The sequence below is a fragment of the Psammomys obesus genome, unplaced genomic scaffold (genome assembly GCF_907164565.1).
Source record: "Psammomys obesus unplaced genomic scaffold, mPsaObe1.curated_primary_1811, whole genome shotgun sequence".
NCBI classification, from domain to species: domain Eukaryota; kingdom Metazoa; phylum Chordata; class Mammalia; order Rodentia; family Muridae; genus Psammomys; species Psammomys obesus.
The window spans coordinates 2,613,386-2,666,962 of NW_026594216.1; the positions used below are offsets into that span (position 1 = coordinate 2,613,386).

The 53,577-nt window shown below is 42.5% G+C and overlaps 2 protein-coding genes across 2 annotated transcripts in view; both read right to left on the minus strand.

Moving 5' to 3' along the window:
- Window positions 1–779: 779 nt before the first annotated feature.
- Window positions 780–31,597, minus strand: Stxbp3 (syntaxin binding protein 3). Its single transcript, XM_055618137.1, has 13 exons — window positions 31,432–31,597; window positions 21,107–21,156; window positions 20,567–20,648; window positions 19,743–19,819; window positions 18,522–18,600; window positions 17,791–17,891; window positions 13,432–13,586; window positions 9,900–9,990; window positions 6,819–6,943; window positions 2,533–2,628; window positions 2,393–2,450; window positions 868–933; window positions 780–812 (listed from the first exon to the last, which is right to left on the minus strand). The coding sequence occupies exons 1-13, from the start codon at window positions 31,478–31,480 to the stop codon at window positions 780–782; spliced, it is 1,062 nt and encodes a 353-aa protein (XP_055474112.1). The 5' UTR covers window positions 31,481–31,597.
- Window positions 31,598–40,019: 8,422 nt separating this feature from the next.
- The window catches only part of Fndc7 (fibronectin type III domain containing 7), a 32,601-nt gene continuing 19,043 nt past the window's right edge, over window positions 40,020–53,577 (minus strand). The window contains exons 8-13 of the mRNA XM_055618168.1: window positions 52,323–52,577; window positions 50,290–50,544; window positions 47,700–47,960; window positions 43,778–43,807; window positions 41,030–41,094; window positions 40,020–40,943 (exon numbers count right to left, since the gene is read on the minus strand). Coding sequence (XP_055474143.1) covers window positions 41,048–41,094; window positions 43,778–43,807; window positions 47,700–47,960; window positions 50,290–50,544; window positions 52,323–52,577 — 848 coding nt within the window. The 3' untranslated portion in view covers window positions 40,020–40,943; window positions 41,030–41,047. The remainder of the gene's footprint in view (window positions 40,944–41,029; window positions 41,095–43,777; window positions 43,808–47,699; window positions 47,961–50,289; window positions 50,545–52,322; window positions 52,578–53,577) is intronic.

Genomic DNA, 53,577 nt, shown 5'->3' on the forward strand with positions numbered 1-53,577 from the left:
AAAAAAAAAAAAAAGTCAATCAGGCTGGAGTGATGGCTCGGAGGTTAAGAGCACTGGCTGCTCTTCCTAATGGTCCTGAGTTCAATTCCTAGCAACTACACGGTGGCTCACAACCATCTATAATGAGATCTGGTGCCCTCTTCTGGCATGCAGGTGTATGTACAGGCAGAACACTGTATACATAAAAAATTTTTTTTGAAGTCAAATCATAAAGAACAGCAATGAAAGACTTTTTATATTATTAGTTCCTGACTGGGATACAACATTATAAAGATGTGAAAAGATAGTGATTTCTAGGGAAGGCTGGGCTAGGTATGGTGGTTCACACCCATAGTACACACATTAGGATGAGGTAGGAGGATTGCTACAAGTCTGATACTAGCCTGTGTCAGAGTCAATTCCAGCTCAGTCTGAACTAGAACGTGACCCAAACCCCCCTACTAAAGATGGATGGAAGGAGAGAAGGAGGGAAAAGAATGAAAAGGAGTTTTATCTGTACAGATATACCTTAGATAAATTTAAATTTAATTTGTAACTATTAATATAAGGAAATACATGAGTTAGGGCCAAGCACTAAAAACAAACAAAACAGTCTTCAGTTAGTCTCACAATGAATTTTTCTATGAGGTTGAGAAATAATAAAATTATTCTGTTCGGCTGTTCAACACAAACCTTTCTTTAAAAAGGTGTAAAAGATACAGATGATGTAGACGGGAAAGTCAGTGCTGCTCTGGTTAGTTTGGGCATTTCTCAGAGCCACAGTAAAAGCTGGAGGGTGACTACCAGCAACTGTCCCGAGGACACTGGTTAACCTAATCACAGGAGCAGACCAACAGTCAAAGGGATCGCACACTGGACCTTGCTTACCTTCGTCATCTGTTTTCGGAAGTGGGGCATCTTTTTCATCAGCTGGGTGAGAGCACTAAGTGATGCCTAGGGGAAAAATTAAGCAAGCCCATGATTCAGTTATTCCACATTGTAGCTTCTCGATCCATAACTTTTAAGTGTTAATAGCTTAGCTAATTTAATAAACATGGTAGGTTTTAAAAGAACTTTAGGAGGCTTTTGGCTCCATCACAGTCAAGCAGCTGACATCAAGTTACTCTTTGCCGTGAACAGATGAAACAGCACCTCTGGGCAACAGATAACCCAGCAGAGTGGGGCAAGCATAGCAGGTGAGCCCTGAGCTCAGCCTGCCTGTCCCAGGGACATTTCCTTCAGGGCTGCCTAGATAGACTTCAGAGTCTAAGAGTTATACAGAAAAAGGAACCAGGCAGAACAGATAAAAGCGCATACACTGGCTGTTCTTGAACCCCTATTCTGCACAATATGGGATATAGTACTCAGAGGCCTGATGGAGAACAGCTAGGTAGTTAAGCACTGACAGAGATTTCAAGAGAACCTCAGTGCTAAGGACATGGTAGCAAGCTCTGACTCAGACAAAACAAAAAGATTTAAGTGAAACTCTAGACATTCAGATCACTTCTCAAATAACCAAAACCAAAAATGAAAGAAAGAGGAAAAACCTATTCCAAATCCCCTGCAATCTGGCTAATGATGAGAAGGAAATGACTAAACAGAAACAGTGGGAGGGAAGTTAAAAATCAATATTTTAAACGTCCAACTCAAAGAGCTAGAAGGAAACTAAATGAAACAAAGTTGAAGGGCATTAAGACTGTGTATAAATAAACTAAATCCAAAATTAGCCCAACAGAGCCAGCAAGATGCTCAGCAGGTAAAAATGCTGGTGGCCACGAGAGCTCAATGATGTCCTACAAACCAAACCAAACCCCTCTTCTATGCACTGATGAAACTGACTAAATGGCCCCTAAGAACGAAATTTAGATGGGAGTAACACAGATAAAATGTCACTAATTTTTGAAAATGAGGTAATGGTTGCATAGTTTATTTTTTCTATTTCTCTGTATTAGAATGGTCCCTAAATAGAAAGCTAATGGTACTTTTCATCTTTTTCATTTTCAACTGTGTTTATAATTTGCCTTTGCAGGGCCAGCAAATTGGCTGAGTGTGTAAGAGCACTTGCTGTGCAAGCCTGATAGCCAAGTCCCAAAAGCTGTCTTTCGATCACATGCACAAATGCATGCACACACCCAGACACAGGCATGCACATGTATACTCTCCCTCTCTGTGCACACATACACACACACACATGCACACGAACTCACAACACACGGGCACACACACATAAAATGACCTGTGCACTGTCCAGCTGTAATCTAACAGCGGGCAGCCAGAGGCAGAAGCTCCTGTTTGAGGTCATCGTCAGCTGCACAGTGAGACTGACCTCGACCTGAGGCCAGTCACTTGAGACTGTTGCTAAAAATAACAAATTTTAAAAATGTACCTTTTTATCACTCTGGAAGACCCTTACCTTCCCCTCTGTGGCTTTCTTTGTTGAAGATATTTCCTTCATGAGCTTTGGGATTTCCCTGTGGGTGAGAGAAAACGTGTGTTAGTTCTGAGCAGGCCCGTTAGGCTGTGAACCTCTGAAGAGTTACAGTGCTCACGTACTCCAGCACCACAGCGATGTGCCGGTGCCGCACCCGCACCCACAGGTCGTCATCCTCCTCCAGGATCGCCTCCTTCTCCTTCCCGTCAGTTCTGTATCTGCGATGGAGCCAGGAGAAGATTTTTGGATTTCCTACCTCAAAAAGTGGAAGAAGCACTTTTCCTAACAACACTTGAAAAACAAACTGAGAAGCACAGAGTCGGTATGTTACCTGAGGGGTCACACCGCAAAGCGGATTAAAATCCTTCTCTTAGAAACTTAGGTTAAAAGTCTTGGCAGAACATCATCTCACAAAGCAAAACTTCCGCATCCCACGGCCAGCTCTAAGAGTAGAACAGCTGGCTACCGTGGCACTTTGAAGGCAGAGGTCAGGACAGGAGTCAAGGTCATCCCACAATCACGCTCAGGGCCAGCCCGGGTTACATGAGACCCTGTCTCAAACAGCAGAGACTACAAAACACTCATCAAAGAATGGCAAAGCGGAAGCCACAAGCACTTGTGTCTAATCGCTTAGATGACTGATATGCTAACAACTTACAGCTCAACTATCAAATATCTGTTAAGAACCCCTAAGTGGGACACACCTGTAACCCTAGCACACCCCAGCACTAGGGGAGGCAAAGGCAGGTGGATCTCTGTGAGTTTAAGGCCAGAGTGGTCTACAAAGTGAGTCCAGGACAACCAAGGCTACACAGAGAAACCCTGTCTTGAAAAATCAAAACCCCCCAAAAAACAGAAGAACTGCTTACACCAGTTCCCTTGTTGAAAGTGTTTGGCACAAAATTCACAAACAACACACACCATTTGCTGCTTGCTCCTATCCCACCCCATAATCACACCTCTGTTAGAGTAGGAAGAAATGAGAAAAACTAACGTGTTCTACTGGAGTAAGCAGCAATTCAAGAGGTTCATGGAAACTGTGCAATGGGCTTTTTGACTGGTTTCCTTAATGTAATTTCCTTTTTTCCATGCAGATACTTTCCTTCCATTTTGGAGGTCGGGAAGACTCAGCTTGGGAATGTTAATTTCCTGAGGCAATATTAGGGACTACATATCAATTTCTTAGTTCTGAACTAAGGACAACACATGTATATTTCTGCTATATGAATACAATAATTCCTATAACCCCAAACTTATAGTCTCCATTTATAAAACAATCTTCCTATATGGTCTTAGTTAAGATAAAATGACTGTTTAATGTTAAGGCTGACCTGAGGATTGCCATGCAGAATACAATATGTTCTTACACAATATCTTTGCTGGTTAAGTGGCTTATAAGCAAACCAGTAGGACACTCCCAGCACTCCCAGGCAGAAGCGGGTGGACCTCTGTGAGCTCAAGGCCAGCCTGATGTACATAATGAAATGCAGGCCTGCAATGGCTACATAAGGAGACCCTGGCAGCATGTGTGTGGTAGCGACTAGGAAGTGAGCTCTACTAGAGTGTGCTGAACACAGGAGTGGCCAGCAGACAACTAAATCAAAGGGGAGGGGCACAGGTGATGTGAGGCTCAGGGACTATTTCATCCACTTTGCCTTTTGCTCTGAGGAAAACGGAAAGCCATGTAAAGGTTCTGAGTGAAGCGATATGCAGTGACAAAGACCTTAGTGGGATTTTCTTTCTCCCCTGAGCTGGGAAAAGACTGAAAGAAGCAGAGCATTAGAGATCAGTTATATAGTTTGCAGGAAGACAGTGAGGTGGAGGTCATTCTGGGCAGCTTCATGAGCTCGAGGCTAAGTCTGCTATCATAAGCCAACAACAACAACAACAAAAAGATAGGTCTTTAAAATGTAGTCAGAAAGACTTATTACCGAATTGAGTGTTTCTGAACTTGATTGGCCATGACTTGAAATTGTGGCCTGAGTACGTTAACTATGAGATAGGAGCTGCATTTACAATAGTGAGCACTGGCTGTGCGCTCTGAAGAGACCACCAAGCAGCTCAGGTGTGGAAGATATTCACAAGGGAGCTGAGGAGGTAAGGCTCAGAACACACATAACATGGGAGCCAATGGCAGACAAACGTTGAGACTACGTGCTTCTGAAAGTGTGTGAACAGAATTCTAAACTAAACACCAGACCATTCCAACCCCAAGAAGGAAGGATTAAGGAGCAGTGAGACCAGACTTGTGGATTTAGCAACACAGAGGGCTCAGCGGACTAAAACACTTGAAGTAGGAGGCTGCAGCCTGACTTTCTGAGTTTGACCACTGGCACCCAGGGTGGAAGGAGGAAACCCACCCCACATAATTGTCCTCAGAACTCCACACAGACGGTGTGACACATGTACCTACATATGTGTGTGCATGCACACACACACCACCATGACACTTCTATTTTTAGGAAGAAATCATTTCATATGTGAAAACTGATGGAGCAATTTATATTCCCACATCAGTCTTCTCTCTGAATTTGTGTGACTCAGTGAAAGAGGGTATAGCTGTCTTTTAAAAAATTAACTCCCTTCCTTATTCTTTTTAAAAAAGATTTTTTTTTTAATGTACATTGGTGTTTTGCCTGCATTTGTGTCTGTGTGAGAGTGTCAGATCCCTTGAAAGAGGGATTACAGAAAGTTGTAAGATGCCATGTGGGTGCTGGGAATTGAACCTGGGTCCTCTGGAAGAGCAGCCAGTGTTCTTAACTGTTCTTAACCCCCTCCTTATTCTTTTTTTTTTTTTTTAAGATTTATGTATTTATTATTTATACAGTATTCAGCCTGCATGTGTACCTGCAGGCCAGGAGAGGGCACCAGATCTCATTACAGATGGTTGTGAGTCACTATGTGGTTGCTGGGAATTGAACTCAGGACCTTTGGAAGAACAGCCAGTGCTCTTAACCTCTTGAGCCATCTCTCTAGCCACCCCCCCCATTCTTAAACAATTAAATCTTTGTTTGCCAGAAAGCCTGGAAAGAACACATTTTAATACTAGATGAGTACTGTCCAAAACATCTGTCCAGTCTAGAACCAAATTCTCTATTGTCTGATAACAGATTCTTTTCAAAACCTACTAAGCAATGTAGCTTGAGACCTAAAGGATAACAGGGACATAGAAAATACTTCTGAAAATTCCAAACACACTGTTGAAAACAACTTTCACAATAGAAAAACAACTCTACTGATTTCCTACCTAACACTGATACAAATAATAACAAAAGAATAAAAAATAGATGATAAAATTTTAAAAAATCAGGATTTAACTGAAATGCAAGTAAAAACACAACAGAAATAAAAAAAATTAAGAAAAATTGCAAAGTACAGTAATTATCAAATGTATCTGTTTAATAAAACTATTGATTAATTAGGTTACTTTGTGGTATGGATTTAATGTAGGACCTCATACATGCTAGGCAAGTGCTCTACAACCAAGTCTTTTTTATATTAATTTATTTAAAAAAATTTTTTTTTAAGTTGGAGTCTCACCAAATTGCCCAGTCCAGCCTTGAACTTGTGATCCTCCTGCCTAAGCCTCCCTAAGCCGCCCAAGCAGCTGGGTCTGAACCACTGGACCCAACTCAACAAGTTAAAATAAACAAAATTTCATAAAACTAATTCTGGCTCAAAATCCACTTTGCAGCCCAGGCTAGCATCAAACTCCTGATTCTTCTGCTGAAGGTTCCCAAATGCTGGAATTACTGAGGCGTGCTGTATGCCTGGCTTCACAGAGCAAATCTTGGCTGAAAAAAGCCTATTTGGATTTGGAGACCTTGATGTCAAACAGCACAATGTGTGTGTGTGTGTGTGTGTGTGTGTGTGTGTGTGTGTGTGTGTGTACACGCAAATTTTGTGACAGTAAGTAAAATGGTTTCTTAAGAAAAGCTATTTCCCTTACTCGCCCTTACTTAAAGGTTACGTCAATAATTATGAACAGTAAAACTGTGCCTTTCTCAGTAGCCACTGTACTGTGTTTCCAGTGTCTCTGAAATAAATTACACTGGCAAGACACCTTTAGGTATATAATTTAGAATAAACACAGCCTAATCATTTTGAATACAATATATATGAAATATAACAATGGGCCTGGAATTTAATCTGAATGTAAGTAAAAAGTCTGACTTGAACTTGTTTAAACGCAGCGTTGTAGAACAGTTATGGAAGCCAGTCCACTTAAAAGCTTTGAGGCAAGCTGCTTGTTAGTTCATAAAGTAAACACTGTCAGGGTTACAGTTACAGGAGTGAGAGAGAGAAGGACTCTGAATAAACAGGTTACCAAGTCTTTCAGATTTCTGCTGCCATTGTAAGTCATTAAGAAGTCTGTCTGCCCTTTAGAAGCCCTTCAATTTATACTTGCTTGTATGTATCATTCTCAATTGGTAGTAGATCATATGCCATTGCCTGAAAGGTCAGTTCATGCAGGACAGTGGACACAGGATCAAAGCCACGGTCAATTATTAAGAGCTGGGAATGAGTTTTACCCTAGAATAACAAGATAAAATGATCTTAAGAAATTTCAGTACCTTTATGTGAATACATTTTTAATATCTTAGAAAGTAAGTTTAATCCTTTCCCTCCACAAAAACATACAATAAAACAAAACAAATGGCTAACTGCCTTAAGAATGCGAAATTATATTAAAACAAAAATATGAATGGCATAGTAGGGAAAAACAAGACTACACAACTATCATTTTCATGACTAGATTATGAGGCTAATTTTCTTTGAGGAAGTAACATTTGGCTTTTCCTAGATAGTTTTTCTTTCTGTTTTCCTAGTACAAGGTCTTTGCTATGTATATATCCCAGGCTGGCCTTGGACTCACCATCCACCTGCAGCTTCCCATGTGCTGGCCCAAGACACCTACGACTGTACCTGGCCAAAGTTATCTTCCTGCACATTCAGTTCCACAAACAACAAAGCTGACATAAATTAGGAAGAGTAGCTACTACTTGAGTTCTTTGTGCTAGACATTTGCTAGTCAAGAAAGACGTTTGATTTCAGAGAGGCACTGCCTCACAGTTCTTACAGTATCCCTTCCAGACAGATATCATCATATACACATAACAAAGAAACTATTCAAGTTTAAGATTAATTCTCCAGGTCATACACGGCTGCCAAGTGGCAGAATAGAGCTTTAAACACAAGCCAGTTCTATTTCAATACTTGTATTTTGAACTATTATGCAATTTTAAGAGAAGAGATTGTATTAATCAGAACTAAGATTATAAATCATAATAAAGACCCTGTTAACATTAATTGGAAAACAACACCAACTGCTCAACAGTGAGTGAGTAATGCTGTTGGGAAATTGCACTGCGAATGTTTGAATACTTTCCAATTCTTTTTGGGGGAGGGGATGGTGGCAGTGGGAAGCAAACCCAGGGTTTCATGCAACGCAGATGTTCTACCTCCAAATTACATCCCCTGCCCTTTTTTTCACTTTTGATTTTGAGATAGGCTAGCCTTGAGCTCACTGTGTACCACAGGCAGGCCTTGAACTTGTGATCTTCCTTCCTCAGCATCCAAAGTAACTGGGATTGCAGGCCTGTGGCACCCATCCTGGTTCACACTTCACTCTTAAAAGCAACAATTCTTTAGCTTATTAGTCAAAGAAGTAAGAGGTAACTAGCTACAACTCAGACAATGTTCCTATTTATTTACACATAGCAAACAGAGGTTAAGTCACATCAGTTAGACTTAAAATACATTTGTGTTAGTTACTGACTCTCCTAATCAAGACTGAAACAAAATGTACAGTGATAGAGTATTTAGAAATCATATCTGGGTAAGTTCAGCTGCAGTTGGTTTCTTGACCTGTATGACCTTGGCCAAATTTCTCAACCTCTCATACATTAGTATTTGCTTGGTAAAAATTATATAAAATGAGAGAAGCTCTCCCTTAAAAGATTGTTGTGAAGGTTAAATGCATTACCACAAAATACAATATACCTAAGCTGAGAGTCTGCAGAAACACACAAACAAAAAGGCAGTACTGTGTATATGATATAAAAGTTTGGGGATATGAAAGACCACGGTAGTGTCACTTGGCTTGAAGAGTCAGGAAGAACTTCAAATAAAGGTAAGCCTTTATCAGGTGCTTGAATAAAAAACAAAACAAACAAACAAACAAACAAACAAAAACGGTATCAAGCAATTGAAGGATGTATACCTTCCCAGGAGAAAGAATAAAAAGAAAGAGGTGGGAAGAAAGCATTTTGCTTTTTTCCCCACCGAAACTGTGTAGGACTAAAGAGATATTTACTGTCATTGCTTGATTTAACAAATACTTTTGTCCACTGCCTACTATGTTTATTAAGACACTCTACTTTCATAACCGTATAATAGCTCTCACTTACATCTCTGAGACAAAAGTCAGTAACTTTTCAAGTAAACCAGCATAACATCTAAATTGACACCTTCCATTCATGTTAACACTGAACTTTACCTTTCTATGTCTCTCCCCAAAGAATCCTGTTACTCCTGCAGAAGCTCCCTCTTTATCACACTGCCACCAAGCTTGAAGCTCAAGGGCCTCTCCCTGTAGGATGCCTTCTAGGACCGCTTTAGAGTAAGATAAACCCCAGCCTGGGCTGCCACTGTGTTCTGTGAATTCCTCTCAAGCCGTTTACTGCATAGTGCTCCCAACCGGAGGCTCCCTTGGCCACCACCCCTTCCAAACTATGACAGCTCCTGCCTTTACTCTGCCTTTACTCTATGATATGGCTTCTAGTGACAACACTTGTCCATCTCCTTCCTCATGCTCTTCCTTCTCCAGCCACACCTACATGGGGCACTGTCCAGGTCCCAACCTTAGTCTTTGATTATATTACATTATTTTTAGAAGACAACAACAAACTCTTACATGCACAAGTTTGTAGAAGACAATAACAAACTTTGTGCATGTAACAAACTCTTACATGTACAAAATACTTAGATGTTACCTCACCAAATTCTCATTCCAACCAAAAAAGGCACCCCTGGCCTCATCTATTTCAGAGATAAGAAACACTCGGGTTGCAGAGCTAGTCACAGTGGGAAGCCCAGCACATGTTAAATACTATTCGGAAGATTTTGTCCACATCAACTCATGTAATCCTTTCATTAGCGTAAAAGTAGGCATTATTATTTCCACTTTACAAAGACAAAAGTTTAGTTCGAGGAAGTTCTGAAATTCACCTTAGTTAACATAATTATCGATCAAATGGCAGAGCCAAGATGTGGACACACTGCTGACTTCAAAGCCTCCAGCCTCCCCCTCAACCACACTGCCAAACTGCACTATCTACTAAAGTCTCCACTTAAGGGTTCTCAAATCCGAACTTCAGCTCCATCTTAGTGGTCCCCAAATCAATACTAGAAATGAATGAACAGGTTGCTCTGATTTATAAAAGAAATGCAAACTTTAGATAGTCATTATTTGCCATTTATAAATTACCTTTATTAGGCCATTTTCATCAATTTTGTAGTAGTCTTCAAGTTTTTTTTCAACCAGTTGTGCAAGCTTACTGGCATTATCTAGAGGTTTACTAAAAATGGAAAAAATATTTTAATAATTATCTTTCAGAACATACTTAACTATATTATAATATTAAATCCTAAAATAAGATTTTGCAATCTTAGGTTTAGAAAATGCAAAAATTTATAAACAAGGAATACCATAGATATCAAACATGTCACATAATTGCTGTAGCCTCAGCATGTGCTTCAGATATTTTAATATGAAGGAATACAATATTACATATAAAGTGCTCTTCCTGTACTCCCTCGGTCACTACACAGGATTCTATGTATTCAGTCCCCGGAAAGAACACGAACACCAGCAACAGTCTCAATTCACACCATTATAAGCAACAGGGGAACAAATATGCCTGGCACACTTCTCATGTACACCGCACGTGAAGGCAAGAATCCTGGGCTAGAGGCTACCTGCATGTTCAGCTTCTCTACACATCACCAAATTGCTTTCCAAGTGAGGTGACAGTTACCCCCACTAGCGGTGTGGCATTTCCCTCACATACTCTCTTTTACTCCCTCTTCCGACACAGCTAGCTCTTCAAGCCCTGTGTGCTCTGCCTTATGAAATGGTAGCACGGGGTGGAGCTACGCCTCGGTGGTTTAAAGAGCTACTGCTCTGGCTAGGGACCTGCACTTTGTTTCTAGAACCCACATGAGGCAGCAGACGGCTGCCTGTAACTCCAGGTCCTCTCTGACCCCTGGGGTAACTGCACACACGAGGTGCAAGCAAATCCATGCAGGTACAAACACACACACATCAACAGAAGTAAGTAAATATGTAATAGTAAAATATAAGACACACTTTAAATGGTAACTTCATGATCAGGGTTATTAGTCTATTTTACAAACCCACAAGAAAACTGTTGGAAAATTCTTTTCTTTCTTTTTTGTTTTGTTTTGTTGTTTTCAAGACATGACTTCTCTGTGTAGCCCTGGCTGTCTTGGAACTCACTCTATAGACCAGGCTGGCTTTGAGCTCACAGATATCCACCTGCTTCTGTCTCCCCAGTGCTGGGATTAAAGGTATGTATCACCACTGCCAGGCTGGAAAATGGTTTTCAACTAGCACACTAACCTGAAAAACAGGAAATGGAGGACAGAGCCTCATATGAGGCTTTTAAGTGTTTAAGAATCTTTCAGTTTTACACTCGGTGTAAAGGTAGACTAACCAGGTGGTGGCACACCCCTGTGATCCCAGCACTCTGTGGGGCAGAGGCAAGTGGATCTCTGTGAGTTCAAGGCCAGCCTGGGCTACAGAGCAAGTTCCAGGACAGCAGGGACACACAGAAAAACCCTGTCTTGAAAAAAGAAAACAAATAAAATAAATTAAAATAATAATGATAATAATAATAATTTTATTTTATAATTTACCTTAAAAGTCTATATAGCATAATGGAGTATTCTATTAAAGTACAGGTAGAATTTGTATATTAGTGATACGTGTGTATGAGTTGACCTGTGTGTCGGTGTGCATGCATGTGTATGTGTGTATACGCCTGTGTGCGCGCGTGTCTGTGCTTATGGAGGCCGGAGGTCAACACTGGGGCTTTCCTCTGTCACTCTTTATTTTCTGAGGCAGGGCCTCTCACTGAACCTGATGCTCACCCTTTCAGCTAGACTGGCTGGCCTCTGTTACAGACACACGCAGGCGTGCACCACTCCAGCCAGCTCTGCTGGTGATCTGAACTCAGCCATCTCCCAGCCACACAATGTTTATATTTCACTTAAATTTAAAAATAATAATAAATAATTATAATTGCAATAAATATTAACAAGAAAATCGTTAACAATTAAATCTTATTACTACTATAACCATCAATAAACACTTATAACAATGTCAACAAAATATTAATATAGTAATTGATAATAGATTTAAAACATCAAAATCTTCATTTTTCATTTTTAAGTGAATCAAAACATGTCTGTAGGTAAACTATTAATTATAAAATGGTTTATGCTTACTCACTTCCTGAGCATAACCCAGATGCTTAAAAGACACTGTCTACTAAGCCCAGACTGTAATTAGCATATTATTTCAAGTTTTCTAATTCCCAAAATAAAAAGCTTATTCAGTAACATCTGAGTAAAGAGAGTCATTACATTGCTTTAGTAACAGTAGAGTTTACTCTGTTTTACATTTGTTTACTTGTAAACACTAGCATGGACTAGTGCAGGTGTAGCGGTCAGAGGACAGCTTGTGACAACTGATTCTCTTCTTCCAGACATAGATCCTGCAGCTCAAACTCAGAGCTTCCATCCCGCCCTGGGTAGTAAGCCCCTTTACCTGCTGAGCCCTCTTGCCAGCTCCCAGCAGCAGAGTTTAGAAGGGCTACATAAGAGCAATAAGGTTTACAGTAGTGCATAATTTGTGGTTAAATGTCTCACCCATCAACTGGACAAACGCCCATCTTCAGATGAAGAACTGGCTCAAAAGCCAGGGATGCACATGCAGCAGCAGACTGTGTTACTACATTTTTAGTAATTTACAGGTGAGTCATTCTAACAACCCCATGAGAAAACTATATCATCATTCTCATTTAAAACTGTAAATTCTAGGACTTAAATTCTAAAAATAGATTAAACACAGCCACAAGCAGAGGCAGGATTAAAACTCAAGTGACTGACACAAAACTATGAAACAAACAAAATCCTATGGTCCCTTCTATACATACCAGTTCAAAATTAGGCAAAACTACGCTGCATGTCAAAGGTGAGCAGCAGCTTGCTCTAGGAAGGGAAAAGGGAGGTGAAAGGGAGGAAGCAGGGGTTCTTTGGGATACTGTGGATGCTGTTTTTCACAGGAGGGTCAAACAGCTACTGTTCACACTGGAATGAACCAACAAACTTTATACATAAAATGAATGCACTTTACTGTAACTTCATTTTCATAAAGAAACAAGTAACTAAAGATGTAGTATAAAAGTTGAAGCTGGGTGCGGTGGCACACTCTTGTAATCAAGGGCAGGCAGATATCTGTGAGTTCGAGGCCAGCCTGGTTCTGTCTACAAAGCAGATCCAAGGCTACACAGAGAAAACCCCTGTCTCGAAAAACAAAAACAACAACAAGAAAGTTGAACTTTACTTCTTTTTAAAAATTGTAAATTTATTTAAAATGCCCGCTGGGATCAAATATTAGAAGTGCTTACATACTGTAACAAGTGTCCAGATAATGTAGCCATGTAAATTTGGTGGAAATGTAATGATAAGCTATTAAAATGCCAATATTACAGCCAATAAAACAGCCCTCAAACATTCCTAAACCTGATTTAAAAAAAAAAAAACAAAAACTTTCTAAAAATAAATGAAATCAAATTTAAGCTCTGAAACTCAGTAACAGAGGCGATCTGAAGCCTAAGCCTTCAGTCTTCTTTATGCAGAGGCTGGCAACCATACAAGGAAAATCTACTTGCCCTGTCACCGATGGGCAACATGCCCACACTGCCAAGCCTTACCTCTTATACCTCACCCCAGGGTTTTCATCCAGAGTGGCACACACTGTCACAATCTGCTCAGCCATTGCTTCCATGATTGCTTCTTTCTTGCTGGCATTACTAGGGTCTGGACTGTAACAGTAATAGAATGCGTCTGGTACATCAAGAGTATAAACCTAAGTTAGGCCAAAAAAAGTTACACTGTCAATCTAGAGACTTGATTCTAAAAATGTATCAAGAATGCAGCTGTGGTTGCAGACATTAAAGGACAACTGTTGCAGGCTGTTTCAGGAAACAGCTATTTTTAACCCTACTCAGATCTCCCGGACTCACCTTTTACCCTCCACCCCTTCTCATTCTCCTCCTGTTTAGTCTACCTCACTCCTTCAACTTTTGTTTCAAATAGTGAATGAACTGACTGCTTTTTTACAACCTGTGCAACAGAGGAAGGAATCTAAAGTAGGGAATCATCAAACTAAAAACATCTAATGCTTGGCAGAAAGGAAGATGTAAAAAATCTTAACCCAACACAGAATAATGCAGAAACTTCCCAAGGCTGATATATATTTTTAATGGTTTAGCTTACATTCACATCCTTAAAGATTTTCTTCCCCAAGTCACTGTGAAAGACACAAGACTTAACATAAATCCAATGAAACCTCACAGATATATTCACTCACTCAACTAACAAATGCATTTCCTTATGTGAAAAGAAGTGGGATAGCAGCCTCTTATTAGTGTTATTTCAGAGAGAGACAGGAAGTTGCTGAGAGTTCCTTGAGAGTTCTCCAGTAAACTAACTTCGGGGTTTTCAAACATAGTGACAGAAAGCTGGGCTATGATGGCACACTCACTATTCAGGAGTCAGGGGCAGGTGGATCTCTGAGTTCCAGGCCAGCCTGGTCTACAGAGCAAATTCCAGGACTGACAGGGATACAAAGAGAAACACTGTCTTAAAGAAAAAAAAAAAAAAAAAAAATAGTAAGAGTGATCCCTTCTCAACTTAGATAAGGCATTGGCTGTAGGAATGGATAAAATAAGTGGCAAATACAGGTTATGTAACAAGTTACAAATGAACTCCCCTGCTTTTCCATTCACTCAAAGTCACTTACTCTCTGAACATAACCAGCTACCAATAGCAGCAGCCTGAACATAGACTGAAGTTCAGCTGTGTCAGTCCAGGGTCTCTGCTCCCAAAGGCTTGACTGCTGTGTCATTACCAAGCAACAAACACTCTGCATATGAACTGTCACCTTACAGTATACTATTCTGCAGCAGGTAATTCGATTTGTTCAGAAATGTTATTATCCTATGCCTAAAAGATTTCTCCCTATGGCAGATCTCAACCTGTGGGATCCAACAACCCCTTTGAAGGTCAAATGACCTTTCATAAAAGTCACCTAAGACCATCCAGAATATCACATATTTACGATTCATATCAATAGCAAAATTATAGTTATGCAATGGCAAAGAAAATAATTTTATGGTTGGAGATCATCACAGCATTAGGAAGGCTGAGAACTAACGCCCTATTGGAACGTAGTTCCCACCACTGATGTCTTGACTATGGAATGTTAGTAGAAGAGGCATGTAACATGTAAGAAGCTCTAAGGACCGTTTTGTGTGTCTGTGTGTGTGTGTGTGTGTGTGTTGGCGCACACACACACACACGCACATGAGTGTGGTGGGGCACAGAGGGTAAAAACTCAGCTGTAGAGTGCTGATCTGACATGTTCAAGGTCCTGGGTTGGAGTTCCAACACCAACCAAAAACAAATCCCAACAACAAAAATGACGGACAAGAGCAACAAAAACAATTGTGTAGTTCCAACATTTTCTCTTTCCCAGTTACATCTGCACTTTCTTCTTCGGCTTAGGTCCCAGAATATAGAAGATACAAATCATGCCAATCACAATGACTTCTAAGACTCCACCTTTCCTTTAAGCCTTTGGGATCAGTCCCAAGTTCTCTGCACCACTCCTCTGTAACTATTATCCTGAAGGAGCTGGAGCCCCAGTAGTCAGTCTCAGGCAACTTCCGGAAAGCCAGCTCTTGCTCTGACCCACATTTCATTTGCTCCCACATCTTTCTGTTCTATATCTTTTTATTCAGATTATTTTTATCGCCTAGAATGTGTTTCTTAAGTGCTACCTTCTAAAATTTTATTTATCTTTCAAATGCTTCCCCTGTCTCCTAGTAAACACTCCTTTCGTGGCTGACTGTGACAGGTGTCCTCAACAAATATATTCTTCTTACTTTACAGTAATGACTCCAGCTCACTGGGCAGTATAGCTACACATGTCCATCTCAGGCGTTTTCAATTTCCCTTGTGCTCAGTGTAGTCATGTAAGTGAATTTTAGCTAATACAGTATAAATGAAGATTTTTACTTCATTCGGTCTCTCCACTTATTATATATCTTCTGTTGTCCTGCTTCCTCAAATAGGAATATTAATTCTATAGTCATCTGGCTCATGAAGGGAATGCCTAAAAGAACAGGCTCCCGACAATTCTGCAGATCTACTGTGTAAGGTTTATAAAGCCCATTTCTGGACTTGTTATGAAGGAAGAAATACATTCTCACACACTTAAGAGTTTAGATTTTCCTGTTGTACTCAGTTGAACTTAATCTTAATTGATACAACTTTTGGATACTTTGTGTCTTTCACAGTTCTCAAATCAGGCTAGACCAGCTACTATGCTCATCATTTCACAGAAACTACCTTGAATCTAGCAGATAATCTCTAGCTGCTATAGAGTCTCACTCTCTGGACCACGCTAGCCTTATACTACTGCCTTTGCCTCACCAGTGTTGGCATCTTAGGCATGCTCCATCGCACCCTGCCCTGAACCAATATTATGATTACATGTTCAGATAAACCTCTGCTCCTAGCTTAAAGCACTTAGTAGTATTCCACATTATTTGCAACATGTTTTTATTCTCATCAAAATTTCCCATATCAATTAAACTTATTAGGTAAAACGAGGCATGGTATTGGACATTTGGAATCCTAGTACTTAGTAGATAGAATCAGACACTACCTCAAAAAAAAAAAAAATTTTTTTTTTTTAAATTCTCCTAAGAGGTAGATCAAGAAAGCAGATTAGAAGAAAAAAACTTAGAAAAAAATACATGGAGAGGACCTTAAATAATCGTATTTCACAGATTGGTAGTAAAATTTTCTCAAGGGACTTCTTTATATACATAGACATTTTCTGCCATAAGCCATCAACGTAAGTCATGTTGCTATGAAATTCCTTCCTGCAAACTCAGCAACAATAGGATTTTAGTGAATTTTGGGAGTAAAATTATACCTGTTGGGAAGTGATGTTCTAGAACTGTCCATAGCATTTACTACACTACTGTTTATATCACACATGATTTCAGGACACCTATTTTCATCCTATATTAAACTTAACATTATTTAACTTAACATTTATTGTACTAAAAGATGAATTTTAAGAAAACATAAATAAATTCTTAAAATCTTTCAATTTAGATTATGGTCTTTGTCACAAACAGCAAAGCTTAAAAGAGGAATCTAATTGAATCTAGGATCTTCCTATCCCCAAACACTGACCAGATAGTTTCAAAAGATCCCTAAAAATTCCCCTATAAAGACTAAAATCTAACACAGAGTAGAATCAGCCTACCTATTCCCTGGTTGTGTAACTTGAAGTACGTTATTTAAACTCTTAAATTTTCAGGCTTTAAAGTGGTACAGAAGCTGGGCATGGTGGTGCACGCCTTTAGTTACAGCATTCAGGAGGGACTGTTAAGTGACTGAGCTCCAAGCCATCCTGGTCTACATAGAAAGTTCCAGGACAGCCAGGGCTATAAAGTGAAACCTTGTCTTAAGACAAAACAAAACATGGGAACAGAATTACACACAGTACTACCGAGAAGACAAAGCTACTAAATTTGTGCAAAGCAACCGAGAAAATTATCTGACGGAGTTACTACCATCATCCTCACTATTATTAATCAAAGGCTCATTAACGGCGTCAAAGGCAAACTGGCGAATACCCTTTATTTCATAGTTATTTTATATACTATCCAATATTTAAGTTTGTCTAAATATCATAAAGAATTGCAAAAGCTAAAAGTCTCTGAATTGTCTAACAAAATGGAGATGAAACTTAGCAGACACAGCATTTGGAGCCAGATGAGAAATGTAAGCCCCCTTTTCGTTATTAACGTTTGTCTTCCAATTTTTGTTCATGTTTCTCAATTTATCACGGGAAGTTTACTGGGAGATTACACACAAATTTACCAAATACCCACATAAAACATTCTCAGACCATGCTTTAGTAACAAGCTCATAAAACCAATTCTGAAAATTCATTATGAACAAAAATGTTAAAATGAAATTACCAGTACCTGAGATTCATGTGGAATAAAGGAAATGTTTATTTCTTTACATCTTCTTATTGACTTGGAACAAGATGCTTTAATCTTGTTAAAGAGACTGTCAGGACAGACTGAGGGAGGAAAAAGCACAAGTCCATCTAAATCTTTACTTCTTTTGAATAAATCATCCCAACATGTAAGAATACTTTTATATGCAATGACTGGAGTTTGTAAAGCAAGCTGCTCTGTAGACAGAGACACTATTACACGGCACGAGACAGATGAGGAAAAAACAGGCTTCTTTAGTTGTTATTTTCTGGAACAGGGTTTCTCTATGAAGCCTTGGTTGTCCTGGAACTTGCTCGGTAGACCAGGCTGGCCTCAAACTCAGATATTAGCATGACTCTGCCTCCCGAGTGCTGGGATTAAAGGTGTGTGTCACCACACCTGGTTTCACATTTTTTATTGACATATAGTTACATAACACAACATAAATGTCTTAGGGCTTCTTTCCTGTCTTTTGCTTTCTGTATAAATGTGGACTATGGGGAAAATATCATAGATTTTTCTCCCATAAAATATACCAAACAGAAGGGCTTTTTTTCTCTGGTACTTTCCCATGGCTTCTTTCTAATAATAGGATGCTCAGTTACAATTTTGATTAAGATTCCAAAACACTTATACATGTCAACTAAAAAGCAGACACTCTAAAATTAATAGATATTAAACAATGAGGTAATACTCTTTAGAAAGGAACTTACAGTCAGTGAAGTATAAATATGCTGCTTTATATTTGTTCTCAGATTTACTTCCAAAATCTCGCAAGAAACAATCTACAGACTTTAAAAAAAAATGAGATATTAACACATATTTTATTAAATACTGATTTAAATATGCTAGCTATAAAGTAACCAAGATTATTTTATTTCAATAAAATAACTTCTTACTGGCTAAAAGTTTAACTTATAAACTGACTTTTAAATAACCATTTCTCTGGCTAGTGATAGCTATTAAGGCAAGAGTCATAAACATAAAAGATAAAGAAATATATCTTTCAAAAAAAGACTTATTTACCTAAGTTTTCATCTATTCTAAAATTAAGCAAGGGTCAACAGGAGTTATGTGAATCTCAAATGCTATAAAGAAACCAGCATTTTATATAATTAAATACGGCTACAGATTCAATGCAATTCCCATCAAATTACCAACACAATTCTTTACAGACCTTGAAAGAAAAATTCACAACTTCATATGGAATAACAAGAAACCCAGAATTGCTAAAACAATCTTCTACAATAAAAGATCTTCTGGAAGTAAATAATCCCTGATCTCAAGCTGTACTATAGAGCAACAATACTAAAAACTGCTTGGTACTGGCATAGAAACCTACTGGTAGATCAATGGAATTTAATAGAAGACCCTGAAATAAACCCACACACTATGGACACCTGATTTTTGACAAAGATTCCTTATTCCTTATTTCTTAGTGGGAATAGTACAAATTAAAACATAACACAGAAAACATTTTGTAAGTAAAGCAGCTAAAGGAAATAGTCTTCTACTTAGGCATATTTAAAACTCTGAAAGAGAAACTTGTTTTTGTTTGTTTTATAGCCAGGGCTGAGGGGCAGGAGAGATGGTTCAGCAGTTACAAGCACTGCTGCTCTTGCAGATCTGTGTTCAGTTCCCAGGCACCCACACTGGGCAGCTCACACTTGCCTATGACTCCAGTTGCAGGAATCCAATACCCTCTTCTGGCCTCCATGGGTACCTGCACCCACTTGTGCACATACAAAAACAAACAAACAAACAAACAAACAAAAAACAAAACAAAAACCCAAAAGCAGAAACAGTAGCATATACCCAAAATAAAAATCTATTAATATGTTCAAAGTGCAATGAATCTTGCACATGGAAAGCACACACTCTAACACTGAGCTATACCCCAACCCAAACATTCACTCTTAAGATGAAATACTCACTTTTGATGTTGGAGAGATAAAATAAAGAGCTTTCATTTGTCTGACAGGTTCACGATTCTTATAGATGTTCTCTATAACTGACAACAACAAAAACAACAAAAGTCATTTGATAGAACCAAAGTTTAAATTTTTTTAAATAAACTTCACTGTAGTTTCCATTTATAATAATGACAGTAAACACATTTATATATATTGGGCTTAAATTTTTTTCATTTGCTAAATAAGTAAGTCCTAAAAAAGTATCTTCTCTGAGACTTTATATGAAATTATGAGAAAAAAGACAAAGCAATCTGGTAGGTAGGCCTAGCAGAATATACATAAGCAATCAACATCCCAGAAAAAACAAAGAAATGAATTTAAAAGTAAAATAATTCTTGGGGTCAGTGAGATGGCTCAGCAAGTAAAAGAACTTACTGCTAAACCTGGTGCCCAGGTAACAAATCACTTTGTTCATCTAGGCACAGTGGAACATGCCTACAATCCCAAACACTCTGGCAGGCAGAGGCAGTAGATCTCTATGAGTTCAAGCCCAGCCTGGTCTAAAAAGTGAGTTCAGGACAGCCAAGGCTACACAGAGAAACCCTGTTTTCAAAACCAAACCAAACAAAACCAAATCACTTTATTCATATATTATTCATTATTTACATGGTTAGAATTTCTGGAGACTACTGGATTTATTTCCACATCTCACAACTGAAGAATGAAAATCTGTTATGACTAGAGTCCTTAAAAAGAAAACATCCTTGAAAGCGTAATCACTAGCTAAAAAGCCTCCACAGTCTAAACTCAGGCTCTGAAGCCAGTTCTTGGGGGTGAGCACTCACCAGTTACACCCTCTTGTAGAAGGTCTGTCATTCTGCAGCACGACGACAAAAGTTTAGTGGTGAAGTCATCTAACAGCATTATCTTAAAACAAAGTAAGTCAGGGAAGTGTAAGGATGAGTGTCAACAAAATCAGGGCCCTGGCAATTCCTCTTTCAGCATGCATAGTTGGTGGCTTACTTTCTCAGTACACACACATGCAAATATTTCTACAGGTAAGGAAAAGGAAGATTTCTATTTCTTGTGGAGCCTGTTCATCTTAAGTATATCTAATGTTTAACACCGAGTTTTCAAAAAACATGTGTCATTTATGGAATTACTGCTACAAAGCACTGTGCAAACAGTCTCTGCAGCTATAGTACGATGTATACCCTCCCGTCCCCTAGACAAGGAAACAAGGACGTGTCATGCGGCTTGTACAAGGTGCCACAGCTTAGCAGCAAAGCGAGGTCTGACAGTGAAGCTCCTGGCCCTGGCCCTTGGGAGCATCCTGAGTACAACACGCTGAAGCCCTCCACACAGTGGCAAATCACAGTGTCTACCTTCCATTCGCCTTCTTTCCGGCAATCATCAAACACTGCTGTTTTTATCTCTGTTAAGAAAAAAATGGAAAAAACAAGTTTAGTAATCTAAAGCAACAATTAGAATTATAAGACTATGTAAAAGGTTCAAAATGGCTGAGAAAAAAAATTGCAACTTGGAATGTGCTAAACTGCATAAACTCTACTTATTAAGCTGTAAGTAAAAATGCAACTATATTCAATACCTAACCTGTACAGTTAAACTGTAATATATTCTCAAATGTAAGTGTATAAACATGTCCAGGAGATACTTCTGAAACTATTATCTGATTTCAGTTTTCCTTCTTTTTTAAATCTTAAGAAATAAATAACCCATAGAAAGATCCTGAACTGGCTTGTGGCTAAATTACATCTGACAATCAAATCTGCATAAACAGTTTTCATCCTCACTTTCTTGTTAAAGACACATATAGGCTGGGGCTGGGGAGACAGCTTGGTGGTTAAGAACACTTGATGTTGTTGCAAAGGACCTGGGTTCAGTTGTGAGTACCCCTCCTGCCTCTACCTCCCAAATGGTTGCACTGTAGGCATGCACCACCAATCCCAAGTCTAATTCATTTAAACTTTTCTATTTTTAAATTTATACATCTTCAGCAAATGCTTCTGGGAAATTTACCATCACATTTTTCACACCATGTTTTTAAAAAAAAAAAAAAAAACATTCTAATGATCTAATTAATAGGTGTTATTATAGCATAGTAATCCACAGGGAGGGAAGCTCTATTACCCAAACCATACCTTGGGAGCTGGAGAGACGGCTCAGTGGTTGTGCTCAAGTGGAGTGTCTCACATCACCACAACCTGAGCCTTCCTCTGGCCTCCACAGACAGCTACGCTTTTGTATACATACCCACAAGCACACACATAATTAAAATTAAACATACACCTTAAAATTTTTGTTTCTTTTTTCCAGTTCCTTGAAATTTCTTATGTAACAGAAAATCTATGACATGCTGGTGACATGATCCTTGACTAGCTTTAGCAAGCAGCTGGTCACCAGAAGAACCGTGTTATGACTTCTAAGGAGGCAACAGGGACTAGAGATTGTGTTCAATTACCAGTGGCCAGAGATTTCATCAGTAAGGCCTACATACTGAAGTGTCCATAACCCACCCACTTTCTGAGTCACTGAATGCACCCAGGTGTGGCACTGGTGATACACCCAGATCCACAGGGAGAGAAGCCCTATGACCTTCTAGACCTCAGCCTATCTCATCTGGCTGTTGATTAGTATGCTTTAGAAAACAACAACAACAAAACCAAAAAGTAACCAACCAACAAGAACAGAAAACCTAATAACAGGAAGTAGTTTACTCGAGTTTGTAGGCCTTGCGTTACTGAACCTGAGAGGGAAGGCAGAGCAGAGGCACCCCAACTGTCTTCCAAAGCCAGGAAGTGTAGGAGCATGCACTCCATCACTAACGTATGCTACTTGTACCAGCCTCTGAGGTAGTCTGACAGTTTTGAATCTAGGCCTGCCAAGGCTGTCGCTAAGCAGTGCTAGAATTGAGCTAGCTGCAGGCTATCCATCCCTGAAGAGTTGGAGAACTGGTTAGTAGAAAAGAAAAAAATAATGTATTTGCTATTAGAAGTGTTCCAAGGAAAAGTAGTTAATACTCATCACAAAAAATTGACTTCTGGGGCTGGCAAGATGGCTCTGTAGTTTTTGTTTTTCCACAAGCCTGACAACCTGTGCTCAATCCCCAGATTCAACGACAGGACAAGAAAACCAACTCCCCGAAGTTGTCCTCTGACCTCCAAAGGCACACTGTGGCCTGCTCTATCTTACACATACACTCAACAAATAGAAATTTATAACTTGTGATAGAACTTTTGTAATCAGGAAGATTTTTTTAAGTTAAGTTAACTTTTAACTTAACACTTATGAGATGAAAGTTGAGTGTGATGACATGGTACCTGAATACCAAGTAATTGGTTGGCAGAGGCAGAAGGATTTAGAAGTTCAAGATTATCATCAGCTACATAAAATTGGAGGCCAGCCTGGGCTACATGAAATCCTATCTCAAACCAAACCTAGACACAGCAAAGCAAAACAATGATGGCCGAGGAGGCAGCTCAGTCAAGAGAAGGCGTGTTGTGCAAGCACAAGGAACCAGTTCTGATTCCTCCTGACTCCGAGCATTCCCCGCAGCTATGGGGGAGTGTCTGTACCCAAGTGCTGGGAGGAGGAGGGGAAACGGACAAAGGAGGCTCCCTGGAGCCCACTGGCCGGCCAGCCTAGACGAGGTCCAGGTTCAGTGAGAGAACCTGCCTCAAAAAATAAGGTGGAGAACTACGGAGGAAGACACCTGATGCCCACCTCTGGGCTCTTCCCCACGCACACAGACCCACAAAAAAAAAAAAAAAAGTCAGTAAAGGCAATTATACATATATTGCTTACTAAGTAGACTGTTATCAATTGTTATAAGAGAATAAACAAACAAACAAAAACAAACCTGAAGTATTTAGCCGTAATTACATGAGAACGCAAGTTTCTAGGGTGGGCCAGGCAAACAGGCAGGGGAGGCAGAGTGCAGACACCAAGAGCCTGCTTCCCTTTGTGAGCCGCCTCGCTGCACAGACCACAAGTGAAAGCTGAAGCCACTGCGCATTCCTACAATTACTCTGTTCTCTAAGGCACAGATGCTGCTGGAGCAGAGGTCACAGCGTTAGTCTTGAAACCTTATGCCTGCGCTGCTCCAGATGACAGAACTAGCCGTGTGTGACCACAGAGCCCTGGAAATGGAGCTAGCAGCAGCCAGGTACAGTGGTTCACGCTTGTGAGATTCTGGCACTTGGGGGCTGGCAGGAGGTCTGCTTTGCATTCCAGGCCTGCTTGGGCCTCAGGATGAAATATGACTTAAAATAACAAAATCACTCAAAATGTGTAAAGTTCTGTAGGAAAGAAAATAGTGAGAGAGGACTAGGGCATGACTCAATGGTAGAACAGATACTTAGTATGTGTGAAGCCCTGGTTTGATCCTTAGCACACCAAAACAAAATAGAGAAAGGCTTTGAGGTTTAAAAACAAGGAAATATAAGATATACTATGAATTCTTTTTCCCTGACCTTACACATCCTCATATCACATTAAATATTTTGAATACAGGTTAAACAAAATATACTACAATTAATTTCATTTACTTCAATTATATAAAATTTTACTTCAACTATAAAATTTTGTTATCTCAAGCAGCTTGAATTATAGCTTTACTGTATAGAAAGTATAGCCTGAGACGATAAAGATAGCTACACAGTCAGTGTTAACATCTTAAAAGTAAATAATAAATAACTGAGCTGTGGATGGAGAGATCAGAAGCATTCATCAAAAATGACAGGACTACAGGTAACTTTGAGAGTTGGGGGGAGGGAAATCGCATCAGCTATGACAGAACCTGTATTTCCTTTATACACTAGTACAATGAAAATCACTTAACCTTTCCTTTTGCAACTGAATATGGACCCCAAGACTCAACTCTTTTCCCTTTACTCTGCCTACTCCATCCCTACTCATCCTCAGAGACTACGCTCACCACTAAGTTTCACGTCCATCAGTTCAGTCCTTCAGTTTTCAACATTCTTACAGACCACCTCTCCTGGACCTCATTCAATCACACAATATAGGTTTAAGCATGTACACACCTCAAGTAGACACACTTCCATAAAAACTGCTCTCAATAAAACTAGTTTTATTGTCATTTTCTTAGTCACAGCCATGGGGTTTTTCTCCTTCCCCCACATTCAATCATTAGGCATTATTGATTGCTCTTTGGCATCTGGCATTTTTTGCTGCCACTGACATCAACAATACTGAGTCTTAATATCCTTCTCTGTGGTGCAATACTCTATCTGGCTTTGCTGTTTTCTATCTCCAATTCCTCTGTCTTTTACTTTTCACACCCCTGTTAGTCATGTTCCTGAAACATAATCCACAGTTTATAACACTACCCACCTCAAAAGGCCCTCAAATGTTCACTCTGTCCACTGAAGAAAATCTGAACACTATCATTCAAAACATTCCCACTGACTGGCTTCTACCTACTCTCTAAGCTGATTTTCCACCAGCCCAAATGCTATCCCAACAGCAACCCACTGGCACCAAATACCCACCTGTTCTCACTTGGTTCCTCTAAGGTACAAAAGGAAACGTGTATAATTATAATGCCAAAGACGGAATCGGGAAGGGAGAAATCAAGAACTATGATGGTGCACAACATGAACAATGCCACCAGAACACTTGCATATGACCTCACCACAGAGAAAAACGGGAGAACATGAGAATAATATTTTAGAAACAGGAAATAATCTATGAATAACTAGAGTTTTAAAAGAAAGACATTTAAAAAACTAAACGATGTGGAAACCATGATCAAGGAAATAAGAGGAAAAAAACCCTGCCAGTTTTAAAGGATCTCTATTTTGACTGAAAAGGTAACTAATTTCTAACTGCTCTGCCTCATCTTAATCCATGGCTTCATGACTACTATGCACTGTGACCTAAATCCTGATCTTTAACTCGGCTCATTTTTCCACTCTGTAAACCTTTACATGTGCCTGTGAGACACCTAAACTAGCACCTAGAATCACCATAACTCAGAACAGCCTTTTCCCCTTAGACTCATCCCTTCTTTCTCTTCATCAATAAACAACAATATCAGTACTTAGTCTCCTGGACCAGAATGTCAGTTTGGGATGATTCAAGCTCCTAACCCTCTACTACTCTCATCCATCTTTCTTTACTCCCCTTTTCACAGTCTAGCCTTCTCTGCTGCACTAACATATACAGCCCAACATATACAATGGTAAATACAAAAGCAAAAAAAAAAAAAAAAGTACATGTATGCATGTGAAAATCTAATGAAGAGTCTGAAGGATTCTCTCTTAAACATGAGTGTAAAGCTAAAAAAAAAAAAAAAAAACATTATTACAAATTACTGGATGATAACCTCAGTTCTGGAGAGGCAGAAGCAGGTGGATTCTCAGTGCTAACCAGCCAGCCTAGCCAAAGGAGCTGTTCAGTGAGACTTTGTCTCATAGGAAAGACGTTAGACAAAGCCATCTGATATCAACTTCTGGCCTCTGCAAGCAGCACACGGGAACTAGAATCTGCACATGCATGTGCACGCATGCACACACAAGAGAAAACAGTGGACCTACCCTCTGAAAGCTTCTCAAGAGATTCCTAACTGTAAATGGTGTCTCATGCCGGTAATCTCAGCATTCAGAGGGCAGGAGGGCTACTGCAAATTCCTGGCCAGCCTGGGCTAAAGAGTGAGGCTTGTCTGAAAACAAAGCAAAAGGAAAAACACAAAAAGGCAAAGCAGAAGGGACTCCTCTTAGGCAGCAGTAAAACGGTAAAGGTAAACTAAGGAGAGCGGGTGAAATTAAAAAGCCAGCTCATTTGAACTTAGACTTGAAGGCTAAAATTTGAGTAGGTAAAGAATTAAGGAAAGGGATCAAAAGACAGGAATGGCCCATCAAGATAAGAAGATAAAATAATGCAATGAGAATAAACAATATGTGTTAAAGTTATTTTTTAAAAACTGCTTTTTTTTTTCTCTTAGCTTCTCTCTTAACCTGGCTATCACACAAATAATTGAGACTTATTATTAAACAAATTATATTTGTTTAATAATAAGCTTCACAACATCACAACTGAGCAATTATTACTCTATTTGTAACCCTCGAAGCTACTTCAGCTTCCTCCCAGTGTACATCTCACAGATACTTGCACTTTGTGTTTTTCCCCCCTCCGGCTCTTCTCCTGGTCCCTCCTGGACATCTGCCCATTGCTCACTCAAAATGTTTATTTTATTTTTATATCATGTGTAAGGGTTTTTGTAAAAATGTCTAAAAAAAATGTTGTATTCCAATGGATATATGTGCTAAAGCACCATCAGCTCCAACTGGCAAAGGCATATCCAAGACAGTCACGATCTCTAACAAATGTATAACCTTAGAATCATGCTCTCCAGAATTTAAGGCAAAAGCCCATCAGAATTCTGAACATGAACCTATGGCATGATGCATATATTTCAGTTCTCCAAACTCTACAAAATGGAGCACAAAAGCCATTGTATGACCTTCCAATGTAATACCAAACAGGATCTGCATTTCTCCTTTAGCATATAGCCCTTCATACAGTATTTGAACCTTAACAATACATGCACAATATCTAATCTGACCATGCTAGTCTATAGGCAAAGCATTTTTATCCAGCATCTCAGTAGGCTGCCAATCTGTAATTTCTTCAAGCCTTTGTAGATGTTTCTCATCTGGAACTATCTCTTTTGGTATTACTGTAAGTTCCTGATTGGATTTCTCTGAAGGTTCCCTATACCATCCTCTGTTCTATGGTCTTTAATTTAGCATCTATTTCTCAAATTCTCTTTTTTCTAAGCCTTATTCTGATCTTTCCCAAAGAGGATATACAAAACTGAAATTGTTACTGAAAAAAAAAAAAATTTGTATGCTAAGAGAAACAAACTCAAATGGAAATCCAGAAACACTGTGTCACTGTCTTCCTCCATTTTCAACATAGAAAATAATAATCTTCTTTAATATCAAAACCTTTCCCTAAAGAGCTTATTTTCTTAGACCTAGCTTCCCTTCTAGACTTTAGCAATTCAAATGTTTGAGGCTTCTCAGTCTGTCTCTGGCTCCTGTTTCCAGGGAGAAGCTTTTTTGCCTCCCTCACTGGATCTTTTAGGAGAGAAGAGGAAGATTCAGCCATGAGACAGGTCCAAGGGACATCAAGAGAAAAAGCTGGAACAAGGAAAGCTACAAAGTGAAGTATCTCTGGGCTGTACTCTGGGGAAAGCCAAATTAACTTACAGGGTTAAGAATAGAGTAATAACTGCTCAGTTATTGTGTCTGTGAGGCCTATTATTTAAAACATATACAAGAGCTTCAATTATTTGTGTGATAGCTGGGTTAACAGAGAAACTGAGAAACAAACATAGTTTTATAAAAACGACATTAACATTTTGGCGCTTACAGTCAACTGTTGAGCAGGGGAGGGAATAGAGAGAACATTGCAGTTTTAGGAATTACATAGGTATAATACTTTGGCATGTTATTACAAAATATAATCTTAAATCTGTATCAATATACAAATATTTATACCAATGTAATATTCTGGCTTATTAATGTCCTTTGGTCTAAAAGTAGATTCAATAATCTACCATTTTGCTTATCATTCCTATAACCATCTTTTAAAAATTATTGTTAGAGCTTTTCATAATTGTTATTATTATATATAGTTTGTTACTGTAAGAGAAAGAGCCTTTTATTAGACTGAAAAGGAGAAATGGCTCAGCAGTTAAGAGCATTTGTTGCCCTTGTAGAGAACCTACTTCCTGCCAGTCAGGGGAGGAGAAGTTAAAAGAAGGAAGAAAGGGATTCAGCCTCGGAGAGGTCCAGAAATCGGCATATGAATTACACAATAACGTTATGCCTACAAGTACAGGCATGGGAGAAATCAATACCATACAACAAGGGAGATTGGAGCTAGGTAATACTCAACAGTAGACTGAAATGGATTTTAGGCAACTGAGTGCCTCTGCTGGTCTTCAAGCCAGTATTATTAAAAGAGATTGTCCTGGCAGCTATTTCCTGGCTGGACTAGAAAGAAAGAAAAGGCAAGCGCTCTGGAGATTGGTTAGGAGACTGTGTATAAAATAAATCCTACTCTATGGTTTCACAGAAGCCACAGACAGGTCAAACATTAACTCTCTCTGTGCCAGGTATAGATTTGATTTATTTGAGACAAGGTCTCAAAGTTCAGACTGGCTTCAAGCTCAGTACACAGCTGATCTGATACCTGTACCTCTACCTCTAAGTGTAGGGATTATAGGCAGGTGCCACCATACCTGACCTTAGGTTTTGATTTAATAGCTCTTGTCAGGGTTCATTTTAACAGCATTATCAAGATATAAACTGCAAACTACAGAATTCAAAAGTGTACATGCTAATGGTTTTCAGTATGTTCAGTCATGCAACCATTACTACATTACCACAATTGTTTTGAGAACATTTATACTATGCTAAAAAGCCTCATTTCCTGGGGCTGAGGAAGTGCATGGTTCAGATGGTAGATTGCTCACCTAGGATGCAAAAGCCCTTAAGGCTAATCTCCAGTATTGAAAAAAAAAAAAACAAAAACAAAAACAAAACCAGGTATGGTAGGACTCATCTGTGATCCTAGCACTCAGGTGGTAAAGGCAGAAAAATTGGAAGTTTAAGGTCATTCTTAGCTACAAAGTTGAGTTTGAGACCAGCCTAAGGTACATGAGAACCTGTTTCACAAACAAAACAAAGTTTTGTGTGGTGGTGCATGCCTTAAATTCCAGAACTCAGGAGGCAGAGGCAGGTGGAGCTCTAGGCCAGCCCAGACTACAGAGCTCCAGGACAGCCAGGGACACACAGTGAGAACCTATCTCAAAAAACCTAAAACCAAAGCAAAACAACAATAACAAAAACTAACCAGAAACCCAGTCCCTTTAATCTCATCTCTTCAGACTGGAACACACTAATCTTCCTGTTTCTCTCGATTTGCTTGTCCTGGATGTTTTTCACATGAATGGTATCATCCCATGTGGTCCTTTTACGGAGCAGGTTTCCAAGATGCAGTAGCATAAAACAGATCTGCATTTTGCTCACATTTATTGAGAAAAAATAGGCTATACATCCATGTGTACATTCACCACTCATCCATGCATCAGCCTGTGGAAATGCGAGCTCTTTTCTTTTTCTAGTTAAACAGGCCCTCAATACATGTGCATGTACATATATACTCACACACACAGATATATATATATACACTATACATATATAGCGCGTAGAAACACTGGGTTACTATTATCTTGTGTTTGGTTGTGTTTCTAGTTACAGAAGTTCCAAAGAATATTTTACAGCCTTCTATCTTTTTCCTCCCATCCAGCCTGTCAGTATTTTACTCTCCATCTGGTGATGCTGGTGTTAGCCCAGGTAACATTTAACATTAAGAGGGAAACTGTGTTACCTTTACACTCTCGTTCTTGTCTAGTTTTCACACTTCCGAGACTGGCACTACTAGCATTATCTTTTTCTCACAAGCCCTAATATAAAGTGCCCTTATAACTCAGAAATAATTTACCCAACACAAATGCCACCCATTTTTGTATGAGAGGTAATGCGGACAATCTGCCTAAGTCAGCTCTCTCCTTACATACCACGTGGGTCCCTGGGGCTCCAATTCAGGACCTCAGGCTTGGCAACAAGCACCTACACTCACTGCGTCACCTTGCTGGTCCCCACACGGAATATTTAAAGGATAATTTTGTATTTCACAAAACCTATTTATACATTTATTTAGCACCTTCTATAGGGTAAACACTATGCCTGTACTGATCTTGATTTTAATCTTACACAAGGAATTCTTTTAACTAATTTCTATTCTCTTCCTAGTTCACCAAGCTGGGGCAAAAAACACTAATAAGATGTTACTCCTTTTCAGCTACTAGACTATAATTACTTAGAACCCAGAGAGGCCAAACAAGGAAGTTCCTTCTGGTTTGCTGCTTTCATTGGTCCTCTCACCTGGCAGGCTTAGGTTTGGTGTGATTTTAATAAAAGTCGTGGTGGATAAGGCAGAGCACCAGTGACCAACAAGCAGACCTGTTGTTAACAGTGAAGGAACAAACTATGCAAGGAGCGGACTTCAGCAGTCCGACGGCCCTTTCTCAAGAACTTTTTTTACAGCAAGTGTCTTCTCTAGGAACAGTGCAGAGGGCTCGCTTGAACAGCGAAGTCTGCACTCTTTTTGAAGGACAAGATACTGAAAAGCATGATAGCAAAACCCTTGATGCCAACAGCAATGTGGGACACCAAGGGTCCTCTGAAAACACAGGGCAGGAGAGAGAAACAGAGCTCAGATTGTGTCGGGTGGAGAGACATCCCTGCCTGGTGTGGAGAGGCGCGCGGGGGGTGGGAGGGTGGGGCGGGAAGAAGTGTCCGTGGACAGCACACGGACCGGGGAGGGAGAACCTGCCCGAGTCAGGTCGCCCGAGGGTGAGCGAGCCTCGGCAGAAGCCGGGGAGAAGGCCGCGTCTGGTCACCCCGCCCATCCCTGGTGCTGGCACGAAACCCGACTCGCCCAGCAAGCCGGAAAGAGTCCTACCAGGGACTTGATGCCAAAGCAACAAGTGTCCGTGCGGCTGCCGGAGAGGCTGCCGGGCTGCAGCGGGAAAACAAGACCCGGCGCGGCAGACGCTTTCCTGTCTCAGCCCTGACCCCTCCGCACTCACTCCGCCACACGACGCTCTTCAGACCCCGCTCCGTCACCGGCGGCGCCATCTTCCCCAAGCCGTGGAGCCGCAGCCACCGCCTCCCACTCGCAACCTATTTTGCCCTGAAAGCTGGGCTGGGGGGGAGGTTCCTTCCCCTCTCGGGGAGGAAGGCTCCTCCCCCTCCGCGGACCGCGCCCTCTGGTGACGTCACGCGCGTCAACACGGGCGCGTCGCGCCTGCGCCTGGACTGAGGCTGCGCAGTGTGGGCGGACTGCTGTTAGCAGTCTGGCGCCCCCTGGCGGAAGCCTACTATAACCGTAAATTCAGTGTCCAGTTTGGCATCAGAAAGCAAAGAATGAACTAACACAGTTTATCCAATTATGAATTTTTACATACGGGGTCTCTTCTTTCTTATTTTAAAATTACACTTATTTGTGTGTATGTATGTGTGCACAAGTGCGCTTGCCAAGGCTCTGACGTGAAGACCGCATCTTCCACAATGTGCGTTTTGGGATGAAACTTAAGTTGTCAGATCCCAATACAGAGATCCTTTGCTTTACAAAATAATGGTTCATTTGCCAAAGCAAATCATACTAGACTCTTCAGAAACCAGCTCAACTACCAAATGGAAAGTCTACCTCCCCAACTTCATTATCCTCATTTTTCAAGACCACTGGTTATGTTAAGTTGTAAGCGAACATCCAGTAGGCCCAGAATCGTGCTGGACTTCAGGAAAGAAGAGAGACAGGACAGACAGAGACAGAGACCCTCTTCTCCCTCTGAGTAATTTCATAATTTAAATTACAGAGCATGATTTCTACCACAATTTTTGAGGCAAATTTGAAGGAGTCTTTATTTTATTCAGGTGCACCAGACAGCTGGCCAGTTAGAAACAGAAGTGCTGAGAGTCCCTTGCTTGGGGTTCTTTTAAGGAGTAAAACAACAAGTAGTTTTGCAAAGCAGGTTTTCAGAAGCAAGCCCATGGGGTAGTTGGGAAGTACAGAAAAATCTCAAAACAACAACAAAATAGTCATCCTCGTGTAACTGCTGTTAAGGGAGTTCTCAAAAACAAGTCAAGGGAATGGATTGGGACAGGGCAGTTTCCAAGAAACAGAAACTTAAAAACAGCTCTTAGAGTAAATGAAAACTTATTTTTAACAATACAACAAAATGGCTCCTGCCTTCAAAATGGAGTTGGGCAGATTCCTCATTCTCCACTTGACTTATGTGTCCCTGTCAAATCCTTGGTAGGGTATTGTCTTTCAGAATGTTGTCAAGCAGCAATGATTCTAGCACTGCTTATCTGATCAAGATGGTAACACCTTAGAGAGTGCAGGACTGGATTATGATAACCAGTAGAATAATACTAGAGAGCTAGTGAAGGTGCAGAACAATCTTCGCCATGTTTCCAGTCAAAATTTGCCTCCCATACAGCTCTTTCAGTGACACACCTCTTGTAGAGATACAGCTCTCTTTATTGGGGGGAATACGGGCCATATAAACTTTGGGGACATGGGTAGGGGTTTTTTGGATGAGCGAACATCATTGTCTGGGGCTGAGGTGCTGGGAATGCTTCATTTGCATGAAGAGGAACTCCAGGTGCTAGGCTACAGGACAACCTCCAGAATTGTGGAGGTCGAAAAACTACATGCGCTGGGGCATGCAGGCACCGAACCAGCAGGGAGCGATTCTTACTCCTGCCAGTCTCAAGATTGAGATTTTCAGGGTTTAGACATGTCTGAACCTCACTCTTAACTCCAGGCCGGTTTCCCTGGTTGCACAGTTTGCATGCCCCCACATAAAAGGAGATGATCTCTGAGATCTCCTGAGGTGACAAGTGCATGAAATGATGCAAGGCAGTTAGCCAGTTGGCCCAGTACCTTTGGCATGCAGAATCTTCCATCTGTTGAGACCCACCATCTGCTGTGTCTCTCCCAAGTCCCCACATCAGAAAATGACTTGATTTCTTCTGGATCGTACTCAGGAACATGTTCATGGAGGGTGAGGGTTCCGGGGCAGCAGTTAGTTCCAGGACGGTCTGGAGTTTGGCTCCCCCGGAGCAGCCTCTTTGGTGACTTGATCTGCTTAGTTGTTAACCTGAGATCGGGAGCTTTTGTCTTTTTGGTGTCCTGGCCAGTGTATTATGGCAAGCTCAGTTGGCAGCCAGATGGTCTCCAGCAACTGAACAATACCATGTTTATTTTTAATAGTCTTTTCCTCTGAGTAAGCCTCTCTGTTTATATATCTACCTGTGGACACGAGCCATGACAAAAGCATATCAGTTATCTGTATAGATATTCACCTTTTTCCCTTCAGCCCATCTTAAAACGTGTATTCGAGCAATCATATCTGCTTTCAGGGCATATGTGCCCATGGGCAAGGCTTGTGCCCAAATGACCTCCTTCTGGCCTATGACCACCGCTGCCCTCAGATACCTGGTTCCATCTCAATTGACACCCCTGCCATCTGAGGAGAGGTCACCACCATCCCTGGTGGTGAGAGGAACGTTTGCCAGGTTAGGTTAGGCATACCTTGGATGACATCCAGCATCTCCAGGCAGTCATAGATGGACCCCCCACCCAGGGTTATCCGTTGTCTGGCAGCTGGGTGATAGGATTGATAGCCAAAGATTTATTAAAGGTCAGTTTTTCCTTATCTTTTTTTTTAAAGGCTTGGTACTGAGTCAGGCCCACATTTGACATCCATTGGTTGATGATATCCCTCTGTAGAGTTTCCACAGTGTGTGGGGCTGTTACAGTTAGAGTCTTTCCCACTGTTAGCTTCTTTTACAAGAATTTTGGTGGCTGCAATGGCTCTTAAACAAGGGGTCCATCCAGAGGCTACAGGATCCAGGTTCTTTGAGATGTGTAAGCTATTAACCTTTTCTAGGGACCCAGAGTATGAGTTAGGACTCCCTTGGTAAAGCCTGTTTTTTTGTTGTTGTTGTTGTTGTTTTTTTTTTTTTCATGGATGTAAAGATGAAAGAACTTTGAGACATCAGGGAGAGTTAAAGCAGTGGCCCTCACAAGGGCCTTTGATTGTGGATATAAACATGGTTTTGTTCTGGTCCCAGGTGCGGGATGTGAGACTGATTCAGATGGTCCACAGCAGCAAACTATTTGCTTTGTCTGAGCTCTGAGAGGAGCTCTTTGCCAACTGTGGATAGTTTAAATCTGAGGACTCTGGAAAGAGAATAAATGCCAGATCCCAGAGAGGGTAAAGCTCAGAGAAAGAACAAGGCTGCTCCTGCTTCCCTCTTGCTGCTCCTGGTTGCTGTTGTGAGACAAGAAGTTGGAGATCTCCTGAAAGGAGGACTGGACTGGCTCCAAGGAACCCAACAACCCTAACCATCAGGAAACAGCTAAGAAAGAACTGTGCCTCTTCTCTACTACCCTTCTCTCTCCTACATGGTCTTGGGGTGTTGAAAGGGATTGGAGTGGAGTAGGAGGGAAAAGATAGAAGAAATGTAAATGAAAGTCTTTAAAAACTAATGTCTACAGCCTTTTTTTAAGTTCTTAAAGGTCTATTCATATTTCCCAGTCCATTTCAAAGATTTGTTGCCCCAGCTGTGGCAGAGTACAAGGGTTTGGCAATTTCGGATATCCAAAGACCGAAATATCCAACAGCTCCTCCGAGAAACTCCCTAACTTGTTTCTTGGTGGTTGAAAGCAGGAAGATGAGGAGTTCAAGATCATCCTTGACTATATACCTAGTTCCGGAGACCTTGCCCCCCACACCCCCCAAAAAAATAAAAAACCCAAAGAAGTGAACACCTTAGGGATTTAATATAAATAAAGGAACCAAGAAAACAATAACCTGTCATGCAACAAGTTTGTGCAAAATAATGCACGGAGGAGGTTATCAATGTTTTAAGACCCTTGAATTGTTGGAAGCTGATGAGCAGGAAATGCTTTGAGCTTAGACTAAAACAATTTAGGCAGCAGCCTGCCTACTTGAGGTGGTTGTCTTGGGACCTGAAAGCAAAACAGTCAGCTCAGTTGCTGGCTGAGTGCCCTGACAACCATTATTTGCACAGTCTTTCCTACAGGAGTTTGCAAATGAGTCAATAGTTTCAGAGATTCAAACTGGCCACACAGTGGAAGTGGTTAGCAAGCACTGTTTCTAATAATGCCTGATATTGGCTGAGTGCTTAGTGGACACCATGCCCCAGACAAAGTGGATTATCTCCTTTATCCTCAAGCAATCCACAGAAATAAGGAAGTCGACTCGATGCTGTTAATTGCCAAGGCTTCATGGTGTGTGCTGCTGTGGTGACAAGGCTCAGCTCGCTCTACACCGAAAACAAAGGCAAAGGGAGCGGAAAGAAAACGGACAGAAGTGCTTTTTCTGTCTGAGGTTTTTTTTTTTTTTGTGACAACACAGGTTGGGGCCTTAGCTCCCTTTAAACCTCTTAAATTGCTTCAGTTGCTCACGGTTTTAGCTATGTGGCATCTTTCCCACTCCCTTTTCCGATTTAAAGCAAGTTCTTCTTAGTACGTATAGTAGGGTGGAGCCCAAGCCGTAAGAAAAACCCTAATGGAGCAAAACTTACAGGAGTTTCTTATGCCCAGGGCTCAAACCAAGAAGAAGTGAGGTGGGTGAGACACCTCCATGCCGTCTTCTTCAAGAAGCTAGATGCTAAGAAATGACATAAAATGCCCTTCAGAGGTGGAAGTATGGTTGCAGGAGCTGTGGTTATGACATCTGTCCTTAAAAGCTCAGGGACGTTGTGGAGAAGTGGACCGAGTGTTGTAGGCCTTAGCTGCACGCGCACGCGCACACACACACACACACACACACACACACACACACACACACACGCAAGTCCGCAGCACGTGCATTGAGGCTGATTCTTGCTAACAGGGTGGACTGATTCTTGCATTGAATCTGTGTGTGATACAGTTTCTCTGTGTGCTGGTAAGAGTGAATGTGTATGTGTGTGCACGCACGTGTGTGTGGAACTCGGAGGCCAGTGTCAGGTGCCGTCCTCATTTACTTTTCCACCTTTCTTTTTTGAGGTAGGGTCTCTCACTAAACCTGGAGCTCACATATTTGGAATAGACAGACAGACTGGTCAGCAAGTCTCAGCAATCCTTACATCTCCATTGTCCCAAGACTGGGATTACAGGCACACACCACCATGGCCAACTTTTGCCCAGCTTTTGATCTAAACTCGGGTCCTTATGCTTACTCAGCAAATGCTTGGCCAACTGAGTTATCTCCTCAGCCCCTGAATTCGTATCTAAAACCTTGTATAACCCAGCAAGATGACCATCTTTATCGCTGGTTTACAGATGAGGAAAGTGAGGCTGAGGAAGGTTAAGTACATCTCGCAAGCTCTCGTGATAAGCGAGGACCAGAACTGTCTGGCTCCAAGATCATAATCACTTATTCTCTTGCATCCTTTTGTCTGTCCTCCCGAGGTCCCTGGTTTTATGTCATCACTCTGAGCTGTTTCTCCAGGTCTCCTCTAGTTGGCTCTCCTACACAGATTAAAAAGTGTGTTTGGAGTCCCTGCATATGACACAGCAGAATGAAGGCAAAATACACCAGCCCTGGCCAGAGATGGAAAGCTGCACAGGTCATTAAGCAGTTATAAAGAAAAAAGAGCTTGAATTTGGAGCGCTGGAATTAGAGCAGGGCAGCCACCTTCTATCCCATTTTTTTGTCCTAGCAACTGATGAATTGATTGTAATACTCTAGATGAATACTCTTCACAAACAAAATATTGATCTGCACTCTCAATGTGGTGCCCTAGAGTGCCCTGGCTTGCTGTATGCCCATGGTTGAGTGCATCTGTGGAGAAAGGAAGAAGTTCTTCCCAAGCTTGTGAGGTCCTTTTGGAAGTTAAATGAGCATGCGGAAAGCTGCTGGCAGAGTGTGGTCTGCGGGCTACATGTATTAAGTAAGTAAACGCTAATTTTGCCCTCACCCAGTGTGGACCACATTGCCTTCTGTGGAATCCTGGCCAGTGCATCTTGGCCTCAAAACACATAGCTAAGCAGATACGGCCATTTTCTTAGGCTGATCTTTGAAAAAAGAGATCGCGGCCTTCCATTTGCCCTAAGCTGTTTGTCTCTGCCAGTCAGCCCTAGACCCGATGCCGAGGTACCATTTTGAAGAGTCTCACAGGAACGCTAGTCCACACCGCTCAGAGCCCGGTTCCACCCGCCTTCCACCAAGCCTTCCCCACCAGGACATGCACCTCCTCTGGACACTGAGTGTCTTACCAGTCTTCCCTCGAAGGCCACAGGTCTCCATCTTCTCAGCTTCCCGCCACTGAAATCTTACTTCAAGAAAGAACTCACCACGGCAAGCCCATTACGCTTCCCTAACTTCTGCCTGTCAGAATCATTTGGTGAGCATGAACACAAACAAACAAAGAAATCCACCTACTATTTCCAGGCCTGTTCCTATAGCTAATTAATTAAAGTCTCCGAATGACGGCTGACAATTTATATAAGGAAAGTGCTGCTCTCTTGATGGTATTCAGAAACAAGAAAAAAGAGACCCGTGGAGTGAGGTAGGAGATCTGATGAGCTAAGTGTGATAATGTATATGTAATTTTTTCATCATGAAGCTTATATTGTTCATTAACAACAGTTAATTAGAATACATAAATTTTTGTTGTGATTTGGGGTTTTTGTTTGCTTTTTTTTTGAGACAGGGTATCTCTATGTAGCCCTGGCTGTCCTGGAACTCACTCTGTAGACCAGGCTGGTCTCAATCTCAGAGATCTGCCTGCCTCTGCCTCCTGAGTATTGGCATTAAAGATGTACATTGCCACTGCCTGGCTTGGTTTTCACTTGTTTGTTTGTTTATTTGTTTTTGAGACAGGTCTCTCTACATAGCCCTGGCTGCCCTGGAACTCAGTATCTAGTACAGGTTGGCCTCAAACTCACAGAGATTCAGAGACTTCTGCCTCCGAAGAGCTGGGATTAAAGGCATACACCACTTTGCCCAGCTAAAAACAATTTTTTTTTTTTGAGACAGCGTCTCATTAGCTCTTGCTGCCCTGGAGCTTTCTGTGTAGACCAGGCTAGCCTTCAACTCACAGAGATCCACCTACCTTTGCCTCTTGAGTGCTAGCATTAGAGGTGTGTACTCTCTCAACTGGCAAAAACAAACAAAAAAAATTAAGTGAACAGAACTCAACCTCCTTCCATTTGTGTTCTTGAAGCCTTAAACTCCACTTGAGGACTTTCTTGTCTTTGGGAAAAGGTCTCTTTATCAAGGGTGGGGTCCTGACCCCACCCGTTGCCTCTGAAGCATGGGCTATCAGTACATCCTCCGAGAGGAGGGATGCTGCCTTTAGTTTTGTACCCCCTGCTGAGTGCACCACACCCCAAAAGATAACTCCAAACCTAGGGCCGTACAGAAGGCCCTGGCAGATCTTGATGTGTCATTCAACGAAACAGTTAACACAAGAGAGAGCAGGAGAGCAGACACAAGCAGCAGGAAAGTGGGGGGACAGTATGAAAAGTGCACATTCGGGAAGTTGTAAAGGTAAAGCAGAGCCGGAGAGATGGCTCGGTGGCTCTGGCTGTTCTTGCAGAGAACCTGGGTTCAGTTCCCAACGCCCACATGGCAGCTCACAACCACCTGTAACTCCAGTTCCAAGGGAGCTGATGCTTTCTTCTGGCCTCCACGGACACACATGTGGTGCACAGACATACATTCATACACGTAAAAGAAAAATAAATCTTTTAAAAATAGATACTTGATATCATAAAAATCTTAATATCAGTGACATGTTTTGTATCCCTGATTTGTTTGTTTGTTGAGACAGTTCAGTATGTGTGTCAAGCTGGCTACAAATTCACGATCTTCCTGCCTCAGACTTCTGAGTGTAGAAATAACTAGCATGTGCCCTCATACGTGGCTTCCTGATCAGTCTTACTGACAAAGCTATCACCCTCTCTGTTGGATTGTGTTTAGTGTCCTTGGAAAGGAAGTGCAGAAGCAGAAGTTCGCTTTTTCTTCCTTGCTGGCTTTATGCCTAACTTCATCTTCCAGTTCCTCTGGGCAGTATTTTATAGTTGCTTCCAAGCACACACATTCATGACTCTATAACCATGCATTAAAAAAAATTTTTTTTGTTTTGTTTTGTTTTAGAGACAGGGTTTCTCTGTGTAGCATTGGCTGTCCCGGACTCATTTTGTAGACCAGGCTGGCCTCAAACTCACATCGATCTGCCTGCCTCTGCCTCTGCCTCCCTGAGTTGTGGGATCACAGGCGTGTGCCACCGCACCCAGCTCACTTTTTAAATTTTTTCTTGCTTTTATTTGCGTGGGCGTTTGTGTTGCATGTGTGTCTGTGCGCCATTTGCACGCCTGGTGCTTTCAGAGGCCAGAAGAGGGTGTGGCCCATCCCCGTCACTACTCCTGAACCAGAGTTACCAGCGAGCGTCTGTGGGCTGCCACGTGAGGGCTGGGCCTGGAACCTGGGCCCTCCGCCTGAACCGCCTGCTGTCTTAACCACTGAACCATCCCGTCACACCCTGCAGCCACACACCTGAGGACGTGTGACACACGCCTCAGTCCCACTATTTTCAAATTAGGTTTCCGGCATTAGGTAGACAAACACTGTTCTAGGTGCAACAGATTTATGTCGTATATTTCTGTTTGCCCTCTCCAGGCAGGGAAGGAAGCCATTACAGTGTAGAGAACAGGCTACCAGACTGAAGAAGCCCCGGAGAAGCTGTGTGTCTTTCCGGTCTGCCACTGTCTGAGACTCTTTGCCCTTGGCTGCCGCTCTGCCCGACATTTCACTCACTCGGAGAGCGTGATGGCAATCTCTCCAGCCACAGGCCCTCAGTTCTGCTTTCCCGGAGGCTCTGGCAGATGCCTGCTCACGTGGTGCTCTGACTCAGTGAGGTCTGCAGGCAGCTCAGCTTCCCCGGGAACTTGTGCCGAGGGTGTTTGTTGGCACACATTGCTCTAGCAGCTGCTGCTATAGTCTCAAGCCAAAGAGTCCAAAGAGAGACCTGTCTTGGGGCGAAGGCTGCCCTCCTGAGGGTGGTCTGTCTGCAGTGAGGCTGCGCTTCCATCCTTCTTGGTGTGGCCGGGAGAATGCTGTGGCAAGCTGTTGAGACGCTGGTGAACAGGACGCATTGCAGTCTATGATGGAGCACGCCCAGTGCTTGCCTGGAATCCCAGCACTCTGAGGCTGATGCAGAAGGACTGGGCCAGACTGGGCTACATGGGGTTGGGGTGGGCAACATTCTGTGGTGCGCCTGGATGTGAGGTCTTAGAACAAATATCTGCTAAGCTGAAATTTGTGCTTCCAGGCAGTGACAGGGTGCTGACGCACTCTGGCGGCCTTCCAGGGGCCTGTCAGGATCTGTAGCATCCTCTCCCCTCCACAGCTCATCTTGAAATTCTCTGCAGCTGATGACACCCTTGACCTTTGCCCTCTCAAAGCAGAGTACAACTCACTCCTTTATAGGCCAAAGGAATTTTTCCTATCCTACTGGCATTTTGTGTTCTAATGGTTTGTTTCCATCGCTGCTCATTAACGACACACGGGCTCTACAAGAGAAGTGAGGGGAATCTGTAAAATGGAAGCAAACTTTTCCTGTGGAATTAAGCAGAGGTCGCTTGCTCTCACTACTCACCTCAAGGAGTGCCTGTTTTTACCGGGGGCTCGCCGCCGTGTCGTTCCTCTTCCCTCTGTAAATCACTGAAGGGGCAAGGGAGAGGACACGGGCAAGATGCATCAAAGTATAAGCATTTGCTTAAGCACTGAGAGTTTGCCGGTGCAATATTCTGCATGCTGCCCTTGCAGCACCTCACAGCAAGCGGGGAGGGAAGTGAGCTACCAAACTGTTCAAAGGGATCAGAAGTTTTGACTAGCCAGCGTGACTAAACTCCTGCCTCATGAAACGACCCTCCAAAACGACTCCTCCGAGTATCCCTGAGCTCACACTCCCGACTGGATACGCAATACTCCTTTTATCTCCTCAGGCCAACTTGCTGGGCCCCTCAGCAAACAACACTGTTTCATTCATTCAGGCATTTGCATATAGGGAACATAAACCTTCAACTGCTAAGAATGCTGTGGGCAGGAAAGTCCCCAAAGCTCCACAGTTGGAGCAGGTGACCCTGAAGCAGGCTGGATGCCAAAGGTGAAGGATACTGCAGAGCGCACAGCGCCTCCACCCTTCACTTCCCTCTCCAAGCAGCAGCAGGTTTCCAGCAACAAAGAAACTCTCCTAAGTTAGAGCCCCGGTCTTCTGGTCTTTCGACCAGAGGCTGCTTCAGAATCCTAGTGGAGGCAGGTGGATCTCTGTGAGTTCAAAGCCAACCAGGCCTACAGAGCGAGACCAGCACAGCTAGAGCCACACACAGAAATCCTGTCTCAAAAAACAAACAAACAAAAAACAAAACCATCAACAAAACAAAACAAAAAAAAATCCAACCAACCAAACAAACAAACAAAAAACCCAAAGTTTCTCGGCTCCAGAGTCTTCCCGTTACTGGGCCTTTGGCCAGACCCTAGAGACCAACCACATTTCTGAAAGTTACCAGATAACACTGGTGCTGTTGGACCCACACTTTGAAAACTACCATGTTAAAGAATTATGAGGGCTAATGCTAACAGGTAAACTCCATTACAAGTGGCACACTAAAATGTTAATATCTAGGCCATAATAGAAAGTTATGAGAGGAAACTGATCCTGAATTAGTAACTACCATTTACTGGTTACTGTAGGCCTCTCATTGTGTCCAGTTAGTTACATATCATTTAACCTTGTTATGTTTTATGAAGTGACTGTTACTTCAGTTTCCAGATGAGGAAAACTAGGCTTAGGGGATTTAAATAATTTAGCTAAGGGCAAATAAGAGCAGCAGGATTTGAATCCAAAACTGTCTCCTGGAAAGTCATTTCATGAGTCTTGTGGAAGAGGAGGTAAGGACTGAGGAAACTTCAGGGGTCAAGGGAACAAAAACACCTATAGGGTCAACCAACCTGGGCCCATGGGGTCTCAATGAGACTGAACCACCAACCAAAGAGCATGTGTGGGCTGGACCTAGACCTTCTACACATATGTAGCAGACGTGCAGCCTGGTCATCATGTGTTTCCCGTAATGGGGGTAGGGGCTGTCTCTGACTCTGTCACCCACCACTAGATGCCTAGCTGGGCTGCCTTGTCAGGCCTCGGTGGGAGAGGATGCGCTTGGCCCTGCTGAGACTTCATACGCCAGGGTGGAGTGGTACCCGTGGGAGAAGGGGAGGGAGAAATGGGGAAGAAAGGGTGGACTGGGAAGAGAGGAGAAAGGAGGGCCGTGATCACAATAGAAAGTGAATAGATAAAATAATGGAAGCAAAGAATAAGGCATAGATTTCTAGCCTAAGCCTCAGGGAGAAGGGACGGAAAAGAAATTCTAAGAACAATATTTAAAAAAAAAAAAAAAAAAGGGTAATTTCAGTTGGGCATTGTGGTGTAAAGCTTTAATCCCAGCACTTGGGAGGCAGAGGCAGGCAGAGCTCTGTGAATTCAGGGCCATCCTGGTCTACATAGTGAGCACCAGGCTAGCCAGGGCTATATAGTGAGACCCTGTCCTAAAAAAAAAAAAAAAAAAAAGTCAATTCATGGGATTGACAAGATTTACAATAGTCCAAGAATCAAGGAAGTCTTAAAGAAACAGAATCCTCAAGGCTCCTTTTAGCAGGTGGAGTGTGGGTCCTTGCCTACCAGGATCCTGATCTGCCTAGTCCTGTATTCACAGAATAATAACGATGAAATCTAGAAATTCTTCCTAGATGTGATGATTTCCATGGTACTGTATGACTCTCAAATGACTTCCTCAGAGAGGGGGAGGGGCCGATTCTCTCTAAGGCTGCGCTTTTCAAAGCGTGGTCAGACCTCCGCTCATTAGCCCTGTAAAAGCCTTGGCCCCTGCCTTTGCCAGGATGCTGGGGGTCTGCATGGGGCAGCCCTGCTTAGGGTAGCAGTTCCGAGCCCTCGCTCCACTTTAAAATCACGGGAGAGGCTTTCAAAAGTCCTGCCACCCAGCCTTCACCTTAGAACAATTATACCAGCTCTCCAGGGGCCAGGACTCTAAAGTATGTGTGAGGGGAGGAGGAATAATCGGCTGCCCTCCAAAAAAAAATCATTTTTCTCTGGGACTCTAGCCGACTAAAAAGACTTCCACATCTAAAGGAATTCATCCGGGTTTGTGCAATGTGGAGGGAAGCGCTCTACTAGAGGAAAGGTTATGGGGGAACAGGACACCCTTTCGTCAAAGAAACATTTGGCATTCTTATAATTATAGCGGTAGCTTTGCTCATGATTCCATTAACTGCCAAACGCAGCAGCACAAATTCTCTTCTATTTCTTTGCACGGGAAGAATGACTTACCCATCCCGAGTGTACTTCCAGAACAGGTGACTGTAAAAAGAAAACGAAAACACAAGCGCTGAAAATATACCCATCAACGTGGGTATATTTTTGTGTGTTTATGGCGTGAGAGTGCGTGTTGTGTACTTGTGAGTGCAGGCGTGCGCACATGCGTGTGCGGGTGGACAAGAGTGTGAATGGAGGCCTGAAGATGATATCAGGTGTGTTTCTTTGATTTCTTTCTGTCTCTCCACCTGTAGGTTTTGAGAGGGTTTCTCTCCCTGAACCTAAAGCCCATTGATCTGGCTGGGTGTGGTGGTTTGAATAGATACGGTTCCCCCTAGACTCAGGTGTTTCAACAGGGAGTGGCACTGTTAGGCTGCGTGGCCTTATTGGGGGAGGTGCGGCCTTGTTGAAGAAGTGTGTCACTGTGGGTGTGGTCTTTGAGGTCTCCTACGCTCAAGCTATGCTCAGTGTAGAAGACACAGTCTCTCCTTCTACTGCCTGCACGCCGCCATGCTTCCTGCCACGATAATGGACTACACCTCTGAAACGGAAAGCCAGCCCCAACGAAATGTTTTCCTTTATAAGAGCTGCTTTGGTCATGATGTCTCTTCACAGCAATGAAACCCTGACTAAGACAGTTGGATAATGAGCTTCTGTTTTTTACTCCCGCCTCCACAGGTGCTGGGACTACAAGTGTGTGGTGCTACACTTGACTTTGTACTTGAGTTCTGGGGATCCAAAACTCAGGTCGTCAACGTCATGTGGTAGGCACTTTACCCATCTTCCCAGCCCTATTGATGTATTTCAGATGGAATCTACATATTAAAAAAAAAAAAAGAATAAAAGGACTGGGCATGGTGGTGCAGGCCTGTAATCTGAGCTGCTTGGCTGGCTGAGGCCAGTATGGGCAATTTAGCAAGCCATTGTTTCAAAATGAAATGTTAAGAGAAAGCTAAAGGCAGACCTGAGGAGTGGGGGAAGAAGGGGTTAGCTCAGTAGTATGGTGATGGCCTAGCATCCACGATACTCTGAGTCTACTCTCCAGAACTGCTAAGATAGATAGATAGATAGATAGATAGATAGATAGATAGATAGATAGATAGATAGATAGATAGATAAGGAAATGCAAAGTAGACTAAAGGCAAAGAAAAAAAAAACTCAAATAAGAGAAAGCAACGTTGAGGTAGGCAAGCACAGTGAATGGCTTGGCAACTTGGGTCTTTACTAGAGTCGGCTGTACACACAGAGCTGTCTTCTAGCGATGCCCTTGGCAGCCCAGCTCCTTTGCCTGCACAGGCTATGCACACACACAGTGCACCTAGCAACCTGAGTCCACACTTGCATCAAGCTCCATGTACACCCCTCTCTGAACAATGGAGTAGGTTTCTCCTGTCCTACCAACAGCCACACTTGGACGATTTCTATTTTAAAACATTTCCAAGTGCAGCGGGCTGGGAAAAATGGAAAGGCTGATCTGATCTGAACCATTTTGGGGTGCATGAGCAGTCGGGCAAGCTATGCCCTCCAAGCGTACTTTTAGGAAAGCTCCTCCTGTCACCATTTTGTGTCTATGCATAATTTGGCCTATATTAAAGTTAGTGACTTGAAGAGAACTGTGGTAGACAAAGATTTGAGAGCCACTGAGTCTCAGTTTCCTTATTTGTAAATTGGAGATGGTTAAGGTCTGCTGAATCTACGTCTTAAGGTTATTTTAGAGGATTCAATCATATATAAATGTGAAGATACTTGTTAAACTGTGAAACATCCGGAGGACATAAGACTTTGCTGTTGAGTGGCAAGCTCGTCTTCCAAACAGCTTCTCTGTACCCCAAGAATCCATTTCTGTCTCTTCTCACAAGGCTGTGCTATGGGCTGGATTATTTTGTAAACAAGATAAAAAAAATCATCTTAGAACAGCAGGACCATCCCTCCAGGAAGAACTGGCCATCTTCCCTCACCAAGAGCCACCCTGAACTTCCTGTCACCTACATTTAATTAGAAAATGTGGACAGCTTATCAGTGAAGGCTTTGTTATTGCTTTTCTCTTCTTTCTCTTAGAAGTACATGAAAAATTCATGACTATGCCCTGGGCAAGATAGCAGAGGGTGCTGGAACACAGAACAAGAGAATTGCTAATGTCTCCTGCCAGCTCTGGTGAGATGGCCTGGCTGACAGCCCTGGTTTGAGATCACAGTCTGTCTGCCCACTCATACTTCCAGCCTTAATTTATGATTCATAAATTCCCTCTTCTCTGAACCCCAAACTTTTCCTTAGTCTTCATTCTCAATCTGTGTGAATAAAAGTTCATGACTTTTTTGTTTTGTTTTGTTTTGTTTTGTTTCTCAAGACAAGGTTTCTCTGTGTAGCCCTGGCTGTCCTGGAACTTGCTCTGTACACCAGGCTGGCCTCGAACTCACAGAGATCCACCTGCCTCTGCCTCCTGATTTCTGGGATTAAAGGCGTGTGCCACCATCATCAGGCAAAGTTCAAGTATTTTAAGGTCCAATGTGACAGGGTGGCAAGTGCATCTCTGTCCCCAAATCTCCAATCACTTTTAATTCACTTTACTATGCACATAGTAACCATCTGGTCCTTCTTCTGATGGGGATACAAAGGGCAGGGAGAGGAGCACAGTTCGACTTTAAATCACAAAACACCATCATTTCAGGGAGTCTGAGTCCCTGGAGCTTATAGACAATACACACATAGCTGTTAAGTGGGACTGCCCTGCATCTTAATTCAAAGATCCGAGTTGAAGTTTAGTTTTCATGTAATTTTCAGACTTATTTATTTTGTGAGTATGAGAACGTGGGTGCGCACCAAAACGTTATATGTGGAGGTCCGAGCACAACTTTCAGGAGTCAGTTCTCTCCCTCCACCTTGTGTTGGCTAGTTTTATGTCAACTTGACACAACCTAGAGTCATTTGGGAGAAGAGACCACTCAATCGGAAAAAAAAGAAAAATGCCTCCATAAGCTTGGGCTGTAGGCAAGCTTGTAAGGCATTTTCTTGATTAGTGATTGAAGTGGGAGGGTCCAGTCCATTGTGCATGCTGCCATCCCTGAGTTGGGTTCTATAAGAAAGCAGCCCATGCAAGCCATGGGAGAGCAAGACAGCAAGCAGCACCCTTCCATGTCCTCTGCAGCAGCTGCATCAGCTCTCCACATTCCTGCCCTGCTTGAGCTCCTGCGCTGACTTCCCTGGATGATGGAAGTGTAAGCAAATAAACCCTTTCTTTCACAAGATGCTTTTGGTCATGGTGTTAAATCACAACAATGGAAACCCTAAAACACACAATATGGGTTCTAGGGATTGAATTTAGGTCATCAGGCTTGCCTGGCAAGCACTTTTAGCTACTATAGAGGTTAGTTTTTATTGTCAACCTGTCACAATTTAAGTTGTCTGGGAAGCAGAAACCTCAGTTGAAGGATTTTTCTCCCTCAGACTGGCCTGAGTATATGTCTGTGGGAAATTGTCTTTTTTGATGATTGATGTAAAAGAGCCCAGTCCACTGTGGGCAGCACAATCCCTAGGCAGGTGGACCTGGGCTGTATAAGAAAGGTAGTTGAACATGAGCCTGAGAGCAAGCCAGTAAGCAGCTTTCCTCCACGCTTCCTGCCTCTGCTCCTGCGTAAGTGAGTTCCTGCCCTGACTTCCCTTGATGATGGACTGTGACCTATACGCCAAGCGATTTCTTTCCTCCCCGAAGTTGCTTTGATCGTGGTGTTTATGGCAGTAACAGAAAGCGAGCTGGAATACCCACTGAGCCATTTTACCAGTCCAAGGGTTAGTTTTAACCCTTTCTTCTGTTTGTTTTTTTTTTTTTTTTGGGGGGGGGGTGTTGGTGGGGTCTTGTGCATACTTGCCAAGTGTTGTACCACCGAGCTACAGTCAGCTCAAAGGCTGATTTTAAACTGAGGGTCATAACTTGATTTACCTGAATATATTTTCTTTGGACAGAAGCTGAGCTTCAGTCCCGTTTCAGCAACTGGTGAGACCATCACAGTGTATACGTCCCCACAGGGGATGTCGGTGATGTCACAGAAACTCAGGCCAGCACGTGGCGCACATGTAAAGATGCCTTTGGAGCCATAGAGGTCGGTGCTATAATTGGCAGAGCCCCTGGAGGCTTGCCAGTAGATCCGGATGCCATTAGGGCCCAGCCTATATAATTTGACCCCCAGTGGGCAGCAGGCACCTATGGAATTAAAAAAAAAAAAAAAAAAGCACAGAATTATTTATTTCTCTATCACCCAAGCATGGGCATATTTGCAGTTTCTACAGAGGTGAAACATCACAAGTAGAATCTGCTGCATAGAATGCTCAGTCCCTGGTTAGAACAGAGCAAGCTTTGGAGGGACGCAAGCGTTCTTTCCATGCTGAGCCACGCGATCAGAATTCCATGTGCGGGTGGGGAGGGGCATGGGGTTTTTAATATAGAACACGGGTGAATCAAAGGTCTACAGTTGCCAGAGAGGCGCTGCACTGCTTATGACTCAAACTGTGAGTCAGATGCACACAGTCCTACCAAGTCACAGCACGACGCCCTGATTCCATTCGACCTTAGTGAGGCTAAATTTGAATATAATTTACCAGGCCCACCCTCAACTGAGAAAGAAATGGCATCTGTGAGCCAAGCAGCACACCTCAGAAGCAGCCACTCTTGTGACAGGCTAGTGAGGCAAGCTGGAAGGCCCATGCTTCATCTGTGCTAAGTGATTAGTTGCCCTTTCCATCCAGTTTTCCAAATGCTTTGATTGGGCCACACATTAGGTACCAGTCAGGACACCAGATGGTGAATCTCTGAGTTCAAGGTCAGCCTGGTCTACAGAGTGAGTTCCAGGACAGCCAGGGCTACACAGAGAAATCCTGTCTTGAAAATGAAAACAAAACAAAACAATACAGCCATTTCTAATTTGGGCTCTATGTTAAGACTTTCTCTACTATATCCAAGATGCCAACATTATATTCTAACTCCACTGCCCCAGGCCTGGGGAAGACACAATGAATGACCACACAACAATTTCTCCTCCTCCTCCTCCTCCTCCCCCTCCTCCCCCTCCTCCCCCTCCTCCTCCTCCTCCTCCCCCTCCTCCTCCTCCTCCTCCTCCTCTTCTTCAAAACAGCCCTGTAAGCAGCTGCCTCAGCAGGTTAGAATTATGTAAGAGGAAAGTCTTTGCTAGCCCTGATCTGCTCTGCCTGCTGTTTCTTCCCCTATTATTCCTGAATGGCTGGACACTTGTGAAGAGCAAGGAATAAGAGTGTGGAAGGAAACCTTTGCTCTGTCCAGCCTGCTGATTGAGGAGCTATCGAAGGATCTGCAGTGGTTTAGAAGAGAGAGAGAAAGCACCATGTGACAACAGTGCAAACCAGGTTGAATTGATGCTCTGATGCTTTCTAGAAACTCTGTGAGGCTGAGTTAGCCTTCACCTCAGGTCTCTCTGTCAGAAAGAGACATCATCGCTCCAGGAAACAGCCTAGAGTCTTTACCAGGGGGAAGCCACGGACCAACTACCGACAGAAACCTCTGAGCTTTGAAGTTCTAAGTCAAAGGGAATTGTAAATATGATAGAAAGTAATCCGCGTGAACAGGGCTGAGGCGATGGCTGGGACAGTGAAGTGCTTGCCACACGTGCAGGTGGACCTGAGTTTGAGCCCCAGCACTCACACAAAAACTGGGCATAAGAGCTTCAGGACCGCACGTGCCTCTAATACCAGCTCTGAGGAGGGGGACACAGGACCACCCCTGGTGCTTGGTGGCCAGCCAATCTAGCCCAATCAGTGAGTGCTAGATTTGGTGGGGACCTTATCTCAAAATATAAGATGATGAGTGATTGCAGATGATACCCAACTTCAACTTTGCCCCAGCCTGCACACACTAAGAAAAGGATCTGCAACTGAGGAAAGCTGGGTAGAGAGGTACCATCTTGTTAAATGGAGAGGAAGGGCTGGGCATACACTAGGTATTGTGGAACCTTTACCAGTTTTAGTGTTTGGGTGAGAATGGCTCCCATGGCCTCATATATTTAAATGCTTGGTCCTCAGTTAGTGGAACAGTTTGGAAAGGATTAGGAGGTGTGGCCAGACCCAATCCCTTTCTCTTTTTGCTTACTGCCTTTGGATAAGGATGTGAAGCTCCTAGGTACAGATCTAGCACCATGCCTGTCTGCTTCTCACGGATCATGGGCCAACCCTCTAAAACGGTAGGCAAGTCCCCAGTTAAATGCTTTCTTTTATAAGAGTTGTCTTGGGCTAGGTGGTGATGGCACATGCCTCTAAACCCAGCCGTTGGGAGGCAGAGGCAGGCAGAACTCTGAGTCTGAGGCCAGCCTGGTTTACAGAAAAAGTTTCAGGTCAACTAGCACTACACAGAAAAACCACATCTTAAAAAAAACAAAACAAAACAAAAAACCCCAAAACCAACCAAACAAAAGACCTGCCTTGGTCATGGTGTTTCTTCACAGCAATAGAATGGTAATTATGACAGCAATGGCAATTATGAGAGCAAAAGTTTAGAATTCGCTTACTAGAAGAGTAACTTTGGGAGGCACAGTCTGCAGTCAGTCCCGTGGGACTAACGGCCTTCAGCGCCACCGTGTAGTTGACGCCACATGCAACGCACCCCAGAAGGCAGTGGTTCTGATGGGTGTGACACTTGGACTGTCCAATGTGTGACTCCAGCACTGTCACATAGGTTTGAGCCACCGCCCCAACAGTCCAGCTCACGTTGATTATAGACTGGGTAACCTGAGCTGCTGTCAGACCAGCTGGACAGCATGGCACTAAAATGGAAAGGAAAGAAAAGAACTTAGTTTTTCCCACAGGTTACCTGTGGACAATAACTAGTCATGTACTTTGAATAACACACTTGACAAGCAAGCCTGACAACCCGAGCTCAATCCTGGAACTCTCAGTGGTAGCCTACCTCACCCCCCCCATACACACACACACACACACACAAATGATGTGGTACACTCACACCTTCCCCCATCATGCATGCACACTCACACACAGTAGTAAATAAATAACAAAAAGAATAAGACTTTTGCTCATGTTTCACTCAAAATCCTAAGTCTCTCATACTTTCTTTCTTTTTTTTAAGATTTTATTTACTTATTATGTATACAACATTTTGTCTGCATGTACACCTGTGCACCAGAAGACGGCACCAGATCTCATTATAGATGGTTGTGAGCCACCATGTGGTTGCTGGGAATTGAACTCAGGACCTTTGGAAGAACTGCCAGTGCTCTTAACCTCTGAGCCATCTCTCCAGCCCCCATACTTTCTCTTTTTAATGAAGAATTTCCTTTGTTCACACCTTCTGATATGTCTTGTAATAGCAACCATAAACAGTGAGGTTTTTTTCCCCAGGAATGCAGTAGCCTAGGACAGGCTTTGGATCATATGTTGTCTCTCCAAATTCTATTTTTTTATTTTGTCTTTTGAGACAGAGTCTCGTGTAGGCTAGCCTTGAACTCTACCTATGTCTTTAGATGACCTTAAACTTCTTATCTCCTGTCTCCATCTCCTGAATGCTAGAATTACAGGTGTATATCATTACACCAGGTTTATGAGGTGATGGGAATCTGACCCAGGGCTTCTTGCATGCTAGGCAAGCGCTCTGCCAATGTTAATAATGTCTATATTAATGTGAGTAATTTCTAAATGTCTTGGGAGGGTAGTGAGCCAGGGTCTCACTCTGTACCTCTCGGCTATTCTGGAACTGACCATATAGACCAGATTGACCTTGAACTCACGGAAATGCACCTGATCCTGCATCCTTGGTGCTGGAATTCGAGGCATGCCCCATCTGCTAAATGTTTCTCAAATACAATGCTCTCAAGCAAGAATAGCTTTTTGTCATGAAGGTCTTACTACGTGTTAGGCACCAAGTCAAGTGCTTTGTAACATAATTAGCTCAGCGCTCTCAAGCACCCTGTAAAATCATTACCTGCCTCTTACTGGTTAGGAGGCTAAATTCTGAAAGTGTATTTTTTAAAAAATATTTACTTTAATTGTGTGTGCGCGCGTGCACGCGCACATGGGCGCAGTTGCCGGTGGAGGGCATTGGATTCTCGAAGGTAGAGTTACACATCACTGTTTGCCATCTGATGTGGCTGCTGGGCGCTGAACTTGAGTCCTTTGCAAGGGCAGTAAACACTGTTAAACCACTGATCTCTCCAGCCCTAGAAACTAAACTTGGTGTTTTTTTGTTTTTTTTTTTTAGAGAAAGATTTGACAGGGCTGCACCAAAGACATGAATAATAAATCAGCTCATTTGGCGTCTGGGTAGCTGTTTTGATGTGTCTCAGGAGAATATGGAGTCTGAGGAACATCTCTGCAGTGTGTATTGTTCCTTGCATGTGAATGTTGGGTAAGACAAGAGACTTCTGAAGATGTGCTCATAAAACATGTAAAATGTCAGAAAAAAATTCTAAGATGGAAACTCTTTGAAAGGCCACTGAGTACTGAGTTTCCATCACACTTAGGGCAAATTAAATAAGAGTCGTGTCTTGAGCAGTTCCTAAGGACTCTCAGAACCAGGGTTGCTCCGTACCTGTTTCCAGGGGCACGCTATAGCTGGGAAGGCTCTTTCCCGCCTGGGTTTCGGCGACAGCAGTGACAGAGAACGTGGAGCCACAGGGCAGACCCCCCATCATGCAGGTCTCCTCTGTGCTTCGGCACTGGAACAGGCCCTTCTTCCCCTGGGCAGTCACCGTGTAAGTGGCACCTTCGTTGATAGATCTCCAGTGCACGTGAATCATGGAGGACGCATCCTTTGAGATGGTCTTTATTTCAGGACGGCAAGGAGCTAAAAGGTATTAGATTATTAATTTAAAAATCTGAGTCGAGTATACCACAGGTGCCGCTTGGTCTAAGACAGATTCCTCTCCCCACTCCCCTCTACCTCCAGCCGAAAGACCATCAGGGCTAGGGATGTAGCTCAGTCGGTGGAGGACTTGTCTAGCATTCACTAAGTTGTGAGCTTTGTTCCCAGCACTGTATAAACTAGGCTGGGAAGCACAGGCCTTGAATCCCAGCATTTGGGAGGTAGAGGCAAGAGGATTAGGAGTTCAAGGTCATCCTTGGCTGCACAGTGAGTCTGAGGCCAACCTGGGCTACATGAAACCCACTTCAAATACATTGAAATGGAGAGCCTAGAGCTGTGTCCAGTGGCTCACGCCTGTAATCCCAGCACTTGGGAGGCAGAGGCAGGTAGATCACTATGAGTTTGAGGCCAGCTTGGTCTACAAAACGAGTGCAGGACAGCCAGGGCTACACAGAGAAATCCTGTCTCAAAAAACTGAGAGAGAGAGAGAAAGAGAGAGAGAGGAAATAAAACCTAGTTTGGTGGCTTATGCCTATAATCCTACCACTTCACAAGCTGGAGCAGGAGGACTGCAGTGAGTTTAAGGCAGCCCTAGGTTGCCTGAAAGAAAGAAAGAGAAAGAAAGAAAGAGAGAGAGAGAGAGAGAGAGAAAGAAGAAGAAGAAGAAGAAGAAGAAGAAGAAGAAGAAGAAGAAGAAGAAGAAGAAGAAGAAGAAGAAGAAGGGAAGGAAGGAAGGAAGGCGAAGAAGAAACTAAGTTTTCTTTAAAGACCACCTGGTGGGGTAAGGTGTAAAAGCAGACAATGACAGTTTTGGGCCAACTGAAAAATGGAGCAGTTTGAACTTCCAATCCCCAAATAACCCCCTGGTGTGCAGACAGGCAGTCTTCAGTGGCAAAAGGAACCTGATGTCTGTCGTCAGTAATGTCTACCCAGAGCTAACTAACTAACTAACTAACTAACTAACTAACTAACTAACTAACTA

Excerpts from the sequence above, each read along its gene's own strand:
- Stxbp3 (XM_055618137.1), bottom strand. The coding sequence starts at position 31,480 with ATGGCGCCGCCGGTGACGGAGCGGGGTCTGAAGAGCGTCGTGTGGCGG. Across the intron at positions 2,451-2,532 it reads CACATCGCTGTGGTGCTGGA|GGAAATCCCAAAGCTCATGA; the intron begins GTACGTGAGCAC and ends TCTCACCCACAG. Across the intron at positions 813-867 it reads TCCGAAAACAGATGACGAAG|GTTAACCAGTGTCCTCGGGA; the intron begins GTAAGCAAGGTC and ends TCCTGTGATTAG.